General features: G+C 33.9%; 3 protein-coding genes and 5 pseudogenes across 4 annotated transcripts; all 8 read left to right on the forward strand.

Annotated features, from left to right (window-relative positions):
- The first annotated feature begins 962 nt into the window (after positions 1 to 962).
- On the forward strand, positions 963 to 2799 carry LOC148190666 (uncharacterized; annotated as a pseudogene).
- A 3173-nt stretch (positions 2800 to 5972) lies between these two features.
- On the forward strand, positions 5973 to 9994 carry LOC148190667 (disease resistance protein RPV1-like; annotated as a pseudogene). The gene is made up of 5 exons (XR_015782959.1): positions 5973 to 6582; positions 6662 to 7790; positions 7891 to 8106; positions 8229 to 8960; positions 9456 to 9994. The product of XR_015782959.1 is annotated as a disease resistance protein RPV1-like (transcript).
- A 1433-nt stretch (positions 9995 to 11427) lies between these two features.
- Positions 11428 to 15056, forward strand: LOC124822045 (disease resistance protein RUN1-like). The gene is made up of 2 exons (XM_088102081.1): positions 11428 to 11567; positions 11654 to 15056. The coding sequence occupies exons 1-2, from the start codon at positions 11428 to 11430 to the stop codon at positions 12774 to 12776; spliced, it is 1263 nt and encodes a 420-aa protein (XP_087958207.1). The 3' UTR covers positions 12777 to 15056.
- A 9006-nt stretch (positions 15057 to 24062) lies between these two features.
- LOC124839240 (disease resistance protein RUN1-like) lies at positions 24063 to 29449 on the forward strand (annotated as a pseudogene).
- Positions 29450 to 36675: 7226 nt separating this feature from the next.
- Positions 36676 to 43707, forward strand: LOC148190668 (disease resistance protein RPV1-like). The gene is made up of 5 exons (XM_088101940.1): positions 36676 to 39182; positions 39613 to 40714; positions 40983 to 41258; positions 41538 to 42311; positions 43024 to 43707. Exons 1-5 carry the CDS (start codon positions 38584 to 38586, stop codon positions 43591 to 43593), a joined length of 3321 nt encoding a protein of 1106 aa, XP_087958066.1. The 5' UTR covers positions 36676 to 38583; the 3' UTR covers positions 43594 to 43707.
- A 16062-nt stretch (positions 43708 to 59769) lies between these two features.
- LOC148190669 (disease resistance protein RPS6-like) lies at positions 59770 to 60423 on the forward strand (annotated as a pseudogene).
- On the forward strand, positions 60410 to 61703 carry LOC124820406 (disease resistance protein RPV1-like; annotated as a pseudogene).
- A 118-nt stretch (positions 61704 to 61821) lies between these two features.
- On the forward strand, positions 61822 to 63612 carry LOC124820407 (uncharacterized). Its single transcript, XM_047292081.2, has 2 exons — positions 61822 to 62541; positions 63043 to 63612. Exons 1-2 carry the CDS (start codon positions 62050 to 62052, stop codon positions 63493 to 63495), a joined length of 945 nt encoding a protein of 314 aa, XP_047148037.2. The 5' UTR covers positions 61822 to 62049; the 3' UTR covers positions 63496 to 63612.
- The last annotated feature ends 2511 nt before the right edge of the window (positions 63613 to 66123 follow it).

The raw sequence follows: 66123 nt of genomic DNA on the forward strand, positions 1-66123 counted from the left end.
GCCTCATCACCATAAGGTATAGTGGTAACTTCAGGGCACTCCGCCGTTGATGACGGCCCCGGCATATCGCCACCGGTGTTCTCCCCCCTTCCTTCCATGATCAGCAGTAAATACACTAAGACGAAGGAGATTTTAGGGTTACCTGGTTGATTCTTGTAGCAACGTAAGCAAAGAGGATGAAGAGGAAACAATCTCGCTCACGGTGCACACTGTCAATCTCAATTCTTCCGCAAAAGTGACTAACCCCCTTCTGAATCGTGTTGAAGAAGGCAAACCGTTTAATCGTCAGGCGCCGTAGGATTCTTTTTAATCTAACGGCTACCAAATCGCGCCCCCTCGCTTCCCTAAAAGAGCGGGAAAACCCTAAAATTTGTAACGCCAAACGGCTGTCAACCCACGTCCCCTCGTTTCCTCCACGTCTCCTCGTTTCCTCCACGTCTCCTCGTTTTCTCCACGTCTCCTCGTTTCCTCAAACAACGCTCAAAAGTCCTTCGTAATTCTGTCGGCCAAAGCTATGCCCATTTACTCGGACTTGGGGAGCATGTACTATAGGATACCTAATCCTCCAACAGTCGACCAATAACCCGAGCGACCTGGCGAGCGACCTGGCGATAGTTAAACCAATGCAGGACCTTCTCATGCTCGTAATGACATACGACCACATGGTGTTGTCGACCACTTGGTGCTCGATAACCAAACAGTGATGTCGCGACATGAAGCATTCGTGCGACAAGTCGTCCACTTATGTCGACACGCAGGATGATCGACATACAGAACGCGATATCGTAATCTAGCGGTTACAGATAAGCAGTTACGCATATTGGCTAACCAGCGCCGTGAATCACGGAAGTAATTGACTTAGTATCAGCACATGATCTGGCAGTTACAACTTCTAAACAGTCAACTTCAGTAACTGACCGGATTTTCAGGTAAACGGTTTATTACACGGTTTTAAATATACAATGCATACCAGGAAAAAAGGTACGTTTTTTCCTAAAGAAAATTAAGAGAGAAATTATTCTTGATCTAGTTACACCCCCATTGACTTGAGTGTCGGAGTGCCTTTGCAGGTACCCAGCCCATCTTTACTCAGAGAAGCAGAGAAGAGAGAGAGAAACAGCACAGTGAGAGCAGTACAAAGAAGAAGCAGTCTAGAGTTGTTAGGTTCGAATCTTGGTCTCCACACCCCTACTGAAACAATAGGTTATATCCAACTTATAATTATATAAATGATAGGTTCTATCCAACTGGATTCTAGTATATTTGTAAGGTTCTTTTATAGTTTAGTCGTTAGGCACATGTAGAGTTGTATTTTTAGTTGGTTCGAAAACTTGGTGTAGTAGGCTTGTTTCGAAATAGAATATGAGTTGTAGCATTGTTTTCTTTTAAATGAAAATTGTGGTTTTGAAGATGGCTTGCAAATCTTCGAAGCGTTTTCATTGAGTGTGACGCCGAGTTTCAACTATCTAAGCAAGTAAAAACTATTCTGGTTGAATATGGCGTGAATATTACAGAATCAAGAATTTCAAAGCATTGCTTCAGGTCTTCTGTGGTTGGTGTTGGGAGATACAATGAATTCTTAAATACTGTAAGTAATAGCATATAAGGTTCTTCTTTGGCTAGGATAGTTATTTGTTGTTGATTATTATGTTTTAAGGGTTTCTTTTGAGGGGGAAACGGTTCGTCCTGGTTGGTGTGATGTATTTTTCTTAGTTTGGACAGAGTTTATCCTGTTTGAAGGGATTTATTTACCTTGAATGCTGTTGAATGTTCTTTTAATTACGTTTTTCCATTAATGCTAGTGTGAACTTACGTGGAATTATAAATTTCGAGTGTTTTATTTATCGTTATAACTGATCTGAAGACTGGTTTCTTACTCTTAAAGAAACCTAACACCTTCACCATCATTTTAGCTATTAAACATAAAGTAATCCTAAGTCTCTGACACAATACTAAATTTTTATGACCCTTCATTTCTATTGCCACAACTTCATCTAAAAGTTTCTGATTTTAATAATCAACTAACCAAATGATTAAGCTTATACTAAGTTTTGTTAACCAGTTTTGTTTAGAAATTACTGTTTGTATGTTTTAATTGTTAGAAGTGGACTTGAGGTCTAACTCATCCCCACAAAACCGGCTTGTAAGGTGAGGTCTGCACCCACTTATATACTTTAATTTGGCCTTATCTTTAGTTGACGTGGGACTTCCAACATTAATTATGTATTACATTATAGTTGATTACATGCTCATTTTGTAGTTTTTAATGACAAAAGTAATGATTGCAGATGACAATTCAAATAGCAGAATTAGATAAATTAAAAAGCTTTTTATCTCATGATACAGGTATTGACAAGCAGTGAATCATGTGATGTTTGTCTCCCAGGTGACAATGATCCTTACTGGTTGGCCCATATAGGTGAGGGACATTCTGTTTCTTTCACTGTGCCTCAAGATCGTGTCATGAAGGGAATAGTTTTGTATGTTGTTTATTTATCAACCCCGGGAATCGTGACAACTGAATGTTTTACAAGTGTTTTAATTGTTAATTATACAAAGTGCACATTACTGATGCACAACCATGGCACAGTAATTTCCTTTAATGATGAAGATTGGCATGATATAATGTCAAATTTAGGATCAGGAGACAAGGTGGAGATTTTTGTGACTTTTGGTCATGGATTGATGGTCAAGAACACAGCTATCTATTTGATATATTGTGAATCAGAACACTTGGAAAGAGAGCCTGCTTTCAACAAAAATTCCCTCATTACATTCATTAAGAAAATTGTAATGTGACTTCTGCCAAGTCATATATATCATCTTTGACAACAGCAGGATCCTTTAGTTATGGAATTAATCCTAGAGTCCTTGATTTCTGTTTATTTTTTTTATCTTTTTTTTGTTTTTTCTCTAGTGCAGCTTATATTGAATAAATTCAAGTTTATATTGTACCATGTTTTTTCTCTTGACAGTGTTTCCGTGGCTTTACTTGAGCTGTTGATTGTATTTCTTTTATGGTTGATACTTCTGTCAATTCTTTTCCTTTTCAGCATATATGATATTTTATTAAGAAATCTTCTTAAAATAAGGCATTGCATTATGAAATAAAGATAGTTGCTGTTCGATATTTTGTTGTTTTACTTTGCTATCCATTTCACATACAATTTTAGGCATTGTAGTGGTTTGAAAAAAAAAAGTCAAACCTGAAAGTAATATATGTAGTTGAATTTCTTGTAGATGTTTCCGGATTGATCTTTAAATTTTACTAATTTTGAGGTTTGTTGATGGTTGAAGCAACATAAGAATATTCTAAATCTTTGTCATCCATTAGTAAATTTCTTGACAATTATCAGAAAGATGCTCACCTGTTTAGAGGATTGAACAGTTTCCCCAGATTTACATAAGGAGTTATGCTGTGATAGTTTTAAATCACCTATCTTTCTTTCTAAGATGGGATGTCGAGTGAGATGATAAAGTTACATTAATATTTATTTTATTTGATATTGTTGTTTTTTTATTTAGTTATTCTTATCCAGCTGCTTAGATAGGATTTGTATTCTTAGAGGAGACCGTGAAAGTCGTCAAGTTTGTGATTAGACTTTTTCAAAACTTTAAATTACTTTCTGATCTCGGTAACTTCAAATTCAATAAATTTGGGAATCTTCATTGCTGAAAATGACCAACTGTTGTGATAGAACTGTAGAAAACTATTTTCTACATTCATGGATGTTAAAGTTATTTCTTATGTTAAAAAAAAATATTGTAAATAATGATTTCCTGCACAATATTAGTGTTTTGCGGCCAAATATTTAAACTTGAAGCGTTGGAGAACAGAAAATTAAGGAAAATTGTAGTTTGACACCCACTTTTCCTCTTACTACCACCATTTGACTCTGCTTTATTAATAAAATACTTTATTTCATATATAAAAATAGAACATACAGCAGCACGCGTAGGGTAGAAATTAAATCAAACAATCTCGTATCGATTTGCACGTAAAAGATTTTACAATTTAATTAACAAAATAAAAACATACTTAGATGATATTAAGCTGTGATTGGGTAAACCTTAATCAAAAATTCATTTAAAAACTAATAAATAGAGAGGTAAAATAAAGAGATAGATGATTTCATTTATTGAACATTTAAGACTTATTTATAATAATTAAAAAATAACTTGAGTATCTGAGAGCTTTAACATGTACTTCTACTTGGAATTAGACTATACCAGAGAAAATCGATAATATATTAGAAGAGGATAGATAAATTGAAGTAAATGAAGAGGATTAAAGTTATAAGATATAGTTTTCGACCTTATTTATTGAAAGAGAATGTTTAACTTTATCTTCTCTGTCTATCTATTGTAGAACTTATATTTAGATTTGGATTTCTAACATAAAAATACTATGAGAAAAACAATATGTGTGAACTACATAAGGAAAGTACTGGAGCAAGGAAGCTGCGTAACAAGGCCAATGGAGATAAGAGAGGAGACTTTTATAAGATGTATGTGTACTTTATGGTGCTTAATGTAAAGTTTATACATACATCTTATAAAAAAGTAGGTGGAATAAATGACCTTTATTATGAAGACCTAAAAGTAGGTGGCTCACGTAGTGCTGTGGAAAAAGATTTGGGATGTAAAACGAAAAGATGCATAGAGAGGGTTGAGAAATATACTTTGGCCGGATATATATACATACATACATATACATACATACATATACATATATACATACATATACACATATACATACATACATATACATATATACATATATATATATATATATATATATATATATATATATATATATATATATATATATATATATATATATATATATATATATATATATATATATATATCAGGGAGACATAATTATCGTAACTAGGGTTTAAAATAAAAATAGATAAGTTAGGGAAAAACATAATTAAGGGCAACAAGGAAATAAGGAAACAAATATTATAGTTTTAGTGTAAAAATTTTAATTCAGTTAATTTTGGTTAAAAATGTGTTGATTGTTGAGGTATTTGAACATATGTGTGGTTTTTAATAATCGTCATTTGTATTTATTGAAGAATAAGTTAACTATGAATTAGATATTGAAAGGTGTCTTTTACCTATACTTGTTGCTTTCTAAATATAAATGTTTAGTGATTTCTTAAAGATTAATTACGTATTAAATTTACTTTTTCTTTTACTAAACATATTGATAATTCTCATAAACACGAAATATATACTCAATTATAATTTAATAAAATTAAAATTATTGTATGTGATTCTTTTTTGCTCAAAATGAAACATGTTGATGCTTATTCCACTATACTAGTTGTTTACTCTAATTATTTACTAAAAAGTTTATGTTTTCCAAAACGGCAATTATACTTTTTCCTTTTTTTATTTATTATTATAAGAACAACCTCTTTCATAGATATACGTGTATTTGTGTACTGTGAAATATGATCATGTTATTTAAAGGATATTAGCATACTATAGAAAGAGACTCGATGTTTTAAAAATAAAAGTAAGGTTAAGATGTGTTTCGGTATATAAGTGAGTAGGGCAGAGAAATATACCTTTCTGTTATCTCTTTCTATTTTTTCTTACTTCTAAATCACTTGATCCAACTAATGGTATGTACCTGTTATAGTTTATCATGGACCTTAAATTAATATTACTCCAATAATACCAATATCCGTGTTGGCCCAATAATAACTCAATACTCACAGGCTATTTTACCAAATAGAACAAACGGGCTTAAATATCTTTAGAACACGGTTCAGTAATATGTCATGTTTGTCGGCGGCGATGCATTGTTGCAAAGCCTACCGGATCAGACACTATAGCATTAAAATATGTAATTTTAAATAAAATAGAAAATATTTCATAGTAATTAGTGTAATATATTTTTTTGTGGTTGAAAGTGGGTGCTGGTTCAAAGTAAAAAAGGTTCTGTGATGGTCTTAACGCGTTACGAGGATAATTAAAATATGTACTTCGACTCGCTTAGGTGTCTGTACGGATAATCTCTTTGGGAGTGATTCATTATTGCTTTCTCTTCTAACAGTTCATTACCTCATCAATTCCCTCCATGGAATTCGCGTCTTCATCATCCAAACTCCCACGGTATTACGACGTGCTCATCAATTTCAATGGAGAAGACATCCTCACGAAATTTGTTTCTCATCTAGATTCTGTCCTCTCGTCCGTTGGACTCACCACTTTTCTTCACCATCAGAATGCAGTGGAGTCAACGCACGTCCAACAACCTATTCTCGATCTGTGTCGGGTAGTAATAGTTGTTTTCACCAAAACCTATTCTGAATCTGCTTGGTGTCTTCATCAGCTTCAACAAATCATTCAATGGCACCAAACTTATTGCCGACATGTTCTGCCTGTATATTACGAAATTCAGCCATCCGATGTACGTTTTCAGAAGGGTGATTTTGGAAAGGCCTTCAAAGAAACTGCACATCAAACATTTTCAGCACAACAACTTGAGCATGGCATGTCCAGATGGAGCCACGCACTCACCAAAGCTTCAAATTTGTTTGGATGGGATGAGAGTAATCACAGGTAAATCACTCACTCACTCAACCATATTTCAGGCTTTTGATTTAACATTGTTAATACATGACTTCTATTAAACTTGAAGGAGTGATGCTGAACTAGTGCACGAAATTGTTATGAGCGTTCGTAATTCATCAGTTTTTTCTGCTACTAAATTCCCAGTTGGGTTACAATACCCAGTGGAAGAACTAATTCAAACTATAAAAGATAAATCCATGAATGTTTGTACAATAGGGATATGTGGAACGAGAGGATCAGGTAAAACCACCCTTGCCAAAGCCATCTACCATCAAATCCATGGTACATTCATGCATAAAAGTTTCATTGAAGGTATTGCACAATTTAGTGAACCAAGAGGGGGTATACATTTTCAGGAACAACTTCTTTCAGATGTCATAAAAACAAAGGTGAAAATAGATACCCTTGAGATGGGAAAGAATATGATTCGGGACAGACTTTTGGGGAAAAGGGTCCTCATTGTACTTGACGATATGGATGACTATCTTTTATTATTATATCTAAGGGAAAGTCATTCATGGTTAAGTAAAGGAACTGTAATAATCATGACAACAACAGACGACGACCTATTTAAGGAATATCAAGTTCAATCTGTTTTTCGGATAAATCCAATGAATGAAAATAGGTCCCTTGAGCTTCTTAGTTGGCACGCATTTAGAGAAGCAAAACCAAAAGAAGAATACGATTACCTTGCAAGAAGATTAATTTCTCTTTGTGGAGGACTACCTCTAGTTCTTGAAGTCATTGGAAGTACCTTATTTGAAAGGACGGAAGTGGAATGGTATAGTGTATTGTTTAAATTAGAGAAAATTCCCTATCACAATGTTCAACAGAAATTGAAAATAAGCTTGGACCGTTTACGCAATCAATTGGAAAGGAACTTATTCCTTGATTTATCTTGTTTCTTTGTTGGTAAGGACAGAGCCTATGCTACGAATATCCTAAGCAGCTCTGTAGTAGAACCTGATAGTGAAACAGGTGTTCTACATGACTTTAGAGTAGACGCTCATAGTGGAATAAGAGTTCTCATGGAGCGTAACCTCATTAAAGTCAAAAGAAATAACAAATTTGGAATGCATCCTTTATTACAAGAAATGGGAATAGCAATTTTTCGTGAAATTTCAGGAGAGAAACGTTGGAAGAACGGTCAACTGTTGTATGATGTGGATGCAGAATATGCATTGAAAGTGAATGCTGTAAGAACATTCTTTGTATGTGATTTGAAACCTCTTTTGAAAGTGTTTAATTTCTCATGTACGCAATGCATTTTTTCTTTTTTTACTCTTTAAATCACAGGGGAGAAAAAACTATAAGGTATTGCTTTCGACAAGAAGAGAACCATCAAGACTTCAGAAAGACGGTGTAAATTCTGAGAACCTTACTCCGAAATTGAGATGGATTAGTTTCCATGGATTTTCTAAAGAATACATAACCAACGTCTTTAATGCGCATGATACAATAGCGATGGATCTAAAATACAGTCTTCTTCAATTCTTTTGGGAAGAACCCCAGGTTTTTATTACGAGCCATTCTTCATTACAACATAAAGCTTAATTAAAATAAAATAGTAACTTGCTACTGTCTCAATTTTTATTTTCTGTCTCTAATATTTATCAAAAACTATCTTGGTGTAGGTTTTGAAATCACTAAAAGTCCTTAACCTTAGTCACTCCATGTACTTAACAGAAACACCTGACTTTTCGAGACTACCCAATCTTGAAGAACTCATTCTAAAAGATTGTCCGAGATTGCGGAAAGTACACCAATCTATTGGACATCTCTGTTATCTTATACTACTCAATTTGAAGGACTGTAAACGTCTAAGCAATCTCCCCCAAGAGATATATTGGTTGAAATCTTTAAAAACTCTTATCCTCTCTGGGTGTTCGAAGATTGACCCAATGGAAAAAGATATAGTGCAAATGAAATCCTTGATAACTCTAGCTGTTGAAAATACAACTGTGAAAAAAGTGCCTTTTTCAATTGTAAGTTCAACAGCCATTGGATATATATCCTTAGAAGGATTTGAGAGATTGTCATGTAATCCTTTTCCTTCAATCATTATTCGGTCCTGGATGTCGCCAACAATGAATTCGATATCTTATATTAATTCGAATAGTGTGGATATGGACTATAATAGTTGGGATGATATTGCGCCATTGCTTGGCAACTTGGCAAATCTTCGAAGTGTTTTGGTGCAATGTGACACCGAGTTTCAACTATCTAAGCAAGTAAAACATATTCTGGTCGACTATTTTTCAAATATTACTGAATCAGAAATTTCAAAGCAGCATTTCAGGTCTTCTTTGATCGGTGTTGGAGCATACCATGAATTCTTCAATGCTGTCAGCAATAACATATCTGAGGTTCTTCTCTCCCTTTTCCGTTGTTTATTTCATTCTCCATCATTTTAGTTATTAATTTAGAGAACGGAAAATAATCATAATAAAGTATCTAATAAAAATTACAATTCTATACTTTTAGCACTTGTTGCTTCTAGAGCTACTCAACTTTATCCAAAAGTATTTGATATTAATAATCGAATAACCAAATGATCATGCTTATACTAAGTACTAGGAAATTGATTTCCTCTTTCTTGCTTGACTAGTTTGTTCATTCTTATTATACTCAATGATTATATAAAACTGAATGAGACGAAAAAAGAAATGGATTCTAAATCCCTAACGACAAGATGCTTGTGTATACACAACAAAACTACTAACCAAATTTATTTAAATTCCATAGCGATATGCTTTAATTGAGTATTGGATTTTGTAATCTTTATCGACAAATAATGATTGTAGAAGACAATATGAATAGGAAAATTAAATAAATGACTAAGCTTTTGTCTCATGGTACAGGTATTGGCAAGTAGTGAGTGTTCTGATGTCTCTCTTCCAGGTGACAACCACCCTTATTGGTTGGCCCATATGGGTGAGGGAGATTCTGTTTCTTTCACCGTGCCTACAGATAATGACATGAAGGGAATGGTTTTGTGTGTTGTTTATGTATCAACCCCTAAAATTGAAATTGTGGCCTCTGAAGGAATTAGAACTGTTTTAATTGTCAATTACACAAAGTGCACATTGCAGATACACATGCATGGCAAAAGAATTTCCTTTAATGATATAGATTGGCAGGCTATAAGGTCAAATTTAGGATCAGGAGACAAGGTGGAGATTTTTGTGATTTTTTCTCAAGGAGTGGTGGTCAAGAATACACATGTCTATCTTATATGTGGTGAATCACATTACTTGGAAAAAGTGCCTACTCCAAAAAAAAAATGATCTCCTTAGATTCATAAAGAAAATTGTAAAGTGACTTCTGGCAAGTCATTTATCTTCTATGAGAACTGCAGGATCCCTTTACTTATGGAATTAATCTGTGCCCTTGATTGCAATTCATTTTTTCCATCCTTTCCTTATTTTACTTTAGAGTATAGCTTATAGTTAAGAAATTCATGTTTGCTTTATCCTGTTTCTCACTGCTCACATTGTGCTTCCTTGGCGTCACTTGAGCTGTTTATTGTATTTGTTTTCTTGTTACTTTTTCAATTCTTTTCCCTTTTAACATATAATATCTCATTGGAAATCTTCTTAAAAAAAGACATGCATTATGAAATAAAGACAGACATTGTTCGATATTCTGTTAGGTGTTCTGTTTTTCTCTGTGCTAGGTAGTCTCTGTTTTCTGTTTCATCATAATAAGCACCTTAGCCTCATCCCTTTAATTAAGACTAAATGAACCAAATTTTAATTTAACTTCTCGTTGTTACTCTTTTCTGATGTGTTTTATTTATAATTAAATATATCAATCTTTTCAATTGACATTCATATAGTTTTCAGTTGTAAGTTTTTAATATTCGGTTTTTAACTATTTTTTTATTGCAATTATAGCCATGATCTTACAAATTATTTTAATTTTGTTAAAAACATTTTGAACTTAATTCTTATAAATTAATATTCATTTGATATGACCAAATATAATCTTTTAAAAGATTTAAAAAAAATAACTATTTTGACAAGTACAATTAATATTTATACTATCGTGGGTAACATTTTTATTGACATTTTAGACTTTATTCCGGTTGTAAAATTGACACATGTTATGATAAACTTGAAATTTTGCATTTTCAAATGTTGTTTGAATAGAAAGTTCCTTCCTATATCTTGTTGCAGTAATCACTTTTATAAGTAAGGTGTCACCATTCTCTTGCAATCACTTCTGAAGATTGAATAAACTTTGATTTTGTGAGATAACCTTAAGAGTCTACTTTGGTTTTTATTATTCATATCTTGGATAGCTTTTAAAGTAACAAATTAATCCTCCTTGAAGTTATATTTTGGTATTGAACACAAAGGTAGCGTGCTCTTCCTTCAAGATGTGGACTGCATAACCAAGAAGGTGCTGCAAAGCAAATGTGGAATTTAGCAAAATACGATGAATCAATATTGAGACAAAGATCAAGGGATATATGGATTGTAGAAGGGAATAATATTAACAAGTAAATTCACTGCATGGTGAATTTGAATAGGAGGAAAAAACCAGCTAAATAGGATTGAAGGTGGATGGAATATCCAACTATAGTGAAGAAGAAGGCTAAACAGATCTCTGAGTAAAGGTTTATCGAAACCTTATTAGATAGACCAACATTGGATGGTGTAAATTTCATTAAAATTCCTAATAGAGAAAATGAGTGGGTTAATATTAGTAGGTTAAAAACTGATTAAATTGTTGAAAATTATAACTTTTCACGCTTTTCATGAGTTTAGATATGCTAACAACGTAAAATTGAAAATCAGTATAAATCAGCCATTTGATGTACGCTTTCAGATGGGTGAGTTTGGAAAAGCCTTTGAAAAATCTGGACCCCGAACTTTCTCAGGAGAAGAACTGGAGCATGGCATGTCCAGGTGGAGCCACGCACTCACCAAAGCTGCAAATTTCTTTGGATGGGATGAGAGCAATTACAGGTAAATCAGTCACTCGCTCAATAACCATATTTTAAGCTTGTACTTTAATTTTGTTAATACATGACTTGCTATTGAACTTGAACGAGTGATGCTGAACTAGTGGACAAAATTGTTAAGAGCGTTCTTAATTTACCAGTCTTGTCTGCTACTAAATTTCCAGTTGGATTACAATCCAACGTGGAAGATCTAATTCAAACTATAAAAGATAAATCGAGCGAAGTTTGTATAATAGGGATAAGTGGAGCTGGAGGATCTGGGAAAACCACCCTTGCCAAAGCCATCTACAATAAAATTCATGAAACATTCACGGAGAAAAGTTTCATCGAAAATATTGGACAAGTTAGTCGAAGAAGAGGGCATCATCGTTTACAAGAACAATTTCTTTTAGATGTCCTAAAACCAAAGGTGGAGATACCTAGTGTTGATATGGGAACAAGAATGATTCGGGAAAGACTTACTGGGAAAAGAGTGTTAATTGTACTTGACGATGTGACCGAGAATTTTACATTGTTAGATCTATGGGGATGCCGTGAATGGTTCGGTGGAGGAACAGTAATAATCATTACAACAAGAGATGTAGACCTACCGAGGATTGTTAAAGTTGATTCTGTTTTCGGGATAAGGCTAATGGACCCTAACGAATCCCTTGAGCTTCTTAGTTGGTACGCATTTAGAGAAGCAAAACCAAAAGAAGAATACAATTACCTTGCAAAAGGTGTAGTTACTCATTGTGGAGAAGGACTACCTCTAGCTCTTGAAGTCATTGGAAATTGTTTATTTAAAAAGACAAAAGAAGAATGGAATAGTGTAATGTTAAAATTAGAGAAAACTCCCCTGTATAATGTTCGACAGAAATTGGAAATAAGCTTTGACGGATTACGGAATCAAATTGAAAAAGATTTATTCCTTGATATATGTTGTTCCTTTGTTGGTGAGGGCAGAGACTATGTTACGAAGATGCTAAATGGATGCGGAGTAGACGCTGACAGTGGAATAAGAGTTCTCATAGAACTTAGTCTCATAAAAGTTAAAAGGAAAAACAAACTTGGAATGCATCTTTTGTTACAAGAAATGGGAAGAAATATTATTAATGAAATTTATGAAAAGGAATTTCGGAGGGAGCGGCGACTGCGGTTTGACGATTCAGAATATGTATTGACAGATACTATTGAGGTGGTACAATCCAACAATGGTATTATTAAATCTTAAAGAAAGCATGCATAAATATTTTGGAGAAAACTGAGTTGATGTATTCAAAATCTGTTGACACACCTATGGATCCTAATACCAAACTCATAACAAATTAAGGATAGCCTATGTCAAATCTTGATCTTACAATTACTCATCCTAACATTTCCTTGCAATTAGTGTAGTAAGTCAATTTTTTAATTCCTTTACAGACAATTAATAGCAAAATAAGTACACAAATGACAACTTTACAAAGGATACTACCAAAGGATACTACCATAGTACAAATAGAAAGCCTTTGGATAATTCTTCTTAGTCAAAAAAGAGCATGAAGAACAAGAGCCAAATGTAGTTAGTAAGGGAGGACACCAGCGATCAACATGAGAAAAGGTTAAACCATCTTAGCACTTACAATATGTTATGACAAGCCAAGATGTATATTGTCTTCCGAATGAGGAAGAGCCTTCAACTTTTCAAGAGGTTGTGAGCGGTTTAGATGCTTCTTTATGTATGATGGCGATGCAAGAAGAAACAAAGGCTCTATACAAAAATAAGACATGGAAGCTTGTTGCACTTCTAAAATGTCAATAAGTCATTGGTTACAAATGGGTCTATAAGATCAAAAAAGATGACAATGATCAAGTAGAACGATGCCATGTTAGATTGGCAGTGAAGTGATATACTTATAAAGAAGGCATTGACTTAAGCAAAATGTTTTTAATATCCAATTGTTAGATTGACAATAATTTAAGTTGTTTTAGCCTTATGTGCTCCATTTGATCTACATGAGTAATTGGATATAAAAATTGTTTTTCTTCATGAAGGCCTAGAAGAGGTAAAATATATGCTCCAAACAAAAGACTTTACAGAATAACAAAACTTGGTTTGCAAATTGACCAGACCATTATATGGCTTAAAGCTCTGCCTAGGTGTTGATACAAGAAATTTGATTCCTTCATTATTAGCTTTGGTTACAACATATTGAGTGAAAGCCGTTGTAATTATTACAATGAGTTTGATTAGAACGATTTTATCATCTTTTTGTCCTTTAAAGCTTAATGTGAAAACCTAAATTATATAAGAATATTTTAATATTTTAATAACGAAGGGTTGAAGTTATAAATAAATTTTTTATTAATTATACTGAATATACTGAAAACTATGTATGATATTTATCTTTTTTGTATTAAATATACACATATAATCGTCTATTTATAATAAAAGAAATATAAACTAAACACAAAATACAAATAAAAATAATAATAAATTAATTAAAGATAAAATAAATATGATATACCTAACACTCTCGTAATCTTACTACTAATATAATCAATATACTAAGTAAAAATACCTGTTTCCGCACTTGAATGACACCAAATTGTTATTGATTTGCGAAAATGACATAAAAGATGAAATACTAACCTATAAGACTCCTTTGAGCAACAAATCTAGGAAGTTGCTCCATATAAATATCTTTTTGCAAATCACCATTAAGGGATGCATTGTTGAAATCAGTGGATAAAGAAGTCATTGTTGAAGAGTAACTATAGCTATAAATAAACTAACAAAAATCATCTTTGTCACGGGGGAGAAAACATATATATATGGATCAAACGCAATAGTAACAAAAAGAGGTCAAAAGAGACAACAACGAAAAAACCCATAGATGAACATGAGAGAAACCTAAAAAAATCAAAATTCTTTAATGAATGCATCTGAAAAAAAAAAAAGAGCAATCTTGATGCTATAAATAATTGTCTAAGAAGAGATGAGACTCGCGACAATACACAATAACCTGAAAGAAAAAGAAGAACAACCTCGACACTCTAAATCTTGTTAAAGAAAAAATGAGATATATTACCACGACAAAAAAAGATTAAATTTACAACTTTAAAAAACACTAAGAATACATAAGAACTTTGATAAAAAATTAGTTTAAGATTCATAAATTTTAAAATATATTTTTTAAATGTGTATATGTAATGGATATATAATGAATGGATTTTTCTTTATAAATCGAGTAATAAATAGACAATGTCCTTATCTGACCATTGAGGGCCAAAAGGGAGGATTTGAAACTCAGGGTATTATCTATTTTGCGAAGGAATATGCAACGTGGATGATGAATGATGAGTGTATTTATGGTTTGGATATAAAGGTAGCAGGGAAATGTAGGTTTATTAGAATAAGAAATTTGTGCCAACTCACAAAGCACAAAGATCAGCCCAGCTGTCTCTGTAAATCTTTATGTTACTTATTTATTTTTATTTTTATGCAAATGAATAAAAATATTAAAGAACGTAAAACGTGCTAAGTTTTCAGACACGAAACAACTTTTTTAATCTTTACTATGTGTTATTTAAGTTCAAGCTAAAAGGTGCAAACACTTCAACTTTTAATTTCAACTACTGCGAAACTGTGTAGAATTAGCTTATATAAAAAGTGAAATTCCTGATTAGAAAATGGAAAATTCTTAGTTATAGTTTTTCTTTAAAATATATTTTAAACGAATATTTTTTTAGGCTAACAATATATTAAAAATTTTTAATTTGATGTTTATTTAATATTTTTATAAATTAAAAATAAGTACTTGATTCATTAATGTAAGAATCAAAATTTATATTAAATATTATAAGAAATTCAGCCTTTGGATATTTTTATTATTTTAATATTTTATGATAACAAATTGTTAGAACTTGAGAAAAGAATTCAACCGAAAACATTGGAAGGATGACTTCAAATAGTAAAGATTAATTTAATTAACTTAATTTTAAAATAATAATTGTAAAGTGTTTGACATATATTTAGAGCAATGTAAAAGGGATTAAAAGTAAATTTACAAGGATTATGACACATAAATTAATTAAAACAAATAAAATTATTTTAAAAATAAGTAGACAGAACAGTAAATTGGATTTGAGTTTAATAAAGTAAAATTTATTAAATGTAATCTACAATAGAAAAATATAAAGGATTGAAAGTTTTAACATAAATTAAAATAAAAATAAAAAATGCATGAAATACAAAGATAGTGAATATTATGGAAGTTTATGGTATTTATATAATACGATTTTCACATCAAATTCAATGAGACATTTTATGTATAGATCTTCATTAACAGTTACCATTTCTTTCTTATCGATTTCGTATTTTATGGATAATAACTACGCATATTTTTCTAAATAAATTCTAAAAGAAAAATAGCTATTATTTACAAATAAAAACTAAAAATAAAATGAAGAGATACAAAGTTTTTTATTTTCTGTTAGTTTCTTTTTTTATCTTTCCTTTGTTGTAAATTTGAAATATACTAATTATTTTAACATATTTTAAAAAATTAAGATTAATTTGCATAAGTGTATATTTTCAAATAAGTGGAGAGAGAGCAACGAACATTTGACAACGCTCACAAGATCATAGATCAATCGAGAATATGTTGACATGTGTGGTGTCTGTAAGGATGATTCCAGTCTTCTATAAAGATTAGTTTTCTTCATACGACGGATTTCGAAATTTAAAATTTGGATTAATGTATGGCTCGTCTCAGTAGAACTACTCCCAATGAATACATACTATCAACGTGGATATCAAAAGATAAGAAGGTTTTCTTTACTACATTTATTTATCAACGTGTACATTGTAAGGATGTTATATTCGATTGGCATCGCATCCGTGACTTTGCGTTAGCCGCGTGCACCATTCTGTAAGCTTATTCTTTTTAATATTAACTGGTTTTGAACGTGTGTATCCAAAATTAGTTGATTTGTTGGTTTATTGAAAGAAAATAAGAAATCGAAAAACTAATAAATACTTTTAGGTTTATAATTAAGTTTGGAATAGAATTAATTTTGAAAATAATTTATAGGTTTAGAATGTGAATATATTTATAAAAATATAAATAATAGACTTTGTAAAAATATAAAAGATAAAACATGTGTAAAAGTAAAATAAAATATAAAAAATAAAGGATATGCATAAATATATAGGATTGATTTGTTAAAAATATAAATTATTGTATGAATAATGTAATGTGAATTATTACTTATCTAATCAATGCATTGATTTCGTTAAATACGTGTTATTAGACTAGTCTAATAAGTATATATCACACACACACACACACACACACACACACACACACACACACACACACACACACACACACACACACACACACACACACACACACACACACACACACACACACACACACACACACACACACACACACACACACACACACACACACACACACACACACACACACACACACACACACACACACACACACACACACACACACACACACACACACACACACACACACACACACACACACACACACACACACACACACACACACACACACACACACACACACACACACACACACACACACACACACACACACACACACACACACACACACACACACACACACACACACACACACACACACACACACACACACACACACACACACACACACACACACACACACACACACACACACACACACACACACACACACACACACACACACACACACACACACACACACACACACACACACACACACACACACACACACACACACACACACACACACACACACACACACACACACACACACACACACACACACACACACACACACACACACACACACACACACACACACACACACACACACACACACACACACACACACACACACACACACACACACACACACACACACACACACACACACACACACACACACACACACACACACACACACACACACACACACACACACACACACACACACACACACACACACACACACACACACGTGCATGATAAAACCTTCAAACATCATAATTTTGTTCTCCTTAACATCAATACCTATTATGAGATAACCCAATAAAACATACATATTTCCATAGGGAAAATCCAACACAAACATGGTATAAACTCTATCATCATGCATAACATATTCTCGTACATACACATGCATCCAAACAGCATTACCTTTCAAGATAATAAAGAACAAACCCTATTCATCATACAAACAACAAGAAAACAAACAAAGGTAAGCTTTCCCATACCTTGGCATATACTAGGACTTTATTTATACTCCAAAACACCACAAATCCTCCCTTACACTAAGATTTTTTTGCAGTTCTTCCTCTTTTCTCCAAGAAAACGTCTCTTCTCCCTCATCTATCTCCTTTTCATTTTTAGAATTAGGGTAACAGTGTGCAGACCCTTTTCAATCTTCTCCTTTTTATATTCTTCTACTCTATCTCTATCTTTTTGGTTAAAATAAGATCTCTCACTTAATCTATAAAACCACCAAGATTTCCTATAAACTACTTTTTAAAATATCAATAACTACTAAATCCTCATAAGATTCACGTAACCTTTCTATTATTCAGATTTTATTTTCATTCTTTTACTTTCTACATCCCCTACTATAATTTATGCACCATTTAATAAAGTTAAAAATACTCTTTTGTACCTCGGTTATAAATACACTTAAAATATAAGTTTCTCCTAAACTCTTCTTCCTAGGCATTGAACCCACATTTATTGCATCCTAAACAACATTCATATCAACAAAACAACACATCACATTGGTAATATCACACATATACGAATCACCAATTTAATAACATATCAATCACGTGTTGCACTATATCAATAATAATCATTAAATAATTAACATATATAACAATTATAATTCTACAAAACACCTAAGCATTAAACTCCAATTACCAAAAAATAATACTCAAAGTCTCAAAACCAATTTATTCCATAATTACTACATTTTTTCTGGGTCTTATACATTGTTCCCAACCTTCACACTTTTGACATTGTCGCTAACATTACAAAGTTCATTTTTGCTAATCTAGATTTCCAGATCATCAAATTTGACAACTTTATATCTTGTCAAATATGAATGTTGTGGATTCTTAGAATTTTTATCCTTCATCACTGTGTTGTGGAGATCCTTAGGGAAAGTGGTTCAACAACACATCACATATTATTTCTTAATGTTTAATTGAGTACTTTATGAGAAGGTAGAAAAATCTTAACTAGAAACAATAACACTCTCTCCACCACTGTTGTACATGCAACAAATGGTAGTTATGTTTGCAAGCAAAAACCTTTGACACACTATCATTACCCATCTTCAGCACTCCAAAATCACCGCAAGGGTAAAATGTGAAAAATGCCTTCCTTGGTGTAATATATACTGTAGCACTATTATCAATAATCCACATACTCTCCCATAAGATACAAGATTAATAAATAGTCATGAATAAGAACAATATCACCATCTCCCTTATTTTTCAATGACAAGCACCTTAGACTAAAATGAAGAACCACATGTCTTCCTTCTTATATCTTCATTAACGATGTTACTCTTTGCCATTTGGAAAGAAACAATGCCATTAGGGGCTAAATTTGTAATTGAAACTTGAAATATCTCCCAAGACTTTGGTAGAGTATTTAGTTTAATAGTCTCAAAATTTCATTGTTATAAATGTTCAGAAATGGAAGAACCATCCCTTTACCTCAAATTTATCAAGCAATTCAAAAAATATAATTTATTATTGCTTAAAGAATACAACTTGAAAATAATTTTTCTAAACTTGCAAGAATATATGAAGAACAACAATAAAAAAAGACAATAATAATCACATAACAAATATTTTTGGTGTTAGTCGTTTTGGCTAGTTTGTTTGCTAAATGTGTTAGTTTATGGTTTGACTGGGTTATGTTTGATCTTTTGAGGTTGCTTGTGTTGGGGAGATTCAATATACACATATTTTCACACGGATAAAATATTGTCCGCTTTGGGCCAAGCCTTCACGGATTTACTTTTGGTATCACTCCAAAAAACATCTTACCAATGGAGGTATCTATATGTATATAAACCCATGTCCAACTCTTCTTTTATCCGATGTGAAACTTTGTTTGTACCCCAATAGCTTGGCTTAGTTAGAGTGTGAAACTATTGTTGTCTTGAAGATTGGTCTTAATATTGGTGTGAAGATCGATCATGTAAATATGTATTTGTTGGATACATGCATGATCATCAAAGACTATATGCAAACCATTTTTGTTTCAAGTTGATTTAATTGGTTAAATTAACCTCTCAATAAGTGTTTTCTTTTATTGTAATAGAGTTGTTTTGAACGCATTGTACCTCACAGAATAAAATCACTAAAAATTATTATTTGCAGAAACTAATATAAATTCACTTAATAGGATTTTCTTGCAAGGTAAAAAAAGCAACCCAATATAATAGAATATTCTAGCCATTAAAGCTTTGAATTCTTTTCATCTTTTATGCTGAATGCTCTATCTAAAAGCACACTTTTCTTCTTTTTTTAACGTGTTATTTTCATGTCTATTTGTAGTAGATAAGGAACAATTTTAAGTTTCATTTTATTTTTCATCAATTCAATACCAAATATTCATAAATGTATTTTGTCTAAAAAAACAATCAACAAAGAAATAAAAACATCTTTTTGTTTCCAAGTCAAATTAATTTCCAACATTTTTTATCATATGGTATATCCAACAACAACAACAGAAGTTATACTATTACTAACAAACTCATCTCCTTTTCTTAATTGGTTATGAGCATATGATCCAAACACTCTTTTAAGTGTTCAGTCAAGGTACTTATCCGTATTGTAAATAAGGCCCAAATCTTTAGTCACGAAGAAAGGCTCAAAAAGCCTTTTCAAACCAAAACCCAAATGCTGAAAAAGCTGCGGAGATAAAATATCTCTTCCAGTAGCATCCAGCCTTGGTGAATCTTGATGGTGAACAGAGAAAGGAGCATAACAGTCGTAGCAGAGAAGAAGCTATGGAAGGCACACAAGAAGACCTTCGTTGCAGATGCAGTAAGAGAAAAAGTAGATCGGAATAGAGAAAAAGGTAAGAAAAACTTCAACTTTAATATCTATGAAAATGGTAAAAATTACAGTACTGTGATTCTGTGTGTTCTATATATATCTATGAGGGGAAAACCTAACCTTTTAAAGGTTAGGAAAGGGGAACGGAAAAGACATTAAAAGTCTAACAACCTTAACAGAAAACTAACTTCAATAATCCATGCAATATTTTATGAGGTTTTTCTTTATAACACATTAGATAATGTACAATTATTAAATAATCTATAATATACACACGTTCTTCCTGAAAATCAACAAGAAGATCACATTGAAAACTCAAAGCACAGGCCACGTTAAAAGTATGATGATGATGTTTTATTTCAACCTTTCAATTTGATGTGGTGTTCCAGCAATACGTTTGAAAAATAGTTACATGATGAAGAAAATAACTCTTCACGCAACTTAGTTTTGTTCCATCATTACTTTTAAATATCTTTATCTTTTTGTAGTATTTTATAATAAAGCAAAAGAAAAAAAATCAAGTTGTGATTACAGGCTTCCCTTTAACAGAAAGTAAATCACTAGTGCATAAAGAGCTTTAGACGCATGTTATTTTAGACCTTTAACGTCAGATCTTGATTCGACATCTTTATGGGTGACGTTAATGGGACGTCAGACTCCACAGGTCTGACGTTTTTATAGACGTCGGACATACATTAGCCGACGTCTACTGCAGCTTGTGTCTTTGGGTAGCGTAGTAGCACCTTCTTCCTTTGCTAGTTTCGTCATATAAAATGTTGCATCTTTTGGACCTCTTATGACATTTCAACCGAAAACCGAATCTGGGTCCTTGGCCAGTTCCATTCCAACTGGCAATGAAAACAAATACGGTGACATGAGAACTAGGCAATGACTCAGGTTCGGTTTTGGGTTGAAACGCTATAAGACATCCAAAAGACGCAAGCTTTTTTTACAAGAAAACTAGCAAAGGGAGAATGTGCTACTACACTACCCAAAGACACGAGAAAAACTGTATCAAAACACAACGAAAACTCATTTTAATCGGTTCAAATGGAAGATAATCCATCAAAGACTAATTTAATCGGAGTAAAAGTAAGTTTAAACGGTTCAAAAGAGACAAAAATGCACCTGGAAATGCAATGCCGCAGAGAGAAAAGGCGAGAAGGAAGACGATGAAGTGCGCGTAACCGCGAGTTCGATTTCTGATTTAACAACAAACAAGACGTCGGACACAGAGGGCACCGACGTCTATTCTCGCCTAGACGTCGGAGCCCTAACTAATATGACGTCCAAAACAACTTTTCACCTACCCTGTCAGGCCATTTAGACGTCGGATGGCGGGATCAGACGTCTATATGGCCGAAAAAAAGAACTTTTCATCTACCTGTCAGACATATATACGTCTGTTAGGAAGGGCACCGACGTCTATAATCGTATATAAACGTCTGGGTGGCAGGATCAGACGTCTATATGGCGGAAAAAAAGAACTTTTCATCTACCTGTCAGATATGTCTGTTAGGAGGAACATCGACGTCTACAATATTATAGGCTTTGGTGCCCCTCCTAACAGACATATATGTGTCTAATTTATTTACGAACATGCCACTGATCAATAATTTACGTTGGTTATTTTGTAGTCTGACTCGATTGAGTAACGTTAAAAGCCACTAGTGAATAAACTTAAACAAATTTAAGAAATAATATACTATTGTAAAGAAATAAAAAGCACCATATTAAGAAGGAGTTATAAGTGGTCACTATAAATGATAATGAACTAATTTAATGCCATAATTGTTTGTTGTGTTCATTCTAAGAATTTTTTTTTCCTTATTTGCTTAGTTTCTAAACACGCATTACAAATAAGCCTTTCAAATATTCACAAATTTTAATTAACAGTTTATTACTTAATTCATTATGTTTTACATTTTTGTTAGTTAAAATTTAATAAAAAAAGTATATAATCACAATTAAAAGTATATTATGTAACACGATTAAGTTTAGCTAAAAAAATGTTAAAATAATTATGATTATAAATATAAATTTAGAAAGACTGTGTTAAAAGTAATTATATTAACATTTTGCTAACCATCTCTTGAGCTATAGACTCTAAAAGATGGTAATTTTATAAAAAAAATAAAATGTAGTCATATTAACACTTTTCTCTATAAATAGAAAGCCATAGAAATATTTGTTTTAAAAATACTTCAAAATCAAATACAAAAATATATGTGGTTTGGTTTGAAAAAAAAAAGGAAAAATCCAAACCAAACTAAATCAATGTGATGTTTGATTTTATTTTCCTTTTTTTAATTTCTAATTCTATTTTTTATTAAATATTTACCTTTTTTTTATCTTTTAAATTGAAATATAATAATAAAAAATATGTTAAATATGTTGAATAATGAACTAATAAAATCATAAGATTAAATATTTAATGTATTAAAAAAAACAATGATATACTTTTATATAGTCTAACATCAATATGAAACAAAAATTTAATATCAACTTACAAAATATAACAAATCTAATGTGAAACAAGAGTGTAAAGTTAATGGTTCTCAGCAGTTGACAATGTGGACGATTAGGCTGAGTAGGAATCATGAAACTTCTAAATCACATGTGTGAATCGAACCGAATAAATATTTAAGAATATTTAAATTGAAATATATAACATATTATTATTATTATTATTATTATTATTATTATTAACATTATTATATATAATGAAAATATATTTGTGATTCAGTTTGGTTTTAACATTCTAACAAGAAACTAAATCAAATCACTTGATTCTTAATTTTCTTTTATAACAATCAAACATTTTTTGATTTTTTTGGCTATAGGTTATTTGGATAAATTTTGTTTATTTTTAATCAAGTTTGTTGTGAACACCATTATTAAGCCATGTTTGATTAAGAGAAAAAATGAAATAAAAAATGAAATTTGAATTTTCATTAATTTTTATTTATAATTTGGTTTTTTTATATTATTTTTCATGATTTTTATCCTTTAATATAAAAAAGCTTAAATTTCATTAGAAAATTATTATTTTTTATATCTTTTACCTTCTTTATTTTCATTCAATTAACCTCGTGATGGAACATATTTTATGGTACCATAAATGACAATTTAATAAACTACAATATAAAAAAATTACTAACTTTTGTTTGTGGTATCATAAATGATAAAATTACTAACTTAGTTTAGAATTTAAATTAGAAAAATACACAAGAAACATCGTTTGAATACTTAGTTTTACTTTTGCTTTCTCTTTTTAGATTTTGTTTTAATATTTTCTCCGAATTTGTTTTTTAAAAATCATTATCATATTTTCTTTTCCTTCCCATCTCCTTTCTGTCAAACTGTCAAAATAATCATTTCATTAATCCAATCACTCCATACTATGCCTCGTAGCTTTCCCTTCTAATCGTTGACTCTATTTCCTCTGATGGAATTCGAGTATTTTTCTTCATCCAGGAGCGATCATATACACTATGTGTTAATCAATTTTAGGAGAAAAGATACTCGTATGAATTTCGTTTCTCATCTCTACGCTGTCCTCTCCAATGCCGGAGTTAACACTTTCCTTGACGAAACCGATTTTCCAAAGGGAATGGACCTAAGAGTAGGACTGTTAGAAACGATTGCGAGGTCCCTGGTATGTATCGTTGTTTTCTCCAGAAACTACGCTGAATCTTCTTGGTGTCTTGACGAGTTAGAAACAATCATTGATTGCCACAAATTTCATGGCCACATAGTTTTGCCTATATTTTACCATGTTGTTCCATCCCAAGTTCGTTATCAAACTGGTGATTTTGGAAATGTTTTGAAAGCATTTGCACAGAAAAGATCATGGGATAAATCTATGATGTCGAGGTGGAACACCGCACTCATCGCAGCAATAAATTCTACCGGTTGGGATGTGAACAATACCAGGTAATGAATAATTTATGATTTTGTGCAATAACTTTCTTTCCCTATTTTTGTAACTCTCATTTATTAAGATTTTAATGATAGAATAGAGATATGTAAAAAATAAAATGTAAGTTAGTTGAATGAGTTATTTTTTATTATTGTAACTATAAAATGTATACTTTACTAAATAATACATAGTGAAACTAATAATTAAAATTTTTATTCTAGTGTGATTCTCTCTTTTTTTTTTGTTCGGGGACAAAATGAAATTAATTGTGTAAAATATTTTATTTTGAAGAATAAGAAGGTATATAATACTATTTAAGTCTTAAAATTATTATATCTTGATTTAAGTATGTTTTAGGTCTTTTATATATAACTAATTTTTCAAAGAGTAGTCAATAAATTTTTTCTTTTAAATTGGATGTTTAATAAATTACAAATTTTGGTTGAAATTCTTTTATACTTCCATATGTTCTAGTGTCTACCATGTTTATCAACTTGACATATCTAGTTCATTCCATCTAAAGTGTTGAGCAATGATTTGTGTTAAGTTCCTTATGTTATTTGTATAAACATAATGCATCATCAAATCATGAAAAATGTATATGTTATCATAATATTTTTTTTAAGATACTGTAAAAATAATTTAGAAGCACTTAAAAAATGCAACACAAGGAAAAAAATACCATTTTTTCGACATATAAACCAATGTTTTAATTTATTTGGTTACCAATTAGAATAAAAAGTTTATAAAGTATTTGAAATAAGATTCATTCCTATTTAAGAGACGTATTGGTATTATATATATATTTTTTATAGTAAATTACCATTATACTGGTTTTGTTCTTATTAATTTATTACTGAACTTGAAGGAACCAGGCTCAGTTAGTGAACGAAATTGTTTAGGACGTTCTCAAAAAACTAGACAACACATCTATGTCTATTACTGAATTTCCTGTTGGCTTAGAATCCCGTGTTCAAGAAGTGATTGGATTTATTAAAAGAAAATTCTTCACAGTTTGCATAATTGGGATATGGGGGATGGGAGGATTGGGTAAAACTACCACAGCCAAAGCCACCTTGTAGATTCACGGATAAATGTTTCATTGAAGATATTCGAGAAGTTTGTGAAACAGATCGTAGAGGGCATGTTCATTTGCAAGAGCAACTTCTTTCGGGCATCCTCAAAGCAAAGGTGAACATAATAAGCGTTGGGATGGAAGGGATATGTTGGAGAACAAACTTTCTGTAAGAAAGGCACTCATTGTTCTTGATGATGTTAATGAGTTTGGCCAATTAAAAAACCTATGTGGAAATCGTAAATGGTTTGGTCATGGAAGTGTAATAATCATTACAACTAGAGATGTACGCCTTCTTAAGAGACTTAAAGTTGATTATGTGTACAAGATAAAAAAAATGAACAAAAATGAATTCCTTGAGCTTTTTAGTTGGCATGCTTTTAGAGAAGAAAAACCAATAAAAGACTTCAATGAAGTTGCAAGAAGTGTAGTTGGTTATTGTGGAGGACAAAGAAGGAATAGAGAAGTGTGTTGTCAAAACTAAAAATAATTCCCAATAATCAAGTTCAAGAGAAACTGAGAATAAGTTTTGACGGTTTACGCGATCAGATGGAAAAGGATATATTTCTTGATGTATGTTGTTTCTTTGTCGGTAAAGACAGAGGATATGTTACAGAGATACTAAATGGCTGTGGACTACATGCTGATATTGGAATAACAGTTCTCACAGAACGTAGCCTCATAAAAGTTGAAAAGAACAACAAACTCGGAATGCATGATTTGCTAAGAGACATGGGACGAGAGATTATTCGGGAAAGTTCACCAAAGAGACCAGGGAAGCGCAGTCGAATGTGGTTTCATGAGGATGTAGTTGAAGTATTGACAAAAAATACTGTAAGTACATTCTTCATATACAGTTTGGAAACTTGAAAGTGTTTGCAGTGCATGTGTAGTTAGGCTGAACTTCATGTATCACTCTCTTGTTAGCGAAGTAAAGTGATTTACTAAGTTATTTTTAATTTGGTCTTGTCATCACAGGGGACTGAAGCTATTGAGGGATTGACTCTGAAATTACAGTTAACAAGCAGGGGTTGCTTCAATACTTCTGTTTTTAAGAAAATGCAGAGATTGAGATTATTACAACTTGATCATGTAAAACTCAATGAAGATTATAGGTATCTTCCTAAGCAGCTGAGATGGATATATTGGAAAAGATTTCCTTTAAAATACATACCTAACAACTTTTATTTGGGAAGAGTAATTGCGATTGATTTAAGGCACAGTAATCTTGGACTAGTCTGGAAAGAACCCCAGGTATCTATTACAGGACAATTTCTGATAGGTTTTCGAACACGAAATTTGATCAAGAACTCCCTCACGGTCTCTCACACCAAGAAAACAGAGAGATATCTGATGAATTGTGTATTATTAACAGAAAGAATAGTGTGTGTTTACAGGATGCAGAGGCATAACCCTCTTCACAGGTCTAAGGCATGTCAACAAACAATGTACTCAAAAACTATCTTCTAACTATCCAGTCAATCTATTTATACAATTCCTCTGCCTTCTATCCTAATCCCCTCTCCCATTATATCCAAATACCCTTTATCCTAACAATTTCTCTTAAAACTCATCTCAAATAGAATAGTAATTGTTTCCAGTTACCACTATTACATTTGCTTATCTAACTTATTTCTAAAAATAAACACCCATCTTGTTGTAGGTTTTTCCGTGGGTGAAAGTCCTCAATCTTAGTCATTCCAAGTACTTGATCAAAATCCCCGACTTTTCAAAACTACCAAGTCTTGAAAAACTCACTCTCAAAGATTGTCCAAGTTTGTACGAGGTACACCAGTCCATTGGGAATCTCCAAAATCTTGAATTGATAAATTTGAAGGACTGTACAAGCCTTGGCAGTCTCCCCAGAGAAACATATAAGTTGAAATCTTTGAAAACTCTCGTCATATCTGGTTGTTCAAAGACAGACAAATTGGAAGAAGATATAGGGCAAATGGAATCTCTGAGAACTCTACTTGCTAAAAATACTTCTGCGAAACAAGTGCCCTTTTCAGTAGTAAGATCAAAAAGCATTGGATATATATCACTATGTGGATTTGAAGGATTATCACGTAATGTTTTTCCTTCTATCATTTGGTCTTGGATGTCACCAACAATGAGTCCTCTAACTCGTATTCATTCGTTTAGTGGCACTTCAACATCTCTTGTCTCCATGGATATGCAGAACAATGATTTTGGTGATCTAGCATCAGTTCTTAGCAACCTTTCAAATCTCCGAAGTGTTTTGGTGCAATGCAATACAGAGTTTGAACTCTCTAAACAATTAAGAACAGTTCTGGATGGTGTATACGATGTAAATTTTCCTGGGTTAGAAGTAACATCATACACATCACAAATTTCAACCTTGAGGTCTTATTTGATTGGCATTGGAAGTTAAGAAGAAGTCTTCAATACTATCTGCAAGAGCGTTTTTGAGGTTCGTTCTCTTTATCTTTGTCTACTTACTTTTACTACTCATTAGCTATTGATTATGAGAAAGTGAGATCATAGCAATGAAATATTTAAAGGAAACTTCAACGTTCACCTTCTTTAACACCTTTTCCTTCTGTTATCAAATGATTTTATAGTTTTAAACATCATAGATTTGTAGTGAATTTATATTTTTTTTTCAGTGTAATGACCAAATAAATTCATAATAGCCTGGCAATTTCACTTGTATAGCAAATGATTTAGTTACACATTTTGTTTCAAGGGAAGTATATATGTAAGTTATTGCTAATTATATCTACTCATTTGTCAGTTTGTTTTTTCTTTTCCAATAATTATAAAGGTAAATATTGTTGATTAATAAAATATTAGATTCCTTGTTGTTAACTCTCGGTATAACCGAATCGTATCAAGTAATAATAAATGGTAAGACCAAGTATCGTTTCCTAAGAGACTCACGACACTAAACAGTTATGTGATTACTCAACTAATTAAGACTCTAAAGAACAAATTTTAGGGGTGTTGAATGCAAATGCATTAAAATAAACATGAATGCAATTTGATCAATTGAGGATAAACACAAGAAAGAATGGATGAAATTGATGATATTGTTGTTGAGGTTTAGATTTCACCTAATTCACTCTCATGCATATATGAATTCATCTTTCTTCATTAATGTTAATGCCACTTTCTAATATACCTTAAACCCGATGTCTCGGCGAAGAAAGCCTAATCCTAATATCTAGTTTACAATGTCTTGTCTCCCTAGCAATTAATCATGCATTAGACAGAAGCTTAAAGGCAACCAACCATCATACTCCTATGTGTAGGTTTATACTACTATTGGGAGAGATTCCCCAGATCTAGATTTCCCCGTATGTGTCCATATCGACAAAATCAATGATCATGACATCGAATGAGTTAAACAATGCATGCTTTGAGCAAAGAGGAAAAACCCTAACAATTAATGAAAGAAAGCATGTATCTTAACGATCTTGAAGAAAAAATTCAATACATGAGAGTTTACAAGGGTTACATCTTTCCCAACAATAATAAGGTTTAGCCCTCCATCGTCATGGAGAAACTAGATGAATAATGGAATGAAAGAATGAAAGAGATAGAAAAACCCGAGAAAAAGAAGAGGAGAGCTGTCACCATCCCCAAATCTACCCTCAAGGAATAGGAGAGTTTTCACCATCCCCAAATCTACCCCCAAGGGGTGAAAAGTGTGTTTCTATGCTTAATCCATCAAAAGATACAAACCCTAGGATGTGCAAGTCCTTAAATAGAACATAAAAATAACAGAAAACGAGCCCAAGTCCAAAACATATAAGAAAATAGGTCAAAACTCGCGTTGCCAGCGCTTAGTGCCAGAAATTGCGCTCAGCGGCAGGTACGCCAGTCAACTGGTGCTCAGCAGCTGAACTTGATCGATCAGTTTCACTGTTCACCGATCGGTCTTACACTGTTGACCGTTCGGCATGTCTTCTACCTTATCATTCAGCTTCTCCTCTCACAAACCGTTCGGTTTGTCTATGTTTTTCTCCAACTGTTCGGCCTTAGCTACACCGTCAGGCAGTTGTCTTCTGTCTCATACCGTTCGGCCAAGTACCATCACCTTCACACCTTTCGGTCTCTGCTATGAACCGTTCGGTCTCTGACTCTGTCTCCTTTACCGTTCGGTCAGTCTCTTCCTATATCAAACCGTTCGATCTGGTTTCTTAACCTTTATCAGACTGTTCGGTTTTGATTCTCCCTCATCCTACCGTTCGGTCCTGTTCTGTTTCTGTCCTTTCTAGGTTCCAAGTCCTTGCTACTTCAACTTCTTCATCCAATTCATCATAATTCCTGTCAAAACAAGGAAAAATAAGCATAAAACCCATCCAACTCTCTTATTTCCAAAACTTAAACAAAAGCATGATTCCAAGCTAGTTTCTAAGTCATAAAGGGTGTTTTTAATATCAAAATTAAGTATAAAATAACGGTTTTTCAACCATTATCACTTGTTTTCAAAAAACCTCCAACAAAATGTACTAGTCATCTTCTTACGGAACAATGGAATCCGAAATTAGTTTTTCCCTGTTCACTCCTAAAGTCTATTTGATGGTGAAACTATGACTTTTGGGTTGTGAAAAGGAAGTGATGGAAGAAGGATCTAGCTGATTCTGGTGGTGGAAGTAATCAACCAGATCTTCTTCTCTGAACGGACACGCAGCAATGGAAGTTGTGCTTGGGCAACACAGCGGAATGGATTGAAAAATGATGATGATGACCGGAGGAAGCATAAACTCTGGAACCCAGTCTTCAAACAGTGTTCTGTGGCTGGATTGAAGGAGAATGGATGATTCGGTGATGAAGATAAGGTTGAGACAAAGGAAGATTGAATCAAACAGTGGTTCGGTGATGAGAAATTGATGAAGCAGTTATGGAGAAAATGGAATGAAGGCAGATGTTTAGGTGCTGAAATATGATGCGGAGGTTAAAGGAAACAAAACAAGCTCCTGGTTCACGCCTAATGTTATCAATGCCAACTGTGCAAGGGTGAAGAAACGTGAGTAGCTACGTGGGCAACAGGTTTGTAATAACACGTGGACAACATGTTTGTAATAACACGTGGACAACAAGCTTGGTGCAACTTCAACCTCTGAGATCAAACCCTCATCCGTTGGGCGCTAAGATTCTTCAACTTCAACCAAGCTGCTGGTTGGAATATGTCTCATGTGGGCTTCCAAAGCAGCTTGCTAGACAATCGGACAATGCCTTTATGCATCCAAGTGAATATTCCAACATTCCTCCAAGTGAAGACTTGGCTTGCTTCTCCATTCTTGATGTTTCCTTGCTTCTTGATTTATCAAGCTTCTTGGCTAGTTGATCCATGATCTCCTAGCTTTATTAGACCCTACAAAACACATATAAACATATTAAAGAGAATCCTTCTAAGACTTAGAGAAAGAAAATCAAGAAAGAGCTTCTAAAAGTCCTTCTCCAACTTTTCTTTCTTAGCCTTAGCTTAAGTTGGTACTCCTTTGAAATGAATGCCCTAAATGGGTTTCCATCAGAAAAAGAATACTATATTCAAGGATTTTGTATTGGAGAGGGCATATAGTGTGGTATGATATTCTCAATGAAATTGGATGGATTTAATGAAAGCTTTAGAATCGTATCTCCTTTTGATTGTTCATTGGCAGAGTTGTACTGTCATGAAAAATGGCTTGATGCCTTTAGCTATTGTTATTATTACTATGAATAATGCTAGGAATATTTACAATAATTATTACTCATAATTACGAAATATCCTATAATTAGAAATTGAGGAGAACAAATCAATCTTTGAATTGACTAGATTATTCTTAGGAAATCATATCAAAATATTTAAGGAGATAAATTAATTCATGGTTGACATTTCCCCTCAAATTGATGGGATTGGTCAAGTAACATCAATTTGTTAACAAGAACTCATGACGCGGGGTGAGGAACAACCTTGGTAAGAATATCTGTAACTTGAAGTTGAGTAGTCACATGAGGGAATGAAATAACATTATCATCATAAGCTTCACCAACAGAGTGACAAATGTGTCCATTACTCACCACGAAGCCATAAAGGATCTCCCAAAAAAGAGTGACTAGAAACATGACTAGATGGGAGGTCTCTAACCCTAATTCTTTGCTTTTATTTTTCATTTCCTAATGTTGATTTTTCCTAAGTTGACTTTTGTTGACTTGACTTTGATTGACTTATTGACCCTAGTTAAGTTTACTTAAGTTGACATGTTAACTCTTTGTTTGTTTACTTTGTACGAATAATAGTCTGACAATCATCTTCAACAGCTTCAAGTCAAATTGATAGCATGACAGCCCAATAACATAGCAGCTCGACAACATAACAACCCGACAACTCGACAATTATAACAGCCCGATAGCCTGATAGCTCGACAATTATAACAGCTTGGCAGCTCGACAACTTAACAACTATAACAGCTTGGCAGCCCGACAACATAACAACTCAACAACAAAGCAGTAGCATAACAACCCGATAGATCTCAGTAAGAGCACAACATGACAGCTCGACCATTCAGAGTCAGAGCAACACTGATATTAAAGAAGGTCAACGTCACACCTCATGGAAGGCTTGGGGCCAAGCTAGGTTTCCTCACCATCGAGTGTCACCTTTTTGACCTAGTTTCTAGAAGCTTGAGTTTAGTGTAATTGCACCCTTTTCCTTTAACTTAGTCTTTTTGCTTAGAGGCCCTTTTTCCATACCTATAAGAAGGGCTCTTTTGAACCTTTGTAAGGGTTGAATGTTTTGATAAATATACACCATATGTTCGACCACTTATGAGGTTGCTCTCTTAGGAGTGTCATCTTCTCTTGCCTTATCTTGAGTATTTCTCTTAAGTGGTCACATACACCACTAATCTTGGGTTGGTGAGTTTTAATGCCCCCTTAAGTAGCATGCCATCACCATAAAGTTCCTCTTCCCTCTTCTGTCTTCCATCCTTTACCATATTTCTTCCCTTTTGTTTATTTCAATTCAGCAATTACTTGTTATGTTGTTGTTTTCATGTTTTCAGTTAAGTGAACCTCTCTTCCTCTCTTTTGAAGTGCACCTTCACATCTGGATAACTTTGTTATCTTAATGTCCAGTGGGAATCTTCATAGGCTTTTCTTAATCACCTAAACACCATATAATGTTGATCACTAAAATGGGTCTTTATTAGTGACAATCTACTTCAATATTCTTGGTCCGCTCATGGGACACTAGAGATTTGCAACAATTTGAATGAAACTTGTGCTGCCAGCACAGAGAGGTGTTGGATCATGTGTAGGAAACTCAAGTTCGGCCAAAAGACCACGAAGCCAAATTATTTCATAACAAGAGTAGACATGAGACGATACTCGAATTCAGTAGAGGATTTAGATATATGTGATTGCTTCTTACTTTTCCATGAGATCAATGAAGAACCTATAAAATGCACCAACCAATGGTTGGTCGGTTAGTGTTAGGAAAACTAGCCCAATCAACGTCACTATAAGCAATTAATTTAAGAGGTGTGCCAATGGAAAAAAATAAACCTCGCTGAGAGGTACCTTGCAAATAGCTAATTATGTGACAAACTGCTGAACAACAAATGAGATGTTGGGCGTGTAATGGTCAAGTAACTAAGACTACCCAATTGCTATCAGTATAATAAAGGATCAGACAAAAGGTCACTCATCATAGTGATATTTAACATGAACTTCACAAGGAATATCCATCGGAGTAGTTAATTGAAGGCCAACCACTAAAATGAGATAGTGGTATACTTACGTTGATGAAGAAATGTATCACTAGAGGTGGATTGAACCTCAAGGCGAAGAAAATGGTGTAAGTGTCCTAGATCTTTCATATGAAATGAAGCTTGTAATTGTTGTTTAAGTTGGATGGATGCTTGATCAGATAGTGATAACCATATCATCAACATAAAGAAGTAGAAGAACAATGCATGTAGGTGTGCGATGAATGAACAAAGAGGAGTCATATTTACTTTGTGTAAAGGAGAACCAAAGGAGAAGAACGAAACTTGTCATACCATGCTCGGGGAGCCTACTTCAGACCATATAAAGAGCAATTGAGCTTGCACATGCCTGTAGATGAAGAGAAGGGGCTTTGAGGAGGAAGCATGTAAATATCTTTAGTAAAATAATCATGAAGAAATGCAATCTTCACATCCATTTGATGAAGAGACCAACCCTTAGATGTGGTTATAGAAAGGACAATTTTCACAATTGTCATTTTGGAAACAAATGAAAATGTCTCATTGTAATCAATGTCATATTTTTGTTTGTTTCCTAAGGCAACTAGTCTTGCCTTGTAAAGATTGAGAGAACCATTAGAATTTAGTTTCACAAAATACACTCGTTTGCAACCTATGGGTTTAATATTAGAGGGCAAGAAACACTATCCCATAAGAAGTTCTCTTGTAGAGCTTGAAGTTCTTCATTCATTTCCTTTACCCAACATATATCTTTAACAACTTGTGAGTAACAAGTAGGAATAAATGTGTCAGAAAGAGAAGCTATTAGAGAAATATGGGAAGTATACATACATAGTGAATACCTATTAGGAGCTCAAGATATTTGACCAAATCGTTGTGGTTCAACTGGCATAGACATAAGAGAAAGATCAAAGTTGGAAGGGGAAATGGAAACTAGTTGACGATGTTGTCTTATATATCTGATGCTAGGTTTGGAACATTTTATAGATGGAGATAATGTAGAAAATGTTGGAAGAATAACAACATCATTTGAAGTAGGAGAAAGACAAGGAAACATAAATTGACTAAAAAAAATGTCACATTCTTGGAAATGCGAAAACATTAATTAGAAGTATCATAACATACAAAACTCTTATGAGAGGGACTATACCCAAAAAAACATATTGGATTGATTTTGCCCCAAGCTTATACCTTTCAAGCGAAAGTAAATGAAGAAAACGTACACACTTAAAAGTATGTAAGATACTATAATCAGGGTGAATTTTAAAAATAGAAAAGAAAGGGGAGTCAAAATCAATAACTATAGAATGAAGACGATTGATTAAAAAAACAATAGTGGATAGAACCTCACCAAAAGTTTGGATGGAATAAAAGCTTAAAGAAACAATGTGTGGGTCACATGAAGCAAGTGATAATTTTTGCATTCATCAATGTCATTTTGTGGAGGACTCTTAGTACAAGAATGTTTAGATACAATACTATTTTGTTGATGGTATCCTGAAACCCACGAGACATGTACTCACTACCAAAATGAGAGCGAAAAGTTTGAATTTTGGTTTGGAATTGAGCTCAACATATGTCATGAATTTCTTAAACATGGAAAACACTTCAAACTTAGAATGAAGAAAATATATCCAAGTATAACAATTGTAATCATCAATGAATGTGACAATATTTATAATGAGCATGAGAACCAATAGGAGACATACCCCAAACATCACTATCACTATGAATTATTTCAAAGCAAGACGAAATACGCTAAGAACTAGTTGGAAAAGGAAGCATTGTACTTTTAACCAATTTGCAAACAGAACAAGTAAAAGGTGCACTAGGAAGAACATTTTTACTTCCCAACAAACCGATTTTAAATAAGTGAGACAAAATAGTAGAATTTGAATGACCACCAAATTTCTATGCCAAACCTCAGAGATTTATAACATTATTACAAGCAAAAGATAGATTATTATAAATAAATTTGAGCAGAAATAACACTTTAGATCCCTTCATGATCACCTTTTCTGATACTCGCTCCTGCATAAGACAACCAAATCTAGAAAATTTAACATCACAATTATTGTCCATTAATTGACCAAAAGACAATAAATTGGAAGCAAGTCCAGGTGAGACAAGCACATTTCGAAAATCAGGGTTTAGGTCATAAATACTAGTGATAAAAAGAGTATTATCATCAATAATTTGTATTTTCTGATGTAAATTATGCAAATTTTCAGAGGAATCACTCATGTAATTGGATGCACCAAAATAAAGAAACAATGGTTGAGAAACACTAGAGGACTTACTCTGAATACCCAAGGTTGAGAGTGTTGAAAGTACCATTTGTTGAATCATTTAAGGCTGGAGAGCACCATCATCAGATGGACATTGGGTAGGAGGACAAGTGGTGGTAATGACATGGAATGCTTGTATATGACGTTGTTTTGGTTGTGGAGGATGTGTGGGGCAATCGACAATGATATGACCCTTTTGATTGCAATAATTGCAAAACTTCTTATGATAATTATAAGCAATATGACCAATTTTTTTTGCAAGAAAAGCACTGGACTTGTCACATATCATGACCTTTACTTTTATTATGGGCACCATATGCAGCTAGAGCAAGTTCGAAAAAGCAGCAACATGAGTCATTGATCCTTGGGTAAATATACATTGTTCTTTCCTAAGAAGTTCACCAACACATGCATCCAAAGATGGAATAGTACTCCTATTCAACAGCCTCAAAGCAAGAAGCTTGAAACCACAAATAGAACCGTAAACAAAATCGTAACAAAGCGCCACAACAAATAACTGGATCAGAACCATGAACAGAACAACAAATGAGGACCACAAATCGAGATCGCAAATAAGAACAATGGGTGAGGCCACGAAAGTCACGAAACTAGGAACAAAAACTATGAAACTAGGAAGGCCTCAACTAAGAAAGAGAAAAAAATGCATTATGCTTAGGCTGATACCATGTCATGAAAAATGGCTTGATGTCTTTCACTATTGTTATTCTCACTATATATAATATTAGGAGTATTTACAATAATTATTATTCATTGTTGAATATAGTAGAACTAGATATAAGATTAATCTCCCTCGTGAAGAAAATACACAAGGTAATGTATTTATAATAATGAGAATGTGGGCTAAGTCCAAATACAAATGAATATGTAAGAATAACATAATTAACATAGAAACTATATTTCCCTAATTAACGTAAAACGCAATATATCTAACACTCCTCCTCAAATATTTTCAATTCTTGATCCCATAAAGACTTACTGAAAATATCTTCTAACTAATCATTTGAATAGACAACTCAATCTTGATGTCTCTAGATATAATCTTCTCTCAAATGAAATTACAGTCAATCTCAATGTGTTTGGTCTTCTCATAAAAAACATTATTAAAATTTATATAAAGAGCAACTTGATTGTCACATATAAGTGTCATTTGAGTTATATCTCCAAATTGTAGCTCTCTAAGCAATTTCTTGAGCCAAACAAGTTCACAAGTGGCTAAAGCCACAACTCTATATTCTACTTCTACAGTAGATCTTACAACAATACTTTGTTTCTTGCTCTTCCAATTGATCAAGGTACAAACAATGGAGATACAATACTCGAAAGTAGATCTTCTATCAAGAGGAGATCTTGCCTAATCAACATTTTAATATCAAAAAACTTTTGTATGGTTATTTGAACCATAGAATCAACCTTTTCTAGGAGATCCATTAATGTGCTTCAATATACAAATCACGGCATTCTAATGATCTTCACATGGAGAATTGAGAAATTAGCTCACCACAACTGTAAAGGAAATGTCAAGACGAGTAATTGTAAGGTATAATTTCCCAACCAATCTTCTATATTGGTTAGGATCTAAAATAGGTTCCCTCTGATTTGGTAGGAGTTTGGTATTAATATCCATGGGTGTGTCAGCAAATTTTGAATTCATCAACCCAATTTTCTCCAAAATTTCTAATGCATGCTTCCTTTGAGATACCATTGTTAGATTGTGCTACCTCAATAATCAAGAAATATCTGAGTTTGCCAAGGTGGCATAGGTGTTGTTTCATCTAGGAGATGCCATGGTGGTCATTGTCTGTAAGAACGAAGATAGTGAAGAACTCGACTATTAATGAAGGGAGCAAGCACGGTGTGCACTACATGGCAAAGCCGGGATGAAGGGTAGAAAAATTGAGATAAAGAAGCATATAAGTTTACGAGGGAGTTTTGTTAAGTAAATTTAAATGGAATAATTAAATGTGTTAGTCGATGTTGATAGTTAATGTATTATTAGAGTCTTATGTGTAGTTAATGTATTAGCCGTTTTTGTCTATTTTGAGTACAATAGTAAAAAATATGTATCTATAAATTGAATTGTTAAGTTCATGAATGGAACAACAAAGAGAAACTTGACTCAAATTATTCATCTTATTTGCTAACAGTACAATCAGGACACATTCGCAGCTAATTCCTCGACTTTTAATTCAATGGAATTCTTTAGATTTATGATGCTAGCTGGTAGTATGTAGGAGATTAGAAAATTTTCCGAATCTCAACCTTGAGGATAAGGTTGATTACAGTGTCGAAGGGGTATTCTAACACAAAATAATGGTAAGATAGATGAGAAAAAAAAAGTGAGTAATGCAAAAAGGCCACGTGGAGGGTGATCTGAAAGATGGGAATAGAAGTTAAAAGTGTAAAGCAAAAGAAAAAGAATACCATATTCAAGGATTTTGTACCACACAGAGTGTGGTATATATTCTCTCTTAAATTCTCTCTCGGATATGTTTCTTTCATGCTCTGTTCTTATTATTCTTATTTGTCTGACTACTCTTCTAGGTTATTGTCGCTGCTAAAATCAAGAAGCTGCTCATGTGCAATGATTTCATTACTTCTATTCTATTGATCTCTAAACTAAAATTTTGTTACATTAAAAAATATAAATAAAATCCACACGTCTAATTCAGAATTCCCCTCTTAAGTTGTTTTAGCTGCCTAACGTCACTCTGAATAAAGCCTCATTGTCTTCTTTGCTAGACCCTTAAACATGAGCTGAAACAACCTAGGAATATTTTGCATGACATTTTCATTTAAAAACGAGGTTAATTACTATAGTCATTATTGATACTTACTCCTGTGGTTGTTGTTTTACTTCCTCGTAGAGAGAGTGAAAGGAAGAAAAATATATCGAACTTGTCATTATGCGCTCCGATAACATCGTTGCAGTTTCATTATTAACCATATTCACTTGCTCTTATAACTCGTATCGGCATCAAATTGAATCAACTTGCTTTCTTGCTTTTACCGTCTCGGTCTTGTTTCATCGAATTGAATCAATGTCTTACACTTCATCATCCTCAAAATCTAAGCTCCGATGGATATACGATGCGTTCATCAGTTTCCGCGGGGAAGACACTCGTAAGAATTTCGTTTCTCATCTCTATTCCGCTCTTGCAAATGCTGGGGTCAACACTTTTCTGGACGATGAGAAGCTTGCCAAGGGACAACAGCTGAAAACAGAACTGTTTCATGCAATAGAAGGGTCTCAAATTTCCATTGTTGTTTTATCCGAAAACTACATTTACTCTTCATGGTGTCTCGACGAACTAGTCAAAATCATGGAATGCCATGCTTTTAGAGGTCAAGTGGTTTTACCCGTGTTTTATGGCGTTTTCCCTCGGTTTCTACGTAACCTCAACGATGTTTCTTTCGAAGTTAGTGACCTCCACCGGGTGAAACAATGGAAGAAAGCGCTGGGCGAAGTAGCAGGTTTTGCAGGGTGGGATGTTTCAAATTACAGGTATGCATATACTTTTTGTTCCCTTTTGATTATCAGATTTTTTTCTCTATCCATCAGTTATTCTTTCTTGAAAGGGAATCTAACTCACTTAATTGAACAGGGTGCGAGTTGTTATGAACATCCTTACATGTTTTCAATTCCTACGGATAAAATACTATGATTTTCTTCTACTACTTATTTTAAATTCATATATTTAGTGGCAAGAAAAAGTGAAATAAAGAAAATTCATAAACTACTTTAGAAAATTGTATATTTGTGGCTTCTCTGATGTACCTGTAAAAGGTTTAGTAAAACGGTTTCTGCTATGAACACTATGGCAGAAAGACAGAAGATCAACAGTGTCAAAGGATTTATGCAACTTCGATTTTATTTTAGGATCTATTATAATTTGTATCCATTATCAATTCGAGATATTTTTCTTGTTTTGCAGAAATGAAAACTTTGTTGTGAAGGAAATTGTTAGTGAAGTTTTGGAAAGACTAGATAGAACATACATGTCTATTACAGACTTTCCAGTTGGATTGGAATATCGTGTGGAACATTGTATTGGCCTTCTAAGAAAGGAAACAAGAGGAGCTTATATATTAGGGATTTGGGGAATGGGAGGGATTGGAAAAACAACCATAGCCAAAGCCATCTACAATGAAATACGATATGAATTTAAACATAAAAGTTTCCTGGCAAATATTAGAGAAGTTTGGCAAAGAGATCAAGGGCAGATTGATTTACAAGAACGACTTCTTTCTGATATCCTGAAAACAAAAAAGGTGAAGGTTTATAGCAGTGATTGGGGAAAAGCTATGATCAAGGAAACGCTTTGCACCAAAAGAGTACTGGTTGTACTCGATGATGTTAATACATTAGAACAATTAAGTGCACTATGTGGAAATGGTAATGGGATTGTTCAAGGAAGTCTAATAATCATTACAACACGAGATGTACGTCTACTCAATGTTCTTGAAGTTGACCATGTATATGAAGTGGAGGAAATGAATGAGATCGAGTCTCTTGAGCTTTTCAGTTGGCATGCTTTTAAGGAAGCAAATCCACAAGAAGATTTCCTTGAACTCTCAAAACAAGTAGTCACTTACAGTGGAGCACTACCTCTAGCTCTTGAAGTTCTTGGATCTTATCTATACAAGAGAAGAGAAAAAGAGTGGAAAAGTGTATTATCAAAACTAAAAGAAATACCAAATGATAAAATACAAGAGAAATTGAAAATAAGTTATGATGGTTTAAGCGATCATACGGAGAAGGACATATTCCTTGACATATGTTGCTTCTTTATCGGTAAGGACAGAGGCTATGTCACAGAGATACTAAATGGCTGTGGACTTCATGCTGAAATCGGAATAACAGTCCTGATAGAAAGGAGACTTATAAAAGTTGAAAAGAATAACAAACTTGGAATTCATGATTTGCTACGAGACATGGGCAGAGAAATTGTTCGTCGAAGTTCACCACTAGAACCACAGAAGCGCAGTCGGTTGTGGGTTCATGATGATGTACTTGATATATTGACAGAACATACTGTAAGAACTTTCTCTTACTATTTTTTGAACTATCAATCATTCTCAATGATATCATGAGCATCATAATAGAAGTTTTTATTTTTATCTTCTGAATTTTAACTATGTTTCGGTTTAAAACCATGGGATATATATATTTACCTTTTCAAAGTATTTAGCTTCTAGATGTATACATAAGTTACATCTTATTTGTATTACTTCTTAACTTTCTCTAGTGAAAACAGCCAATGCTTCTCCATGTTTATAACCTTTTTTCATTTATTTTTCATAGGGAACAGGAGTCATTGAGGGATTGGCTTTGAAGATGCAAAGAACCAGTGGAGTTTGTTTCGGTACTGAAACATTTGGGAAAATGAAGAGACTGAGACTTTTGAAACTTGATAATGTACAACTAGATGGAGATTATGGGCATCTTCCCAAACAACTGAGATGGGTTGATTGGAAAGCATTTTCATTAACCCACATACCTGAAAACTTTTATCAGGAAAACATAGTTGCTATTGACTTAAAATACAGTTATCTTAAACTAGTATGGAAGGTGCCTCAGGTATTCGTATATAGTATATATTACCTGATATTTTCTATGACGAAAATACCAATTTGGACCAAAACTCACAGTCTTTTACAATTGTCGTTGTTCTCCAATCAAATTTGGATTTTACTTTGGTAATTTTCTTTTTATTATATGGATTACTGATTAGTGAAACAGCAAATTTAATGAAGAACAACAACAAATGTATCTATAATACATTAAGTTGTCTTGTGAATTTTTTCAGCCATATACGTTGCTAATCTTTCTTTTTGTTCGTTTTAAATTTTTTTGCAGTTTCTGGAGAGGCTAAAATTTCTCAATCTTAGTCATTCCAAGTACTTATCAAAGACCCCAGATTTTTCAAAACTACCAAATCTTGAGAAGCTCATTCTCAAAGATTGTCCAAGCTTGTTTGAAGTACACCATTCAATTGGAGATCTAAGTAACCTCCTTCTTCTAAACTTGAAGGATTGTACATGCCTAGGAAATCTTCCTATGGTAATCTATAAGTTGAAGTCATTACAAACCCTCATCCTTTCTGGTTGTTCAAATATTGACAAGTTAGAAGAAGACATAGGGCAGATGGAATCCTTAACAACTCTAATTGCAGACAATACTAGTCTTAAACAAGTGCCTTTTGCCATACTAAGATCCAAACAGATTGGATATATATCCCTTTGTGGATATGAAGGATTGGCACGAGAAGTTTTCCCTTCTCTCATATGGACTTTGATGTCACATACAAGGGGACCTTTATCCTGTTTTCAACCATTTGGGATCATGCCAACATCTATAGTCTCCATGAATATACAGGATAATAATTTGGTTAACCTATTATCAAAAGTAAGTGAGTTTTCAAAACTTCGAAGTATATCTGTACAATGCGACTCAGATTTTCAACTAACTCAAGAACTAAGATCAGTTCTGCATAAGTTATGCAATGTAAACTCTTCTGAACCGGAAAGTGCATATCAATCACAAATTCCAGAAAATTCTTTGGCATCGTATTTGATTGGAATGGGAAGCTACCAGCAAGTCTTCTATATGCTTAGCAATAGCATATCAAAGGTTCCTTCTCCCTTTTTTTTTTGTGTCTACCGTGCATTTCCTATTCACTTTTACAAAGCATGAAATATTGTTTCCTCACAAAAATATGTATTTGCTTGTAGAGCATAGCATGAGCTTACGTATATGTTCATTTATTTAGCATTTAGCCTGGGGCTTAGTGAATTTCTCTGGCTGGGATGGGAACACTACTCTGCCATTTCTCTTCTTCTATAATAAACTAAATTTAATAATACAATCTCTTTTCCTAGATAGGACATAGGACATAGGACCATATCTTCCTCCTTGTGGGAGTTTTTGGTGACAATGTTAAAATTGATTAAGTATTGACCTAAATAAATTTATAGTTAGAGACTACCAAATCTATTTTTTAAATGGGGTCCAAAAGAGGATGTGGAAGGTGAAAAGAAGGGTAAAAAGGGTGTAATAGTGAGTGAAACAACTTTGGAAAATGGGCATTATTTCAATAGAGTTGAAAGTCTTTCGTGATATAGCAGTTCTAAACTTTTTCTTTCGGTGAGAGTTTCAGAACTGCTATTGAAGTAGAAATCTCTCCTAACTTTCTATTGTGTATAGGTGCTTTTTGTCTATTGCTGAATTCATTTCAATCCATTTCCTTGTCTACTTTTTTATGAAGTACAGTGTATATAACAGTAGACAATATGAACTTGCATATCATATTAAATGAATAACTAAGCGTTGTTGCATGATACAGGTATTGAGAACCAATAGTTCTACTGATTTTGTGCTTCCAGGGGACAATTATCCTTATTGGTTAGCCTATAGAGGGGAAGGTTATTCAGTACCTTTTCAAGTTCCTGAAGATAGTGAATGTCGCATGAAGGGAATGCTATTGTGTGTTGTTTATTCATCAACCCCTGGAAACATGGAAACTAAAAATCTTACTAATGTCTTCATCTTTAATTACACAAAGTGCACCATTCAGATATATAAGCAAGCAACAACAATGTTCTTTAGTGATGAAGATTGGCAGGGTGTAATATCAAATCTAGGACCCGGAGAGAAAGTGGAGATTTTTGTAGGTGTTAGTGATGGAATCACTGTTAAGAAAACAGCCGTGTATCTGATATATGGTCAGTCAATTACGATGAGAATGGAGTCACTTGGACTGAGTGCACAAGAATCACCTGAGCTGAGTGTGATTCTGTCACCTAAAATGAGTGCACAACCAACCACTGATGTGGAAATGAAGGCGAAGAAACCGAAGAAAAATATATTTGCAAAAATTAGAAACATGGTTAGAGTATGTTCATGTTTGGAGTAGAATACGGCACTCCATTGTTATCATTTAGAATTCTGTTGTGTAATATATATAACTAGAAAGAATTGTTTAAATATAAATTAATTTAAAAACAAAAAAGTAATTTTTATATTGACTAAATTAAATATTATTAGTATTTAAGTTACTTTTTATTTTTAATAAAAATCTAAAATGTAATTAAATATTGTATTTTTAATAGTTAATGATAAAAAAATTGTTTATTTAGAGATGTTTTTTTTAATTTCATGTTAAGACATGTGAGAACCTAAAAACTTGGGATTTAAAGGAGTGAATTAGTATACATTAGACTAATAGAACCAGATTTCTATGAGTATAAAATATATTTTTGGACAAACCTGGTTCATTAGCCTACTTTTACTCTCTCTCTAGAAATCAGTTCTTCCTATTTTCTCTGCCTTCTTTCTACCACATTTATGCCTTCTCTCTTCCATTTCTCTTCACTGAGCCATTGGATCTCCATTCAGGTGGTGCCCAAGCATCCACAAGGTAGAAACCTTCAAAACCAACCGATCAGTTTCGGGTCTTAGTCGGGTAGGTGACTCTATCCAGTTCTTCGTTGTTCTTGAATTGGGACATGCATTCTTGCTAGTTGCATGTGCCTTGTGCTTTCCCCTTTTTCCTTTTCTGTCAAACTCTAGCTTTAAGAGCTGTTTTAATCACCAAGTGGTGGTGTGTAGGGTGTTGTCTAGGTTTCTCACAACTCGAGATACTGTTAGGGCATTCCAGTGAGCTGTGCTGTGACATCTCTGAGGTAAGGGGAGCTAGGATACGTTTTTAAATTGGTTACATGAACTATATGCTGAGTTTTGTACTGCTGTACTGTTGATATTGTGTTCTGATTTGGAAAGATTTAGTTGCATGTGTTGGACTGTATGACTGTGAAATTGGATTGTAATGTATGTAAATTGTTTTGGGATGTATTTAATTTCTGTAATTACTATGTTGAAGTGCTTTGGGGTAAGAGGTCTGTTGTAACATTGAATAAGTGGGAAACTTGGTGTTCTATCAGGATTTAAGGTCATTTGGAGAGGAAGTGAGGTAGTGATTTTGGGCATTGGAGGTCTAGAGTGCATTGGGTTGTTTAGGTAGCTCAGATAGGTCAATTTTGACTTGCTAGGAACATAAAACTGGACTAGAACATGTTGGAAATGGTAGAATCGGATTTGAGCCCCAAAGTTGAGGAAATTAGTGTTTTAAGAAGGAATTTGGGTCTTAATCACTTGATAATCACTGTAGAAATGTTTATGATCATCTAGATAAGTTTAATTAGGTATAAAACACAATCTAGGGTGTTAGAAGTTAGGGAAACTGGTTAGAATTGGAAAATAGTGTGTGAGTTGCATAATTCTGTAAGATTTTTGTTCTGCAGATTATGCAGACTCGATGAGCGAATGTTTTCGCACAGCGAGTCCTCACAACGAGGTGCTCTCTGTTTAGTCATTCGCCTAACGAGTTGGTGTGCTGTGCGAGTAACTGGAGAGGGTTGCTCTTTGTCTGGTGATTCGCTTTGCGAATCTAGTCGCTATGCGACTTGTAGTGATCTGGGTTTAATGTCAATTAATTCGAATAGCAAATTTGGGACTCTATGCGAGGGTTTAGGGTCTGATAATGTGTATCAGAATTTTCAGTTTAGCATAGCGCACAGACTTGGTGCGCTATGCGAATGGGGTTTAGCATAGCGCAAAGGCTTGGTGCGCTGATCGAATGTGAGTGAGTAAAACACACTGTTTTTGTTATTCGCATAACGAGTTTGGTGCACTGAGCAACATGCCCAGAACCTGTTTTTATTCTTTTTATTCCTGTTTTAAGATAACCTTGAACTATGTTTTGATTATTAGAATGGTGTAAAAGTATCTATGATATTGTATGATCAGTGAGGTTATATGTTTGGATTCAATGTGATAATATTATGGTATTTGGTTGTTCATGTCTTGAGTTAAGTTCAAAGTGACAATATGGTTGATGGACGTAATTCCATGGATCTCAAAGGGAGGTCAATGGTGGTGCCTTATGTTATTGGACGTAATTCCATGGATCTCAAAGGGAGGTCACATGGTGTTGCCTTATGTTATTGAACGTAATTCCATGGATTTCAAAGGGGGGTTACATGGTGGTGCCCTATGTTATTGGACGTAATTCCATGATCTTCAAGGAGAAGATTCATGGTGGTGCCCTTAGTGTTTAGAATGATTTGCATGGTAGCTCAGTCTTGGGGGTTTTCTTGACGCTCCAATGGTCTTTCATTCTCTAGTAGAGAGGATTGATCCATGTGGTGAGGAGTAGCAGGAGATCCTAATCTTGGATGCTTCCAGTATGGCCCAAGGTGAGTGATAACGGACTAACCTCGTGAGTGTGGTAGGGTGAAACCCATTGGCAATGACTTTGCAAAGCAGTAGAAGCCACCATGAGTGCATAACCCGCCATAGCTCGACAATCATGCTAAGTCCGGACCAGTCAAGTTCAAGTGCAACAAGTTATGTTTGTGTAGTCTAGTATATTTGTCTTTAATTGCATATTGTTTGTAATTGTTATAACATGATTTTTGTACACCTAGCTCACCCTTGCTTCTATGTTTGTGTTTTGCTTGGGTATGTTTTTCTTTTGCAATGATCATCCACTTGGGTGTGAGCAAAGGTGGATGAGGTGCCTTTGGAGCAGGCTTTGGAGGGAGATGATGCTGAAGCTTAGTTGTTTAGGAGTTTCTTAATTAAGTACTATCATTTTGAAATACTCTAAGGTGTTTAGTTTTAAATCATGGCTTATTTTGGATGACTGTAATCTGCAGACTTTATCTACAAGTCTTCTTCTAACTGTTCTATTGTATTAAAATGTGGACTACTAGATTATATAGTTCTATATAATCTGGGACGTTACAAGATATTATTGTAAATCATTTTTTACTTTTAATATATTTTCAAGCTAAGTTTGTCCCAATAAAAATAATAAAACTAAAAATCATTTTTTGGTTTTTATTCATATTATTAGAGACTTTAAATGTTTTGTTTCTATTATCCAAATTTTGATACCCATTTTCGAGTAACTAAATTTTGTAAATGTACACCAATTTTTATGTCTTAATTATAAATTTCTAGCATATTTCAATCAGTATAAATTTAATAATTTAATAAATCATTAGTGCAATGAAGGGAAACAACGATTATTTTTGACAATACGCTTCGGTTTTTGAACCGAGGCATATACAGGCGAGACAAAAAGTTTGGTTGAGAACCGAGGTAAAAAGGTGTGGGCTTTTGTCTTGGTTCAAATGTAACTAAGGCAATAGAGGTTGTTCCTTTTTTTATTTTTTATTTTTGCCAAACTTTTGGCCTCGGTTGTTGGAGAACCAAGGCAGTAGATGTGGACCTTCTACCTCGGTTGTGGTTGAATCGAGTCAGTAGAGGTGTTTTTCTTTTTTTTTGTCTTTTCGTCAACCTTTTTGCCTTGGTTGTGGCCAGAACTGATGCCATAAAGGGCTTTATTCTTCAGTTATGGTCACAACCGAGGCGTATTCTACTATTTTTTTAAATAGGTTTGTTTTTGCAATAATCCCAAATATAGAAACAGACCTGCATATTTTAAAATTTTCCAGAACAGTCCAGAAGCATATATTTCGATGAAAATTATAATAAATCATAAATCAATTCAATGTATATAAAATTATAATCATAAATTAACTTAAAAGCATAAATCAAACCAATGTACAAAGTTAACCTAATCATAAACATGCTAATGTAGAACTTACTATATACTATTATAGAGTTTAATTACATATTTTGCAAAGTGCTTTCCTTATGGATTTAAGGGACTTGTTTGGAATTGAAGTAGTAGAATTGAATCTCTGCATAAGACTCAATGATTTCAATTAGTGTATATGAATTCTAAACTATAGAGAGAAAAATTGGGAGAGAATAAAAATATTCCTTTTCAGGATCGATTCATCCTTCCCGAATGCAACATACAATTATCTGTTGTATTGCGCTCTTTAAGTATGCTTGTTCCCTCTTCTTCTTTGCCATGCCAAGTTTTTGTGAAATAACTCTAACGAGAAGAAAAAGGAAGGCATTAAGAGACCCTATTGGCACAACCTTAGACATTCTAAGATCCTTTTTCAAACATGCTCCTTTTCATGTCAAAAGAGAGATAGATACATAGACACATCTTATTGCACTGATTGGGGGCGTTCGTAATAACTGAGGGGGTTAAAGCCAATCCCTCACACCACATACAATATGCACAAAACAAATTACCACTATGCTAATTCATTTCGTTTGATAATGTTACCAATTAATAACCTTTTAAGTTAATCTATTTCACTTATAATACATTTTACACATTTTTAATGCAAACAATATTTCACACTACATAGAACTTGTTCACGAGACTATTACCCAACCCTAACATAGCTTTAACTACTTTACCACCTGATACTTGTATAACATATTCCTCATTCTAATAATAAAAGATATTAACTTATGCATAGACTTGTATTAATTCCTCTGATCTTACCGTTTAGAGAGGAGAAAAGGCGAGAATGAGAAAGGGGAAATAGGAGAATGATGGTTAGGGATTTAGCACTAATGCAATCAGGGGAAATGACAGCGGTTATTTTCGCCAATAGACAGCGGTTCCTGAACCAAGGTATATTCAGGCGAGGCAAAAAAGTCTACCTCTTTTGGCCTCAGCTCAGAACCGAGGCATAAAAGGGTAGGATACTGCCTCGGTTCAGAGCTAACCAAAGTAGTAGATTTCTGGATTTTTTAAATTTTTATTTCGCATAACTTTATGCCTCGGTTGGGTCAATAACTGAGGCAGTATGTCCCTATCTACTGCCTCAGTTGGGACAATAACCGAGGTAGTAGAGTCCTTTTCTGGTTTTTTTTATTCACCAGCTTTTCTGCTTCGTTTTTTACCTTAATCGAGGCCATAGGGGGGTTTTCTTCCTCGGTTATGGTCTCAACTGAGGCATATTCCCTTATTTTTTTTAAAATCTGGTCTGTTTCTGCTACATTCCCAACTGCAGAAACAAACCTGCATATAATTTTACAACCAGAACAGTCCAGAATAATCCAAAAGCGTATATTTTGAATGAAAATTATATTAAAACGTAAGTACATTCAATGTAATCATAAATCAACTTCTTAGAAGCATAAAGCAATCCAATGTAATCATAAATCAACTTTGAAGCATAAATCAATGCAATGTACAAAGTTAAACTAATAATAATGTACAAAAGCATAAAACAACTTAGAAACATAAACTTAGAACTTACTATATCCTAATATCTACTACATACTATTATATAATTGAATTACATATTTATCCAGTGCTTTCCTCACGAGTTGAAGTGACTTCTCTCGAATTGGAGCAGTCCTATTGAATCTCTGCATAAAACACAATGATTTCAATTAGTGTATATGAAATCTAAACTATAGAGAAAATAAAATTCAAACCTAAATATTACTGTTTCCCATCCACTGGTGTAATGTGCACGAATAATGGTCATCATCCAAAACATGACGTAGTAACCACATTCATATGACCCCGTTTGTCTATTACACTACAATATATCATCATAATTATAAAATTTTAATTAACATCATTTGATTGGAACCAAATGTAACAAACTGTGGACTAAACATACCAAACCTTAAGGGCAACCCATGCAAGCTTTTTAGCTATAGCAGTAGATCTCCCAGATAACATCATATGTGTTGCAAGGGAACTATTAAAAAAAATTTGTTTTAGCATACATTTATATAACAAAGAAAGTTAAAACATTGAGGTTCTTACCAATCTACTACATATCTAAGAGGGCTGGGAGGACACTTGTGCAATGAACAAAACCAGACAGCAGTGTTCTCCAGTATGGAGATCACAAGTAGCTATCAATGACACCTGAAATTGGTAATAACTTCATTGTCATATACCAAAATTAATAAATGAAACTTTAAAGTTAACAAACTTTACTTACCCATGTATATAAGGGAGAAATATATCTCCTTCCCCATTCCAAAGCAGGTGGTGATGTATGTTTGGATATCATCAAATTTATTTCTTTCATGAGTCATAGAGGGGTCAATGAACCCATATACATCGTTGAACCCCTTCCTGTTACTAACATCAAACATATACCTAAAATGAAGAAATAATCTGATATAAGTAACTTGATAAATTATAATTATATAAAAAAGTTCTCATTAACTTACATCATCCACAACTGAATGAGTGTAATATTGATTTCTTCTCTCCCAAACGCAAGCTCCCTAACATCTTGATGATGGAAGTACAATGGGATCTGAGCTTCTCTTCCAAATGTAGTATACATTCATCAGCGCATCTGAAATGATTTTAGCAAGCTCGTCTAACGCACCAAGAGGGTTGTCCCCAGATAAATGAGTCTTCTTCGGTGTAGGACTTCCCTCTTGACCTTCAATCTACTATTACATGAAAAAATGGTTGTTATAACGTCAATTAGAAGTAAATATTAAAATTGAGAAGTATATAGTATCAGTGTTTACCGGGGGATCAGATACATAACCAACCAAATGTGTAGGCCAGGCGACAAAGGACTTAAATTCCTCTTCCACAATGAAGAACTCATCTGTAGGCATAGGAAAAACGACATCTGGTATGACAACTTCATCCACCGTGACCTTGACCTCATCTTCTGCAAACTGTACACCATGAACTACAGTGTATGTCTCATAAACTATACCACGAGCCACTAGCATGGTCCCGGTATCAGAGAGAATATATAACTGACATGGACGAGTGTCATCCATGTCGTCCCCTGGGGCACCGACAGCTGAACAACTTCCTTTGCCGCTTCTACCTGTCAAATTAAATGTTAGGTTATACAAAAATTAAACTAATATACAAAAATCATTAAGTTTACTTGTAGGGGACACATGTTCTGCTACAGGAGATGGCAGAGGACGATTGCCATAATCCTCATAACGCTGCTGGAACTGGCGCACAACCATTTCAGCAACTTCATCATACAACTTTGCCCGAGCCTTCTTTGTGATCTCCTGCGTCATCTCTTTTCTTATGTTCTCCTTCATCTTTTCATATGAATATGGATGCGAGGAAGACCCAAAGAACTGTCGTATGCCTATGCCAGTCCCAGCACCACGCACCCATCCTGGGTGCTCAGGTCGTCAAATAGCTGTGGCAAGAATATCCTAACGACCTTCTTGTGTGAATTGACCTTGGGAGCTCTACTCAACCAAGGAGTCCTGTCACATAACAAAACTTCAAAATCATTTGAAAGATCTATGTAATATATATAACAAAAATGTTGTAAAAATATGAGAAATGACATCTTACAATTCTTTTAGATATCTCTCTGGCAGAGTCGGAAGTGTAGGAGCCTGATGGTCTTATACGAGCTAACTTCCACTTCTCGTGCCGAGATGGTGGTGAAGGAGGAGGAGGAGGGTCACCACCCTTAGATAGTGAAAGTCTACTATCTGACTTCTGCTTCATTATTTTTTCCTCAAGCTTCCTATATCCACCACGAGACAGTATGTGTGGATTTTGATTCTGAGCACTTATTCCCTGTGCTTTTGCTCTTTTTTCCTGTGAAAAAAATAAAACAATTTTCATAAAAAAGAATTATGAATGATGAATAGAATGATTTTACCTACACTTACTTGCCACGTCTCGGATGAACGAAGCTCTACAAACTGACGCCATGTTTCTTCGTCAATTGTTGAATATTTGGAACATGAGTTTCATTGCTTTTTGGTCCAAATATATATCTAGATGTCAATTTTGTCTTAACCCCTCAAAATCTTTCTGCAATTGCAGATAAACACTTATTCCTTAAGCTCTCTACATTTGGCATATCAAATGTCATCTACATCAAAGAAAGTAATAACCTTATATCAATACAAATTTATCAATATAATGAATCTAGAATTTATCAATATAATGAGCAATATTGTTTAGCTTACCAATAGATCTTGCCAAATGAGATTCCGATCAGCCTCAGATACATGGTCAAAGGATTGAGTAAGTATAGAGATACGGTCACGTGCTAGTACTCCAAGGTAAGACCTAAATACATCTGCATTTGGGCCAGATGCAACTCTAGTGACCACGTCAATAATGACAAGTGTCCTCTCACCTACATTTCTTCTAAGTATAAGCTGTCGTAACCTCGTTGCTCCTCTCGTTCGTCTAGAAGTGGTGGGGACTTCATCTCCTGACGAATGAGGTGACTCATCCATATATCTGTCACAATAAATAAGATGAAAGATTAATAAAACACTTATAAAATAACATATATTATTTAACAAAAGCCATAAATATTTACACAAATATGAAGTTCATACACAATCATATGGATTGGTCATATGTATATTCCCTCATTGTGATCTTCTCGAATTGCTTGTATATCATCAATTAGAGGGTCATCATCCAAGTTTATTGTCGTTTTAAATGGATGGTTGTCAGCAATATGAAGATTACTTAAATTCTCTTCTTTATCTTCAATTTGTCTTTTTCCTTGAAGAGCAACATACCAATGGTCAGACGCAGGATCTTTGACATAAAAAACTTGACATGCTTGATATGTCATGATAAACGATTCGTCTCCATAACCAACCTTTCGAAAATCAACAAGTGTCACACTAGATTCATCTATTTTGACACCACTCTTATTGTCGACCCACTTACATTTGAAGAGTGCAACGGAAAACTTAGTGTAATCAACCTCCCATATCTCTTCAATTCTACCATAATATCTCATGGATCCAATTACAGGATTTTGATCTTTGGAGGTGGAAAATTGTAGCGACTCAGCTTCTAGACTGATGCCACTATTTTGTACTGTGCTTTTATCATCCAAAGTCTTTGTATAGAATGTGCAATTATTAATTCCGTAGTCTGTATAACACACAACATCAAACTTCAAACCATTTGCTAGCCACAACAAAGTCTCAGAGGACCGTGATTCTTTCAAAACTTCATATTTGAACCAGGACAAGAATGTTCTGTTATGCTCCATCAACTGTCATTTCTCTGATTGTCTTGGATACTTGTCCTTTACAACGACTTTGTGTGCTTCCAAAAATGGGGTCACTTCATCTGTGTTGTTTAATATGTACAGATGTGCTTGCATAATTCTTCAACTTTTCGTCACCACATTCACACCTCGGATGCTTTTACTTGTAGAATATCTATTCAACCATGATGTCCGAGGGACTCCTATCGGATTTGCTTTAGTCATATAATCAGAGCAAAAATCAATACTTTCTTCAGCAATATATCTCTCAATCATTGAACCTTCTGGACGATATTGATTTTTGACGTACCCTTTCAAAATTTTCATATAACGCTCAATAGGGTACATCCATCTTAAGTATACTGGTCCACACAACTTTATTTCTCTGACCAAATGAACAAGTAAATGCACCATGATGTCAAAAAAGGATGGAGGGAAAAACATTTCTAGCTGACACAAGATTATGATAATTTCGCTTTGAAGTTCATCTAACTTTGTAGGATCGATGACTTTACTACAAATTGATGAGAAAAATGAGCACAATCGAGTTATGGTCTGCCTAACTTTTTTGGGCAAAATTCCACGAATTGCCACCGGTAACAATTGTTGCATTAAGACGTGGCAATCGTGAGACTTCAATCCAACAAGTTGTAAGTCCTGCATTGACACTAAGCTCTTGATATTTGAAGAGTATCCTTGTGGTACCTTGATACTCTTTAAACAAAGACAAAAACTTATTTTCTCTTGTCTGGACATTGTGTAACATGCACAGGGCAAATAAGTACGTTTACCAATCTCTCTTGGTGCCAACTCTTCTCGAATCTTCATGTCAACCAAATGCAAACGCGCACTCACTCCATCTTTTGTTTTTCCCTGGTAGTAGTGTACCAATCAAGCTATCAAAAACATTTTTCTCTACATGCATGACATCTATGCAATGTCTAACATCTAAATTTGACCAATATGGAAGATAAAACAATATTGATTTCTTCTTCCAAGGGGTAGTTATAGAAGACTTCTTCGACGTTTTCCCAAATACATGATGTACTCTATTAACTTTTTCAAGAACTTCAAGTCCAGTAAGTGGAAAGGGTGCGTTGTCTTTCTCTTGTTCTCCATTGAATGCTTTCTTTAACCTTCGATATGGATGATTAGATTGTAAAAATCGCCGATGATGCATATACATTGTCTTCCCTCCGTGTTTTAATTGATGAGCTATAGTGTTTTCTTCACATATAGGACATGCTTTATGACCCTTCACACTGTACCCCGACAAATTACCGTTAGCTGGGAAGTCATTAATGGTGCAAAATAACATAACATGCATCATGAAAGTTTTTGAAGTAAAGGCATCAAATATTTCAACCCCATCAACCCACAACAACTTCAAGTCTTCAACTAATGGCCTGAGATAAACATTGATGTCATTTTCAGGCTGCTTTGGACCAGATATCAACATTGACAACATCATGTACTTTCTTTTCATGCACAATCCAGGAGATAAGTTGTAAATTATCAGTATAATGGGTCAACAATTGTGATTGGTACTTAAATTACCAAATGGGTTCATTCCATTAGTAGCTAAGCCAAACCTAAGATTTCTACATTCTTCACCAAATTGGGGGAATTCTTGATCAATATTTTTCCATTTCTTTGAATCAGCTGGATGACGAAGCAACCCATCAGTTGTTCTCTCATTTGCATGCCATCTTAGGTTTTTAGCGTCTTTGGGATTCGTGAACAAATGCTTAAGTCTGGCCACGAGTGGAAGGTACCAAACTACTTTCAAAGCAGAACCATTGTTTTTTGTGTGACCACTATCTTCACCGTTGTTTTTTGACTTTTATCGTGATAAGCCACATTTTGGACACTTTATCAAAACTTCATTCTCATTCCTATATAATATGCAATCATTCGGACATGCATGTATCCGTTTATACTCCATACCCATCAGACAAAGAATTTTTTTTGCATCATAATTACGAGTGGGTAATGTATTTCCATCTGGCAGCATTTCATTCAACAACGACAACAATTATGTAAAACTCTTATCAGTCCATCCATTGCTCGCCTTTAAATTCATGAGCCTTAACACCGTTAACAACCGTGTGAACTTAGTTGAACCATCATAAAAAGGAGTCTCTGCATCAGTGGACATCGTTTCATACACATGCGCTTGGGCAAAAGATTCTACACCAACATCGCGGATCATGTCCTCTAAGTTTTCTTCTTCTGGTCGATCTTCCATATCCATTATGGAATCATAAACATTTTCAGTTGGAAAGACAGTTGAAAAGTCTGTTAATTCTTCGTGCCATATCCATGTTGTATAACTTCGTACGAAACCATCACAGATAAGATGTTCCCTAATATCAATTGCGTTCAACTTCCTCCCATTCAAACAATTCACACAGGGACATCTAAACTTGACTTCATCATCACCACTTGTACTCGCATTACGTTGCACAAACTCTATAAATTCCTCTACCCCTCTCTCGTACTCAGTGCTGATGCGTGGTAAATTAATCCACCCTCGATCCGTACGCATGTTTACTGAAATTGTTTACACAATTTCAATAATCTTGAATGACCACTTTGATCGTGTTTTTATTCAAGGTGTGACCCTATCCCATTCAAGAAGATTCACTTTTTTTAGTTTATTAAACATATCAATCTTAAACAACATATCTTAAATTTCATGAAATTTTTCCAGCATTTCGCATTGGTCTTCAGGTTACAGAAAATGAAAGTGATTGTAAATCACAATCAAATATACACCCGAAGATCAATACAAAACACAACGACAAATTTTCATGAAATTTAAGACAAGTATATTAAAATTGATATGTTATAATAAACTATGAAAAAATTATTACTCTTCTTAAATTGTCCAATCGGACAATTCAAGATTCAATACTTGTAAATTATTATTACCGTCTCCTCTATTCATTTGTAAAAAGTATGTTTGCTCAAAAAATCTAGAGATAGTAAATAATTTTTGTATTAAATCTCAAACGAAAAACTAAGGCTAATTGTCAACAACAATATATATTCAGGCAAACAAATAATTACATATACAACATGCAATATATTCAAGCAAACAATACATTGAAGCAAACAAGTGAGAATAATACACCGATAGTTATAAGAACTTATTTGTTAATCATGTTTACGAATTATCTTTTTTTTTTTCTTCATTCCTTGCTAATTCGTCTTCCTTAGCTAGCTTTCCATAACTCTTAGCATGTGGTTGGATTGGAAGGTGGATTTGGAGGAGTGGATGATGAAATTAGTTTTTAATATAAGTTATTAAAAAAGTTATTAGTTTTTAATATAAGTTATTTGTTTAATAATTATGAAATTAGTTTTTAATATAAAGTTATTAAAAAAGTTAAAGAATAAGCATACTTGTTGTCTCATTTTTTCAACTTTCGTTGCATTTCTTAGCTTGCAAAATTTCCATGTTGGAAACAAACAGTGCAAGTGTCCCTTCCAAGGATTCCATGTCCATAAAATCAACAACAGTAACTTGATGAGCTTCATTTTGCAGAAACCATCCCAACACGGGCTTTACACTCATTAGCCCGACATTTCATAATAAATATTAAATTAACTTATATTTTAACCAATATTATAGACAACAATTATTTTCTCATATATAACAAGAGAATTTTCCTTTACCTTATTTCATCTTAATACATTTTTCAATTACATAATTGTTGAAGAAAATAACCATTCATTAAAACAATCCGAAATTAAGAAGTGTATTTTCAAATGCCAAGAAAATGTTACCAAACTCTCCATTAACTAAAAACTAAGTTATTTTGAACAAGTATGTTTCAGGATGTTCAAACGTTCGTTGCCCAATGTCTCAATAACAAGTAATTGAAATATCAGCCTAAGCATCCCACAGTATTGCATCTACCTCTTATATCCATCAATTGAGTGCCCTTAACAACTTGTAAAATTATACCAATATTCTACATCACTTTTACTAATTTTTCATTCAATACTTTACAATTAGCAGCAAGCAAAACACAGAGAGCAGATTTTTCTTACTGCACCAAGTCTCAACCAATATACCAGTCTCAACCAATCTACCAACTCAAATATCAAAGTCAAGCTAAAGAGGGTTTGAACAACTTACCGTGATGGGCAACACCAATGACGACGGCGGCAGCGGGACAACGACGGCAACGGTGGACGACGACAGACCTAGTGACGATGGCAACAACTGCAGGGACGAAGGCGGCAGAATGGGAGAACAACGGTGCAATTCTCGCAGCAAATGGACAGTATAGGGAAAATGGAGAAACTTCAGGCGTAAGTGGTTGAAGAAGAGAGGCCGCGAGGAAGGAGGAAAACACAGCGAGAAAATGCAGCGAGGTAGAAAATGAAGGTTTCGGCGAGGAAGAAGATGTAGGTTCAGCCAAAGAGAAAATGCAGCAAGGAAGAAAGAAGATGCGGGCTTACGTGAAATTTTAAATGGGTCGGTTATTCAACTAACCGATGCCTCAGCTCAAATAGACCTCGGTTATCAGCAAAACTGAGGCATAATCTCCACACATATGCTTCGGTTCCACCAACCACCCGATGCAATAGCAAAGTCTTGTCATCTTGCAGTGGCGTTCAGTGGTGTTGCAGGTATTGGCAAGCCTATAGGCATCGGTTCTGCCACCAACCGATGCAATAGCACGTTTTCTAAAAAGTTGTCAGCAAAAGTTAGTCAAAAGTCTGCTTTGCAGGGCGCCATAGGCATCGGTTCAGTAACTAACCGATGCAGTATTGGCTTTCCACCTCGGGTTCCTCTAAACTGAGTTATATACAACTGTACGCTTCAGGCTTTTCTTATCCGAAGCCTATATGGTGCGTCAGAAACCCCGTTTTCTACTAGTGTAGGAACCCTCTATTCACAAATATAGAACAACTACTTTCTATACCGATTATAGTTAAAACTGATATAGAAAATTTTCTTATTTATTACATATATGTCATCGCATCCTTTTTGTATAATAATTATAATTAGATCCGGTATAGAAAGTAGTTCACGAGATTATTACCCCACCCTAACATAGCTCTGACTAATTAACCACCTGATACTTGTATAACATATTCCTCATTCTAATAATAAAAGATATTAACTTATGCATAGAAGTGTATTAATTCCCGAGATCTTACCGTTCAGAGAGGAGAAGAGGCGAGATTGAGAAAAGGGAAATAGGAGAATGAGGGTTAGGGATTTAGGAACCCTCTATTTACAAATATAGAACAACCACTTTCTATACCGATTATAGTTAAAACTGATACAGAAAATTTTCTTATTTATTACAAAAATGTCGTCACACCCACTTTCTATACAAGTTATAACTATGATCTATATAGAAACTTTTCTTTTTTATTACAAAAATTTCATCACGTCCATTTTCTATACCAATTATAATTAGAACCAATATAGAAAGTTATCTTATTTATTACAAAAATGTCATCACACTCACTTTCTATACATGTTATAATTATAATCAGTATAAAAAGTGGCCCATGTCACTTTGTCATATTTTGGAGAATTATAACTAGTATAAATAATTGATATCAAAATTGTTGTTAACACGAGTGGATCCATCCAAAAAATGTTGTCATTTGCTCCCTCCTTACGACTTAATGGATTGTACCATGTCAATGGCAACATATTATGTGCTTATTGTAGTAACAGTGAGGGGTAAAAGAGTTAGACCATTAGAAGGTGGTGGCTTCCAAGAAAGAAAGCTTTTATGTCCTCTAATGCTTTAGCCTCGGCCTTTCTTTGAATAACCTTTGACTACTAATTAACATTAGCTTGTTTGTCCATCCTATATCTATAGACCCATGTTTCTTTTTAACAACCTTCATTTGTTTTGGTTTCTTCAGAAGCTTCAAAATGTTATTCTTTAGAAATTGTTCAAGCTATTTCTGCACAACCTTGACCCAATCTTGGTATATTAGCGTCGTAGAAGATCTTTGCTCTAGTTGGGAGATGAACGTTAAGTCTTTTATAAATTCTATTATGCAAATAACAAGTTTTATTTACTCTTTTAAAAAACTGTGGTGAATACTATTGTAATAAAAAAACTATTTTTTTTTTCAAATAATTAACTGTAAATCTTGTAAAAAAATTTCGCATGTTAGTTTTTTAAAAAAAGGTTAATTTATAATAAAAAAAATTGAAATGAAGAATGTTGACATTGTGTTGTAAAATATATCTTTTTGTCTGTGTATGAATGGGGTTTAATAATTGTAGCTGAGGAGCAACATGTTCCCCACTTGACAAAGATTAGTTGTGCAGATGGCAATTTCTTTTTTGATGGAGTGAAAGGGAATCATGTGCAGAAAAAGGCATAAAACGAGGTGATAATCGATTATACTTAAAAGGCATAATCCATTTCTAATATTACCATTCATTTGAAATCAATTGTGAAATATCGAAATTCTTCAAATTGCAATTTGAAATTATAGACATATTTACTCTCAATTTTTCGAATTATTATATGTCAAAAGGCAAATTGAAATCATTTCATATATGTATGTACAATGAACATAAGAACAAAACATTAAAACCATTTTCCACCTGTCTTTCTCCTTAATTTCAGCTTGTACATGGGACCATCTATCTCACCACTACTTTCGTTTCTTTTATCGTACTTTAGCGAGCATAAGCATAAACAAACAGTGATGATACGCACTCATCAATCATCATGACCAATATTCAAGTAGAATAAACCACCATATTCGCATGTTTTTCACGAGTTTAGACGCACACTAACCTCTTTTAAAGATTTTCATTTAAAGATTTATCTGTAATGCCAAAAGACAATGCAATGCTTTATGCTTTTAACACTTAAAGGGATCAGTCCATAATGTAAAAGAGACGTAGTGTATTGCTTTTAAAATAAAAAGTTAAATTGATATGTAATTTAAAAAAAACAAATATAATTTGAAAAATATTTCGTAGTTGTTAGAGTAATATTTTATTTATATGGTTGAAAGCGGGTGTTGGTCTAATTTCTCAAATTGCTAAAGTAAAAAAGGTTCTGTGATGGTCTTAACGCGCTTGAATAACTATAAAAAATTGTAATCTTCCGCGTGCTTTGATTAGTTGTGTCTGTAAAGATCATCTATCTCACTGTGTCGCATTGATGCTTTCTCTTCTAACACTTCATGGCCTCATCGATTCCTTCCACGGAATTTGCCTCTTCATCATCCAAACTCCCATGGATGTACGATGTGCTCTTCAACTTTACTGGAGACGAAATCTGTAACAAATTTGTTTCCAATCTAGATTCTGGCCTCTCTAGTGTTGGATTCACCACTTTTCTTCACCACCACAATGCAGTGAAACCAATGCACATCGAACAACCTATTATGGATCTCTGTCGGGTAGCAATTGTTGTTTTCACTAAAACCTACTCTCAATCCGCTTGGTGTCTTCATGAACTTCAAAAAATCATTGAATGGCACAAAACTTATTGCCGACATGTTTTGCCCGTATATTACGAAATTTCGCCATCTGATATACGTCTTCAGAAGGGTGATTTTGGGAAAGACTTTGAAGCTACTGCACGTCAAACCTTTTCAAGACAACAACTCAAGCATGGTATGTCCAGGTGGGGCCAAGCACTCACCAAACAGCAAATTTCTTTGGATGGGATGAGAGCAATTACAGGTAAATAACTCACTCAATCAAGCCAATTCTAAGATAGTGATTTAATCTTACTATTAAATGACTTAGTCTGCAATTTCTATTGAACTTGAAGGAGCGATGCTGAGCTAGTAGACAAAATTGTTAAGACTGTTCTTAATTTATCAGTCTTGTCTGCTACTAAATTTCCAGTTGCATTACAACCCAAGGTGGAAGATCTTATTCGAACTATCAAAAATAAATCCACGGAAGTTTGTACAATAGGGATATATGGAGTGGGAGGATCTGGTAAAACCACCCTTGCCAAAGCTATCTACCATCAAATTCATTGTACATTCACGGAGAAATGTTTCATTGAAGCTGATGTAGAAGGTAAAGGATTAAGAAGTTGCGTTAGTTTACAAGAACAACTTCTTACAGATGTCTTAAAAATAAAGGTGAAAATACCTACAGAGGAGATCGGAAGAAGTATGATTTGAGAAAGACTTAACGGGAAAAGGGTGCTCATTGTTCTTGACAATCTGAATGACTATGGTCTATTAGACCTATTGGGAGGTAGTTCATGGTTCGGTGAAGGTACTGTAATAATCATTACAGCAAAAAATAAAAACGTACCGGGGTTACATCGAGTGGATTCTGTTTTTCGGATAAATCTAATGAACCCAAATGAGTCGCTTGAGCTTCTTAGTTGGCACGCATTTGGAGAAGCAAAACCAAAAGAAAATTACAATTACCTTGCAGAAAGAGTAGCTCAGTTTTGTGGAGGACTACCTCTAACTCTTGAAGTCATTGGAGCTTGTTTATTTGAAATAAACAAAAAAGAATGGGAAACTGTATTGTTTATATTAAGGAAAATTTCGCATGTCGATGTTAAACAGAAATTGAAAATAAGCTTTGATGGTTTACACAATGAAATGGAAAAACATTTATTCCTTGATTTTTGTACTTTCTTTGTTGGTAAAAGCCTAGCTTATGTTATGAAGATCCTACATGGCTTGGGAATAGACGTTGACATTGGAATAAGAGTTTTGATAGAGCGTAACCTCATAAAAGTTACAAGAAACAATAAATTTGGAATGCATCCTTTGCTACAAGAAATGGGAAGAGAAATTGTTGGTCAAGGAGGGGATGCAAGATATGCACTGGAAGAGATTGATGTGAGAACATTCTTTATATATGGTTTTGAAACTCTTTTTGAAAATGTTTGCTTTCTCATGCGCAATACATTTGTTTTTTCCTAGGTCTTTTTATCCAAGAGAACAAAAATCTCTAGGAAATGTCCTGAGAAACTGTTTGTAACCAGAAAACGTTGCTTCAAACCTTATCCTTTGGAGATAACACACGAATCAAGAGTGCTTAAACTCGCTGGAAATCCTGGATGCGTTCGGCTCGACTGGAAAAACCTGCAGGTTTTTATAATGTGCCATTTTCTTTGAAAACTTCTAGCTTAACTAAAATAAAAATATTACTTGTTTCCATTTATAGCTATTTCATTGTTTTATTTTCTTCTCTAATATTTGATCCAAAAACTGTCTTCCTGAAGGTTTTGGAGTGGCTAAAAGTCCTGAATCTTAGTCACTCCAAGTACTTAACAGAAACTCCTGACTTTTCGAGACTTCCAAGTCTTGAAGAACTCATTCTCAAAGATTGCCCTAGATTGCGCAAATTACACCAATCTATTGGAAGTCTTTCCAATCTTACACTGCTAAATTTGAAGGACTGCACAAGTCTAAGCAATCTCCCGAGAAAGATATATATGTTGAAATCTTTAAAAACTCTCATTCTCGCTGGTTGTTCGAAGATTTACCTATTGGAAAAAGATATAGTCCAAATGGAATCCTTGATATCTCTAATTGCTGAAAATAAAGCCGTTAAACAAGTGCCTTTTTCAATTGTAAGCTCAAGAAGCATTGGATATATATCCTTACATCGACTTGAGGGACTGTCACATAATGCTTTTCATTTTATCATTCGGTCTCGGATGTCACCAACAATCAATCCCCTATCTTATATTCATTCATTCACGGATATGGAGGATAATTTTTGGGATGTTATTGGACCATTCTTTAGCAGCTTTGTAAATCTTCGAAGCGTTTTCGTTCAGTGTGACCCCGAGTTTCAACTATCTCAGCAAGTGAAAACTATTCTGGTCGAATATGGCGTGAATATTACAGAATCAAGAATTTCAAAGCATTGCTTCAGGTCTTCTTTGGTTGGTGTTGGAAGATACAATGAATTCTTAAATACTGTAAGTAATAGCATATATGAGGTTCTTCTTTCTCTTTCCTTTCACTTATTACCTTCACCATGATTTTAGCTATTAAACATATAGTAATCCTAATTAAGTCTCTGACAGAAAATACAATACTAAATTTTTAAGACCCTTCATTTCTATTGCCACACAACTTCATCTAAAAGTTTCTGATTTTATTAATCAATTAACCAAAATGATTATGCTTATACTAAGTACTAGGAAATTGATTTCCAATTTCTTGCTGTACTTGCTTCATAAATGTTTTATTCCCAGTCATCGTATAAATAAAAATTGAAAGAGATGTAAACAAAAATGCATATTAAATTCCTAACGACATGATGGTGATATAACCAGTTTTGTTTAGACTAATTACTGTTTGTATGTGTTAATCATGTATTATATATTGTAGTTTTTAATCACAAAAATAATGATTGCAGAGGATAACTCGAATAGCAGAATTAGATAAATTAGTAAGCTTTTTATCTCATGATACAGGTATTGGAAAGCAGTGAGTCAGGTGATGTTTCTCTTCCAGGTGACAACGATCCTTATTGGTTGGCCCATATAGGTGAGGGACATTCTGTTTCTTTCACTGTACCTCAAGATCGTGTCATGAAGGGAATAGTTTTGTGTGTTGTTTATTTATCAACCCCGTTAATCGTGACAACTGAATGTCTTACAAGTGTCTTAATTGTTAATTACACAAAGTGTACATTACTGATGCACAACCATGGCACAGTAATTTCCTTTAATGATGAAGATTGGCATGATATAATGTCAAATTTAGGATCAGGAGACAAGGTGGAGATTTTTGTGACTTTTGGTCATGGATTGGTGGTCAAGAACACAGCTGTCTATTTGATATATTGTGAATCAGAAGACTTGGAAAGAGAGCCTGCGCTTAACAAAAATTCCCTCATTACATTCATTAAGAAAATTGTAATGTGACTTCTGCCAAGTCATATATATCATCTTTGACAACAGCAGATCGTTTAGTTATGGAATTAATCCTAGAGTCCTTGATTTCTGTATATTTTTTTTTATCTTTTCTTTGTTTTTTCTCTAGTGCAGCTTATAGTGAATAAATTCATGTTTATATTGTACCATGTTTTTTCTCTTCACAATGTTTCGGTTGCTTTACTTGAGCTGTTTATTGTATTTCTTTTATGGTTGATACTTCTGTCAATTCTTTTCCGTTTCAGCATATATGATATTTTATTAAGAAATCTTCTTAAAATAAGGCATTGCATTATGAAATAAAGATAGTTGCTGTTCGATATTTTGTTGTGTTTTACTTTGCTATCCATTTCACATACAATTTTAGGCATTGTAGTGGTTTTAAAAAAAAAAAGTCAAACCTGAAAGTAATATATGTAGTTGAATTTCTTGTAGATGTTTCCGGATTGATCTTTAAATTTTACTAATTTTGAGGTTTGTTGATGGTTGAAGCAACATAAGAATATTCTAAATCTTTGTCATCCATTAGTAAATTTCTTGACAATTATCATAAAGATGCTCACCTATTTCGAGGATTGAACACTTTCCCCATATTTACATAAGGAGTGTACTATACCCCAGTGACCGATCGACAAAGGAGAGATCCGAAACTAAAACAGTCAACCGACGAGCTGTCCGACAAGCGCAAACCAGAAAAGGAAAATATCATTAATGGCCAATTAATACGTTTAATGACCATATTAAGGATGAATATACAGTATTTATGAGTGATTTACAGGTTATATTGCCAAAAAATATACTGCACTGATGGTTAATCAATGGACTTGGTTGACACAAGCCCTATAAATATACGTCCGGGCACAATCATCTTTTTCTATTATAATAAAATATAGACCTCTGCAGGTCAACAACTCATCAAAGTGGATTGTATTCTCGAAGAGGATTAAAGATCAAAAGAGAGCTGATCAACCCTCGGACAAATTCCCACAGAAACATTTTGGCGCCCACCGTGGGGCCGAGCGACATCCCCATGAAACCACAAGGAACCAGACGTGTAGACGTGCGCTCGGCCTCGACATTGCTACTTCGGATCAATACTAGGTTTTGCAACAAGAATATAAATTCCATAATAATTTCTACAGGCATGTCTTTTGTTTTGAGAACTTTCAGGAACGTTCAATCCTACATTCAACCTTGTCAAGTTCCAATACTTTTTAATTTATAAATTATAATTTTTATTGTGTTTAACTCATATTTTTTTTTGAGTCAAAATATCTTGCATAGGAAGGTTCAGGGCTACGTTCAATCTTGGCAGGTTCCACTTTTCATTATAATTTATAAATTATAATATAATTGTTTAACTCATATTTTTTTTGACTAAAAATATCCTGCAGAGTAAAAATATCCTGCACAGGAAGGTTCAGTCCTACATTCAAGCTTGGGTTCCACTTTTCATCATAATTTATAAATTATAATATATTTGTTTAACTCATATTTTTGTGAGTAAAAATATCCTACACAAGAAGGTTCAGTCTTACGTTCAACCTTGATAGGTTCCATTTTTCATTATAATTTATAAATTATAATATATTTGTTTAACTCATATTTTTGTGAGTAAAAATATCTCGCACAGGAAGGTTCACTCCTACGTTCAACCTTATCAGGTTTTAATGTTATGTCATTATAAAATAAAATGTTGAATATTTTATTTAAGGCTTATTTTTGTGAGTAAAAATATCTCGCACAGGAAGGTTCACACCAACGTTCAATCTTATCAAGTTCCAATGACATCTCGTTATAAGAATAAAATATTGAATATTTTCTTTAACGCATGCTTTTTGTGAGTAAAACTATTTTACACAAGAAGATTCAATCCTCTACAACATGTTCACTGTTTGGGCGGAAGTCAGAAAAATGACTTTAGAAATCCCCGCTCAACGCAGGAAGTCAGAAAAATGACTCTTGCCTCAAGCCGCTCGGGGGGAAGTCAGACAAATGAGTTTAGAAATTCCCGCTCAACACAGGAAGTCAGAAAAATGACTCCTGCCTCAAGTCGCTTCGGGGAAAGTCAGAAAAATGACTTTAGTAATCCCCGCTCAACGCAGGAAAAGGCACATTACCTCAGTTAATACTATAATCGATGCCTAAAAGCTGCACATTCTCTGAAATTTGAAGTCTGCACAGAGTCTATGGCTTCGCTTCATTCAGAACCGGTGCGTATAACCCTTTTATATATTTTTTTATTTTTTTCTGAGGACTATATGCCTCGGTGGAGTGTAGAACCGAGGCATATATGTGTGTATTGCTTCAGCTGACCCGAGGTAGTATTACTTACCTCTTAACCTCACTCTGCCTCAAAAACATAACCTACAACAGTTTCATTTCCTTCTTCCTCGAGAAACAACTGGCCCCTTCCCATTTCCTCTGCTCCAAAAACATAACCTACTGCTCCAAAATCTCCTCCACATAGAGACTCAAGGTGACCAAACCCGAAGCCAAAAACGAGATCCCTTCGCCTTCCTCTTTGTTCGCCAAAACCCTACCGTCGGGAGCCACCACCACCTCGTCGTGCGACGGTTGCGAGCGCGGCTTCCACCTCGCCTGCGAGTGCATCACCTC

Source organism: Vigna umbellata, chromosome 11 (genome assembly GCF_029865625.1).
Source record: "Vigna umbellata cultivar VRB3 chromosome 11, Vumbellata_1.0, whole genome shotgun sequence".
NCBI classification, from domain to species: Eukaryota; Viridiplantae; Streptophyta; class Magnoliopsida; order Fabales; family Fabaceae; genus Vigna; species Vigna umbellata.

Excerpts from the sequence above, each read along its gene's own strand:
- LOC124822045 (XM_088102081.1), top strand. The coding sequence starts at position 11,428 with ATGGGTGAGTTTGGAAAAGCCTTTGAAAAATCTGGACCCCGAACTTTC. Across the intron at positions 11,568-11,653 it reads TGGGATGAGAGCAATTACAG|TGATGCTGAACTAGTGGACA; the intron begins GTAAATCAGTCA and ends AACTTGAACGAG.
- LOC148190668 (XM_088101940.1), top strand. The coding sequence starts at position 38,584 with ATGCGCTCCGATAACATCGTTGCAGTTTCATTATTAACCATATTCACT. Across the intron at positions 40,715-40,982 it reads ATATATTGACAGAACATACT|GGAACAGGAGTCATTGAGGG; the intron begins GTAAGAACTTTC and ends TATTTTTCATAG. Across the intron at positions 42,312-43,023 it reads TTAGCAATAGCATATCAAAG|GTATTGAGAACCAATAGTTC; the intron begins GTTCCTTCTCCC and ends TGCATGATACAG.
- LOC124820407 (XM_047292081.2), top strand. The coding sequence starts at position 62,050 with ATGTTGAAATCTTTAAAAACTCTCATTCTCGCTGGTTGTTCGAAGATT. Across the intron at positions 62,542-63,042 it reads ACAATGAATTCTTAAATACT|GTATTGGAAAGCAGTGAGTC; the intron begins GTAAGTAATAGC and ends CTCATGATACAG.